The sequence below is a fragment of the Lygodium microphyllum genome, chromosome 16 (assembly GCF_053477565.2).
Source record: "Lygodium microphyllum isolate KBCC chromosome 16, Lygodium_microphyllum_v1.1.10, whole genome shotgun sequence".
In the NCBI taxonomy this organism is placed as follows: Eukaryota; Viridiplantae; Streptophyta; class Polypodiopsida; order Schizaeales; family Lygodiaceae; genus Lygodium; species Lygodium microphyllum.
Window position 1 is genome coordinate 105,858,562 of NC_141150.1, and position 72,089 is coordinate 105,930,650.

At 41.1% G+C, this 72,089-nt stretch overlaps 1 protein-coding gene and 1 pseudogene across 3 annotated transcripts; both read left to right on the plus strand.

Moving 5' to 3' along the window:
• The first annotated feature begins 8,555 nt into the window (after positions 1-8,555).
• Positions 8,556-43,063, plus strand: LOC148023199 (Ribosomal protein L7Ae/L30e/S12e/Gadd45 family protein). 3 transcript variants are annotated; one of them, XM_087696186.1, is made up of 6 exons: positions 8,556-8,773; positions 8,888-8,960; positions 13,714-13,783; positions 39,623-39,826; positions 42,117-42,294; positions 42,453-43,063. In XM_087696186.1, exons 1-6 carry the CDS (start codon positions 8,692-8,694, stop codon positions 42,458-42,460), a joined length of 615 nt encoding a protein of 204 aa, XP_087552312.1. In that variant the 5' UTR covers positions 8,556-8,691; the 3' UTR covers positions 42,461-43,063. The 3 variants fall into 3 exon arrangements, with proteins under 3 accessions (XP_087552312.1, XP_087552311.1, XP_087552313.1); XM_087696185.1 differs by having other exon boundaries at positions 8,560-8,773; positions 42,117-42,287; positions 42,453-43,054; XM_087696187.1 differs by having other exon boundaries at positions 8,637-8,773; positions 8,880-8,960; positions 42,117-42,287; positions 42,453-43,054.
• On the plus strand, positions 24,879-30,087 carry LOC148023200 (uncharacterized; annotated as a pseudogene).
• Positions 43,064-72,089: the final 29,026 nt, after the last annotated feature.

The following is a 72,089-nucleotide window of genomic DNA, read 5'->3' on the forward strand; positions in this document are numbered from 1 at the left end:
CTCTCTCTCTCTCTCTCTCTCTCTCTCTCTCTCTCTCTCTCTCTCTCTCTCTCTCTCTCTCTCTCTCTCTCTCTCTCTCTCTCTCTCTCTCTCTCTCTCTCTCTCTCTCGCTCGCTCCTTCCACCATAGCTCTTGCTTCTGCTCTGTGGTTCCACTTCAAGGCTCACTCCCTTCAATATATGTAGCAATAGTTATCTTTCTTGGCTCCACCTATGACTCGCAAATTCTTTAACTTCTCATTAATTTTCTAATCCAGCTTACTTTCAAATGTCTTATCTAAGATGATTCCTTATCTGTATTGTTTGCTTTCTTTTACACCTTTTCTTCAAAATGTCTTTATCATCTAAATCCTCTTATACTTCCTCCAATTCTAATTCAAAGCTTGAGTCTTCCTCTTCTTCCTCACTGTTTGAATCTAAATCATCCTCTGAATTTGAACTATTATCCCTAGATATCCTATTAGAATGACTTACTCCTAGCATTTTCATCACCCTTATTGGTACCTATACTAATTCATCAAAATCATTATTTCAATTAAGTTCTATATTAGCAATAGAACTTCTAATCTAGCGATTCAATCCTTTAATAAAATGGTTATAATCATCCCTTGAGAAGGCTTGTCTACATAATCTAGCCTCCTCACTAGGTTCAAGAACTTTTGAGCATAATCCTAAACCATCGCGTCTTTCTACTCTATCTTCTTACTCTTTCTCAGAATATCTTCTATTGTCTTATTCGTCTAGATTAAAATGTACGAATACATAACCACTAAACAAGCCCATTCCCTCAACTTTGAGCATGGCAACAAATGGTTATTTCTTCACCTCATCACCATACATTTTCTCAAATCCACTCGCCACCCATCTTAGCTCAACCCTTGGATATGACAATCAAGGCTCGAGTTCTTCTCACTTGAAAATTTTGTTGCTTGGACTCTGGGTTTGGTAGTCATTGAACCATGATGCTGAGTGGTTTTTGTCTTCTTCTTCTCAATGGTGGTGATGGCTTAACCTTTGATGAGTGGTTGCAAGACTACCAACAACACTATAGTTCCAACGATTAAACTTTGAAGCTTTCTTTGTAAGTTAGGAGGTGTGATACTCATAAACAGTAATAAGTAGATATAATGTCCTCCTCGTAACTAGTGGCATCACAAAATTCCTTGGTATTTTTAAGATCCAAAAAGGATCCCGTGCTTCTTGACGTGTCTCCTATTGCAACTCTTGTAATGCTCTTGCTCTAGCTCTTATCAATGCTCTAGCGATAAATAAATTCATGTCTAACATACGTTCGATCAATTTTTTGCATAAACAACAAGTTGAATGCCATAACCTCTTGCATTTGCATAAGAAAGGTCACCCTATTTCACTCAAAAATCACAAAAGTTGCCCTAATCACATGATCAACCCATGAGAAACATGCTGGATTGCCAAGTGTATTAGCATAATATATCTCACATAAAATATTGTGTGTAGGAGTATACCACACGTAGTCAATAGCTATGAATTTGAGACTATGAATCACAAACCTTAACACCTTTTTTACTTTTTATTAAAAGTAGATAAAAAACATAAAGTGAATGGAAGAAGGTAGAAATTGGAAATAGTAATTAGAGATTCTTCTATGCAGCTAAAAGATTTCAATGATCATTTCTTTTCCCTTGCGCTAAAACTATAATGATGCAACGGAACCAAGCTTTAATGATTGACAATTTAGGACTAACTCGTATAGAAACCTACGTTGAGTTTCAACAAGAACTATATCTATAAACCCTTTGTCCAATGCATTGAATTCATGATTTAATATGAAATGCATCTTTTTCTAAAACAACTTCGATAAAGAAGTTCATGAATGTCGAATGTCATAAGACTATTGTAGACTTAATCTGTCCTACAACACTTAACCCAATCCTAGGATGTAATTTTCACCGCATGCAATTTGCAAGATACATAAATCCCTTTCATGCAATGCAACTACTTGGACAACATATAATGGATGTTAACGATTATCTCATGTGAATCACAACTAGGAAGTTATTGCCTAAATGCATTATGTGCTGTTCTCATTCGCGAGGCAACCATCTCTCCTGAATCACCATAACCAAGAAAGATGCATTTAATGCTCTTTGGATTCAACTTACTCCTCTTGTCCTTGGGCACATGGCAGAATGCCTCATATCCAAAGACACGGAGATGCGCATAAGAGGGTGGCTTACCAGCCCAAACTTCCTTTGCAACCTGGAAATCTAATCCACTAGAAGGCGATCGGTTTATGACATGCATTGACGTACTAACTGCCCCAGCCCAAAAGCTATGTGGTAGGCCTGCATGGCTAAGCATAGAGCGGACACGCTCCTGAATAGTCCTGTTCATGCGCTCAGCCAAACCATTCTGGGTGGGGGTGTAAGGGGCGGTCAACTGATGCTTAACACCCCTGTCATCACAAAACTGCTCAAAAGCACGTGAGACATATTCTCCCCCATTGTCAGTCCTAAGGCATTTCAGCATATACCCAGTCTGGTTCTCAACAAGAGCAAGCCAACGCTGAAAGACTGCCAAGACATGACATGAAAGCCTCTAGCAAGCACAAGTCTGCCTTTGGTAATCTTCCAGGCAAAATCCCCAAAACAGACATGAAACCCTGCATCATCCAACTGTCCTGCAGATATAAGACTGCGCGTAAGCGCAGGTACATGACGTACATCCCTGAGCAAAAAGGAATTGCCAGTGGAAAACTGCAACTGAATATCTCCACAGCCCACAATATCAAGAGACCTGTCATCTCCAAGTCTGACTGATCCAGATACAGTACGGTAAGAGTGAAACCACTCACGGTAAGCCGTCACATGGAAGGACGCACCTGAATCCAATAACCAGCACTGTGCATACATACTAGGTGTCTCAGTCAAGTGTGAAGCATCAGAAGAACTAGCTGCAAGTATGAACTCATCACTACTATCGGAATCCTCGGTCTGCATGACATTAATTTCTTCAATCTTGACGCTGGACTTTGCAGGTACTATGCTGCGATCAGAGGACTTCTCATGCACTTTCTCTTTGCCCTTATCCTTGCGCTTCTCATTGCGCAACTCATGACACTGTGGTCTGATATGGCCCTTTTTCCCACAATGATGACAAGTGACATTAGCGTTGCACCCACGCGACTTACTACGCGACTTTCCACGAGATTTAGACCGACCCTTCTGCGAGTCACGGCCACGGCCATGACCACGATCATTCCTGTCATTCCTGCCTCTAACTGTCAAAGCATGTGAAACACGAGAGGCATCCAAGTTTTTGTGATTAACCTCTTCCTGCAGAAGAGCACTCTCAACATCATTCAGTTTCAGAGTAGCACTAGAGGCACATAGGGCAGTGCGGAATACATCCCATGACTCATTCAGAGTCCCAAGCAAGAAAAGAGGAGTTACTTCCTCTCCAAAGGTGATATCCTGCGAAGTCAGGTTCTTCAGTATAGCATGGAACTGGCTCAAGTGAGCAGACATAGTCGCATTATCCTTCATGCGCAGATCCATAAGCTGCTTCAACCAGTACATCTGACTCGCCGGATTTTTCCTATCATAAAGATTATTGATCTTATTCCATAGATCCCATGCACTCTGTGCTTCCTCAAATACATTATAATGTACCTGTTCAGTGAGAGACAATACAGTCGTGGACTTGCATAGCTCATCAAGTTCAAGCCAGTCGTCATTGTCCATAGTTTCAGGCTGCTCCCGACTCAACCGAAGTGGCTTAATCTGAGAATTCTGCACCAAGACCTGCCAAATTTGACTCTTCCAATAAGAGTAGTTGGTACCATCGAACTTTGTGATGTTAAATATGGCATTATCAGTCGAAGAGGACGCCATAATGCAAGATAGAGAGCTTTATGTGGGAAGTTCATTATTGGACATGTACTACAAATGTGGTTTGCTTAAAGCAGCACATTGTTACTGGCTGTTTTACTGCAGAAAATGCCCAAAATCCATTGAAATGAGCTCCAAATGGCGAGAAAAGTGTGCCAAAAGATGCTGCCCACTTAGTACTAGGTGCGGTACACCAAATCAGGATATTTCAGCATAAAAAATACTGCTCAGTCCACCAATAAATGCTTGCTGTAATAAATTTCAGAATTGCAATAATGAGAGCAAACTGTCCCAAAACTGGATCTAATGTCAACTAAACAATGCTAGGTCCAAAGCCGGCATAAAGAGAACAAAGCAAAGCCAAATGACAGTGAAAATACATGAGCATAACACCAAGAGATGTCAAATAGCATCTGCCAGTAAGAGGCACACCCCAGACAATCTAGGCAAAATGTAGAACCAACTGCCAAAACCTAACACAAATAGGTGTCTGCTCAAAAGAAAGCGAATCCAAAATTGAGACTCAGCTCATAAGCATCCTGTGAACCAAGACATATACTCAATGCAACATCCAATTGTCGGAGTATAATCCCAAAGTCTCAATACATCTATAACTGCTCAATGACATAGACTGCTCCAATAGCATGTAATCCGTGCTCAAGGTCAAGTAAGCATGCAAGATGCTCCCACTGGCACAAAAGGCGTACAATCGAGTTAAGGGCTCAAGCAACCCAAGACAAAGTACCAGTGACAAGTGACCAAGTCAATGTGTCATGCGCTTCCCAAGAGCATGACATACATGAAGCAACAGATGTAGCAACCACTAAGCAAGACATAATCCCAATGGCAAGATCTCTGTCAAGTCAATACATCCAGTAGCAAGCCAAAGTCAATCCTGAATCCTGATAAGGAAGGTGGACCATTAAGACCTGTTGGTAGTAAAGTTGATCCCGAGGAGGATAAAGGATTGCCAAGAAAGAAGGTAAAGGCTAAAAAAGAGGCACCAAAGCTGATTGAAAGACCAAAGGAGAGAATGGTTTGGCACGAGAAGAGAACTTTGGCTAATTACCACGACTTTGATCTAGCAAGTTCCCTTTGTGAAGTCAAACCAGACATGAATCTCCTGCAATTGATTAAACTTTCTCCAAGAGTATGCAAGGAATTCAAGAAAATCCTGCATATAGGATATATAATAGAACCTTTGGGCATAGCTAGAGTGGGGGAAGATTGGTTCAATCATGCCGAAAAGCATTGCCCTAGAGTTCTAGCATATGTGGATGGAATATTAGTGGAGCACGTTATCGTGGACACTGGATCCTCCGTCGATATCATAAGTTCAGACTTGATGGAGAGGTTAGGTCTAAAGATCCAAAAAGACAGCTCCACACTTCTTAGGATGGCTGATGATAGTCTAAGACAACCAGAAGGTTGCATTACTAAGGTCCATTACAGTTGCGAGCGTGGAATGCTATCTGGACTTTAGGGTGATAAGATTTGCATGACGTCCTAGCTATCGAGTCTTGCTAGGTAGGCCATGGATTCTACGGACAGACCGTCAAGTCGATATACCCACTGGTCGAGTGATTCTAGGTTGAGGTGCCCATCGTGTAATAGTGGATGCTTACCCTGAGTCCCCTTAGAGTGAGAGAGCTCCACTATCCTCCACTGAACTAGAAATAGTAGATGATCCATCTAGTAGTGAGACGTCAGCAGCTCTAAACAGTCCAAAACTGTCAATTTCCAGCCCAAAAACAATGCCAAATCATGGGCAAATCGAATGCATACATTCCCAAGACATTAGGCATCATGTAGACCGCATATGGGCATCAAACAAGGTAACCGGAGTAGAGTATAAGCATCAAATGCCAATGCCAAGTGTGGCTGCCCTGTTTCTAGCACTGTATAACAGTAAATAACAGTCCCAAATCAGCCAATATTTTAGGCCAAAATCATGGCATAATCATGTGCATACATTCCCAAGGCACTAGGCATCATGTAGATCGCATACGGGTATCAAATAGCACAACCGGAATGGAGTATAAGCAACAAATGCTAATGCCAATGGTGCTGCCCTGTTTTTAGCCTGTTGTGATAGTTTATGACAATCCCAAATCTGAAGAAATCAGCCCCGAATGATCAAGACCAATGCCCAAAGCTTGAATGACATCAAACATGAAGTCTATAGCCCTCTTGATCAAGGTAGAGAGCAAGAAGCAATGGCCAAGTGTGGAGCTGAAGTAGATGAGTGCTACCAGCCTGGAAAAAAATGGTGCAATCTGCCCTGTTCGTGCTGAACTTGCTGCTGCTCCACATGGGCTGAAAAGGGGGTAATGGGGGGCTCAAGAAGGGCCTATCAAAGGCCTATGACAAGCCTCTTTGAGCCTTGATAGGTGTAAGGCACAATATGAGGGGAATAAGCTTCAAGGGTTTGAAGCCATGGCTGCCCTTGTTGTTTGCAACCTGTAGACTGAAATAAAACCCTGAAAGAATGATCAAATACCTCAGTATCAATTCCTTGAAGGTGCCTCAATAGGCCGGAAAGGTGCTCGGGAAGCCGGGGAGTGACGGGAGCTCGGGGAGATCGGATATGGCTGCCGGGATGGAGATCCAATGCGTGAAGGGAGTCGATGCGAAGGTAGAGAAGCACCGAGTCGAGCTCGAGCAAGAGGAAGCCAAGCTCTGATACCAGTTGAAAGGTGAGAAGGATCGAAGCTTGCACGCGAGCTATGGCGGGAGAGCAAGAGCAAGAAAGAGAGAGACAAGAAATGGGAACTCCAACAGTCACAATGTGTGACTAGGCCTTCCTTTATTTACTAGTCACTAAAAATGAATGTAAAGAATAAAGTGACGGGCGCCCGCCACCTGCAGTGTGCAGTGGCGGGTACTATCAGTGTAGTAATACACGGGGCGGCACAGTGGAGGCGCCTTTACCCCAACAATTTCATGATCATTTTCCAAAGCTAGATCAAAATAGAATACTTTGCCCTATTTTGAAAAGGTACAACTTTAGTTCATACATCATGTAAATATGTATATCTATTATGTAGGTATACTGGAATAGTGCTTTAAGGCTTAACATTCATGATCCACTTTTATTTGGACTCCCAAGATAGAATCAAAGACAAGAATTGGGCACAGTGACTCCTTAACTAGCAACACTTGTCCATGATTTGACAACACACTTATTCTCCTTAAACTATTATTCTGTGAAATTTTAATTGCTAATCTTTATCTCTTGTAAGGACATGGTAAATGGCTTTCTCTACTTCAAAATTCTATTGCATCTCTTTTTTTTGGTTGTAGAACAAAAGTCCTTAATGTTGCATGATAAAATTGTGACTTTTCTTGTGTGACTGTCCATGTGGGTAATTAGTTAAGCATCAATAACAAGCTCACCAAGAAGTGCATGCAAGTTGGTAAAATGCTACTAGAAACCTAGCGAATTTCATGGGAGACTTTACGACGAGTTTTAGCAATTTCCTTTTGTTTACTTGCCTTTTGCTTTGAAGCACTCCGATTAGCATTTTCCTATTGACATCCTTATGGCAAAGCGGTTGTTTGATTTGCTTTTCCTTCTAGATTGCTTGAGGTGCCACCTATTTCTTAACCCCAAATTGCTTTGGTGTCTCCAAAGACCCTTCATCCTTCTTGGAAGCAATATCAACATTAGACTCCTCTTCACTTTCACATCGTTCTCATTTTGCTCCTTCTCTGTCTTTTTAGGGCACAATTGGGCAAAAACACCTAGAAATAGTAAGCATAAGTGTTGCCCTCTAGATTAAATGGCATAGGGAGAATATATAAAACCTTACCCAATGCACTAGTCAATGACATAACATTAGCCTCAAATGTACCATATAGATTAGGAAACAACCCCCAAATGGGACACTTGCATGGGAAAACTTCATTTAGTGAAAAATTAGTTGTCCATGGTAAGTCATGCACAAACTTACATTTGTAGTTGACTAAGTAGGAGAGGATACATTCAAACACTACCTTCCTTTGGCCTTGTACCTCTCGTGGTCTCTTCCCCTACATGCATGTGAGATGAATAAGCAAAAGGACAAAGTAAAGGGCTTTATACCCTTGTTGAATCGAGTAGAGAGATGTGACACAAACTACTTACTACAAATGACTAATCATGGTTTTTCACCAAAGGGCTCTCAGAACCTTCAAAGTCTACTAAGAGCTTGGTGGTTGTAACCTAAGGAAATGAAAATATTTGCACACCCTTACCATTATAATAGAGGAGCCAATAGATAATACCTATAGAAGTGTGTGTCGCTCTTCATCCATGGAAATTAAAACGTGTAAATGTTGTCATGGAATGCAAGTATTGAGGCTCCCCATTAACCAAAACAAATATCCATCTAAAAGAGCGCATGAAGCATAACTATAGACACTGTTAAAAAGTTCACGTTATTAAAAAACAGTCCTTTGATGTGTGACATCGAGGCACTTGATACGAAAAAAGTATTGGGCTGATTGAATAAAGAAAGAAAACAAGTTTTGGACCTCGCTTAGCCTATGGAAGTGTTCTATTCTCTTCCAACTAGCCACTTCACCAAACTCCTCTATCACATCATCTTTGCACCCTAATAATAATAAAGTGTTACATTACTAGGACCAGTCTTTCTTAACATTGGGTCCTCTATGCTAAGTCCTATTATGAAGAGCACAGATGCTTAAGATCATTGTAGGTAGCCTAAACCCACAAGAGCAAGCATAGGCCTCATGTTGATGAAAGGAAAGAACTGACAGATGCCTATAGATGTTATAGTTATAGTAATATTAATAGAAATTAATAACAATATTTGCAAAGGATGACAGCGCGGGCTCAGACGGAGGCTGCTAACTCACCTCAACAGAAGAAGAAAGGCGCCATCTCGAAGCCCTTGCTGACAGGTATTCAATGGCGGTTTCATTGCTGTTTATTAAGTGCTGTCCCCCCCTCCCCCACATCCCCCCCACATCCCCCCCGCCCTTTTTTGTTTTCTAAAACATGTGGCAGAGATGCAGAATCTGAGATGTTGGTGGATGGTGGATTGATTAGCGGTCGCCGATTGGATCGTCTCCTGGAGCTGCTTGGCCGGTCAATATCCCAAACCTGCTCTTAGCCTGTAATAAAAAATACATCCTAATAGACACAATCCTTCTTTTAGCCAGTACACAAAAATATATTCTATTAGGACCATGATGGTGTGCTCACAGAAAACTGCATTTTAGTATATTTGTAATAAACAGTACATCTTAAGAGGCCCATTCCTTCTTGTAGCCAGTAAACAAGAGTATACTTTTATAGGACCATGATGATGTACTCACAGCAAACTGCATTTTAGTGTATTTGTACCAGCTGGAATTCTAAAGTGCCAGTCAGGATTTTTTCATGCCCTTAAAATAAGGGTGTTTTAATCTTTGGGTATTTTAGCTATAAAACTAGCATTTCACGTAGAAGACCAGTTATTTTGGGAACTTGCCCTTGCCCTTATTTTAATTGGTTGAGAAAAAAGTCTTTCATAAGCACAGCCTCGGCTTGACCATCTACAATAATTCTGGAAACAAATGAATATTGGCTAGATAATTGTTTTATTGAGCGAAACTTAAAGGCTGCCTATTGTAAGATTTCCAAGCTTGCCCAAAGATTTTAAAGATAGCGCGGTACTGCCAAATGCAAAAGATGATTTTAGCCAATAATAAAAAAGAAATCTTCATAGTTTACTGGAAAAGTATTACAATAAAATGAGTAAAATGAGAGTCTGGATAGGTGGGTGTTGTATTTTGTTTCTGAAAAGAATTTTACAAGGGGTTGTCAATTGCTTGAGAATAGCGAGCTACTTTTGATGCAAGAATAGTTTGGCTAGATGCTCAAAACTAGTTAATTCTAGGTCTTTAGATTAGCAAATGTATTTTGGAATACATCTCTCCAATTTCTATGTGGTACAGTGAAAGGATAGGATGAAGGATACCTAGAAATTTTGACAGTCACATTAAAATTTTATTTTAAGTAGCTATTTGAGCACTCCCATAAGAGAGAAAATGCTATTTCCATGATCAGCTCTAGTTGGTAGGCAATAGCATAATTTGCTAGGTATTGGCAGTGTGATATTAGGAAGTTTCATAGGCAAAAGAGGCCTATTTGACAGATGCTAAACACTTGCCGCCTTGCTAGTGCAAGCTCTCTCTCTGTCTTCCTCTCTATCAAGTCAAGACCTATGCTTATTGGATGACCCTTGATTGAGACAGCTATTTAACTCTAATTCCCCTACCATGAAGAACCACATTGATAAGATGGAGATTAGGGATGAATTCCCATCCCTTGGGAAGATGGTTAAATTGAAGGACATGGCTGTGACACTTTGTCACATCTCTTCTCATCCAAGAATGATATTTTCAAGATGAGCATCCTCACCTTGTGTGAGGGGCACCATCACGTGGGAGGAGTTAATACTGATGATTATGGAGAAGGATGTTGTCACAAGGGGACAAGTTTAGCTGGAGCAGGTACCATTAGCCATATATTTGGCATTGGCACATCAAGGAATGGACAAAAGGAAAAGAAAGAGAGGAAAGGTAAACAAGAACAAATTGACAACGACAAGGATGAAAAGTGCAAAGGTCCTTCCAATTACCCTAATAGTGGGACGACCACTTATCTTGAAGTGGGACGACCACTTATCTTGAAGTGGGACGACCACTTATCTTGAGGAAAAGTGTTGGAAGAAGTACCCTTCCCTTCGATTTGGGGCGAAGGGAGGAGCAAAGGAGTTTCAAGCTACACCATACATAATGGTAGAGTTTGTCTTCATTTATTTATATGAGGTGGATAACACCACATTGGTTTCTTCTTCATTAGAGAAATCATAGTTTGTGAATAGTGGTGTGTCTTGTCATATGACATTTGGATGCGGTTGGCTCCAAGATCTCTATGATAGAAGGGGCTTAGTTATTGTTGATGACAACCCATCAATGTGTGTGTTCATGGTGTGGGCATCATAGCTCTTGAATCTTCTCCATGAGTGATAGGATCTCTATTTAGCAATCATATTTTTTTGTGCTCTAGATTTGGGTCGAAACTATTTATGTATGGCCTCGCTCATCTTGGCACTCTAGTAGTCATCTTCACATAGGAGGAAGTTTAGGTGGACTACATCGGGAGATATCCTTAGGAGGAAAGGCTTTACAAGCTCACAACCCTTGCTACTCATTCTTCTTCAGAGTTGGGGATATTATGAGATGCCTACTATGATCACCTAAACTTTGACTCCCTTCGATAGGCTACATGTGAGGGTTTGTTAGGGTGTTACTAGACTTTTCTACACAACTTTTATTGCTTTGCACTAGTTGTCTTTCAAGCAAAAAACATCAGTAACCCTTTTCCATGAAGACTCTTTGTCAAGCTACTACTCCTTTAGAGCTTATCCATGCAGTTTGTGCTACCCCATGTACACTCATCTCATGGACAAGGCTTTTTATCTCATGTTGGTATAGATTATTTCTTGAGGTATGTTTGGGCTTACTTTCTAAAGCTCAAATAAGAGGCATTTTATAGATTTGTGGGTGGAAGACTTTGGTGGAGAATCTATCCACCTACATGGCTTAAGGTGCTTGTGTAGATCTTGGTGGCAAGTTTTGCTTTTGTGGTTTGACAAGTTTTGTAGGCGGCATGGGCCACGGCATTGTGACAAAGTTTGCCAATACAAGTTACCCATTAGAGAGTGTTGTGGTGGAGTGACAGAATAGGCTAATGCGAAGATGGCCAAGTCCATGCTTGAGCACAAAGGGCTTCCTTATTTCCTCGTGGCTCAAGCTCTTTCCATAGCCCTTTAATATCCATAGCCAGTCCCCTAAATTTGCTGTTCCATATAAATAATGATAAAGATCACCAACCACAACAAACTTGGCAAGAAAGTAGCAGTCAAAGCATGGGGTGCTTGCTTTAGATTGTAGAGGGCCTTTTGCAAGTGGTAAACCTGATCCTTTGATTCTAAAATGAGAAACCTTACTGGCTGGCTGCTCCACATAAATTCCCACATGAAGATACCATTTAGAAGGGCCGACTTTACATTCATCAGGTAAACAGGCCAATTGTGATGGGTAGTGAATGCTAAGATCAGCTAGATGGTAGTAGTCATTTGAGCTGTCAAGGTTACATCCATCAGGTAAATGGGCCACTTGTGATGCGTAGCAAATGCCAAGATCATCTAGATGGTAGTAGTCATCCGAGCTCTCAAGGCAAAAGTCTCCACATAGTCCAAGCTAAGCTGTTGGGCAAAACTTGTGGTAACAAGCCTATCCTTGTGGTGATTCACGGTGCTAGTAGCCCCATTTGACACTAATCACCTTTCTCCATGGATGATGTGGACCCAAAGACTGGGTCAAAATTTGGTCAATGAAATCCAGCTCATCCTACATGATGCAACGCCAAGTACTGTAAAGAAATGGTAGGGTTTACAGGGAGGATTAGAAAGTGAGTCACGATGATTAGGAATTCATATTATTTTATGTCTCTAATTAAGGGTTGTGGAGAGTTTCAACACTTCAAGTTCAAAGATGTCAGGAAATTAAAATTGAGTCTAGCGAATGGCAAAAGTTTGGGGAGGGCCATGCATTTTCAATTTACGAGATTATTATTGGTTGGATATTAAGTCTAGAGGCAGAGTTTTGCACTGGTAGGTTTGATACTCAGTAAACAGCCATGCTTGGGGACTATCCAAGGCTGTGTGAGGCCATTCTAGGCTGTTTTGGGGCTGGAGAGAGCAGTTTTCGGAGAATTTTGAGCTGCTGAAGCATCTTGGCAGGAAGATGACTTGTTTTGGAGTGGAATTGGGGGCTGAAAACAGCAGAGAAACCATTATTTGCTGCAGGTGACCTGGTCTAGAGACCAACCAGCTGTAGGAGACAGCTTCTGCATGACATGCAGCTGCTGATGACTGTATTAAATGCACAAGCAGCTGCAGGTGACCTCATTTTGGTATGTTTCCAGGCTGGAAATGCTGCTGGTCACTGTTTTGGGGCAGCAAACTAGTAAATTTCTCTCTCCTCTATGGCTGATGCATGTGCAATTTGGTGAAGGAAATTGAAGATTTGAGCCTCAATTTGGATCTACCTGTTGCGGATTGGGGCTTTTTGGGTCCCTGCAAACCCCTTGAGGAAGGTTCCTGATGGAAATTGGATTGGTGGACAGTAGAATTGCTGAGAACTGGTGGTCTAGATTAGGGCTGATTTGCATGCAACTGAAGAAGATCAAGGGGCAAATTGAATTTTAGGGTTGCTAGTTACAGAGAAGTACCAACTATTCCATTTATAACAAAGTTTTGATGCTGTAATAAAGAGCTAATTAGTTTACAATGCATTTTTAGCTTACCACCTTATAGGGCTGCTTTACATTTTGCATTTTTCCTTGAGATACTTTTTTTTGGGAAGTTTAATAGAATTTCTCTCTTCTCTAGGGGGAAAAAAAAATATTACCTTTATTTTTAAGTTTGCTTCGAGTTTTATATATATAACTTTACATTCAAAACATTGATCTGAAATCTTCCTATTAGATGGCTACTTTGCTTTCATATTGTTTGCTTGTTACTGCAGGGATGTATTGAATTGAAAAAGACTTGGCAAATTGAACCCTCTTGCTTGTCCTAGATTCTTTTAAGTGTTTGATTTCCTTATTGAGAGAAAACAAGAGTAACTTATTGAAGTTTTGTTCCCTTGCACATGTTGATTGATTGGATTGAAGTGTCAATTTATGTTGTAGAACATACCTTCAAAATAAAGAGTGCAATGCTTTGCTACTTTTAGAAATGCTTAGATTTTATGCATTGCTGTTTTTATGCATGTCCAAATAACAGTGCAGTTGCAGAAGAGATTGGCCAAATAAGAGATTCATCATCAAAAAAAGCATTCTTCCAAAGATGCAAGGTATCTCTATCTCTACAAATTTGGATACACAATTTTTTAAAGCATGGATTCAGAGTTTTGCATATGGATAGGTGCTTAAAATCTGAACAGTATAATGTACAAGGGCTTAGAGAGCTTGGACATGTCACATCCCTGTGCAATTTAAGCAACTCATCTAATTTTGATTGAGAGTTGATCTAGTGATTATTAAAGAGGTTGGAAGCAAGTGACCATAACAAAAGGACAATTCGCAGTGATTGGGGACCGACTTTAAAAATTCCAGTCAAGCTTACATGGTCTGCACACAACTAACAATCACCTCGCAAAATGTTAAGAGCTTTGTAGTGACGTTTTGCTGCCCTCTTATGCTTTTCTTGTGAATTTTGAAGAGCCTGTTTTACTTTCTTGTATGCTTCATACATTGTCTTGACACACTTACCTACCTCAAAATTTTTTTCCCTTTGTATGTTGGACTCTCTCAAACGGTGTCAGAGTGCAGCGATGCGGAAGCATAGGACAAAGTTTGAGAGAGAGAGTGAACACAGAGAGAAGAGAGAGAGAAATGGAGACAGTGTAACGCAGAAAATCTGCAGTGTAGTATGCTGTATAGGAGTGTAGAAATATACATGGGTGTAGAGAAAATATCTGCGTGTGTCTCCGCCTTGAGAACCTCAATCTCCGTCAGCCCGCGCACTGTCAGTCTCAGCGGACCAACTCTGTTAGATGTTAGATCAGAATATCTGAAAGTGTGCCACAAACTGGCTATAAATAGCCAGGAAAAAATAGTGCCCAGCACCAAGTCGGCTGCAGTAAATGCAGCTGACTGCATAAAATAATGATAAAAAAACTGGCCGACTGCAGGCTGCCACGTGGCACCTACGCAGACTGCTGACGTGGCTGCACTGTCCGTACTGCTGACGTGGCACTCTGGTGTCCAGGAAATGACTCTCTAACAAATGGAGCATAATCCTTTGTCGAGAGCATCCTATGAACTTTGACTAAGGTAAACTAGAGAGCTTCCTCATTACCTTTGTAGTCTTGATAGGCCATTGGGTAGTGGACATGCACCCTTTGTCCAATGCCTTGGCTACTTTGGGGTGAGATCTCTTGGATGAGCTGTGCTTCGCTGTTCCTCTTGGCTCAAGTCTTTGGGCTGAGAGGGTGTATTAAGCCACAAAAGGTTAATTACCTTAATCTCCTTTTTCAAGTCAGTAAAACATCCCCAAAACTCAAATATTAAATGCCCCAAAGTGTCCAAACACTTGTTCAATGTCCCCAAAGTGCCCAAGTGCCACCATAGATGGTTGGTTGACTTATGTTTCTATCAATAGGATCTGTCCAGCCACTTTGCACAGCCCCTATCTCCAATTGATGCCCCTCACCCTTGCTGTCCACTTGTTGGTGACTACTCCACCTGCTGCCAGCCAGCTGCCACCATTTAGACAACTGTGTTTTGCTGTCCAGCAGGCCACATTACTGCTGCCCAGCCGCCACAACTTGTAGTGGCTGTAGGCGATCTGTTTCCAGCTACTGCCTGGTGTTTCCAGCATTGGAACAGCTGGGTTTTGCTGCTATACTGACTGCCCTGGCTGACATCATTTTTTGGACAGTCTGTGGCCTGCATTTTCACTTGTTTGAGCTGCTGTCCCCTTCCCAGACCATGCGGACAGCTGCATGTACTCCTCCAAAGGTTGCATTTCCTCCTGGCCATTTCTCCAGGATTGCTACAGCTGTGTTATCTACTGCTTTGACTGTAGTAGCATCCTACATCCAAGCTTTGGTGGTGTGCTGCTTTAGGATCATCTTGAGGCTATCTACATTGGCTCCTATGCTCAGCCTGCTTCTAGGGAGAGAGTTTTTCTCTGCACCTTAGGCATATATTATTTTATTCAACTCATTGAGTTATTCCTTTACACTTATGTGTTTTGAGTTGTCTTGATCCTTAGAGTTTGGTCACTTAAGATATGGACATTGAGGTTGGGATCCAAGTCTGATCTTGGATATCCCAACCTTTCGTGGAGAAAGACATTGATCTTCTCATTGCTCACTCATGAAGTCTACTTCAGTCTTCAATCTATAGAGAGCTTTCTGTAACTTGTATAACATGCCCTTGGCATATGATTTTTTGAACCCTAGAGGCTTTGCAACATAGATCTCCTTCTCCAAATCTCCATGGAGCAATGCAAACTTCACATCTAGTTGATAGTGTCACGAGGACATGAAAATTTGATGCTTTGCTTATGTTTAATTGACATTTGATTAAAGGATTAATCAAATGTGCAATTAAAAGATGCACATGTGTTGCACATGTGAGGTGCAAGTTACATTTTTACAGTTGAAGGCCCACGGACCCTGTGAAAAAGATGGGTATCAAAGGCAAATGTTGTAACAAGTTACACTTGTTAGATTCTAGGTGAATTTTGGTGTCAGTTTGCCCCTAGGACCATTAATTGGCCATTAAGTGTCAGTGGTGACACTAGGGACTAGGCATTAATTAATGGATTAATGCTTGTCCAAGGGTCAATTAATGCATGGGATCACTTTGGGTTGCAAATGGCCTAGCCAATTAATTTTTGGATGGGCTAGGTCAGTTTTTTGGGCTTGGATTAAGGGCTGAATTAATTTTCAGAATTAATTAATTCTGAAAATTAATTAAATGGCTGGAAATTGCTGAAAATGGATTAAGAAAGCTGCCACTTGGCAAAACTTTCCCATGCAAGTGGGAGAAAGGCTAAATAGGGCTGAAGGGAGAGGGAAATCTCGTTTTTTCATTTTGGAGCTGTTGGGAAGAGGTGTCGGATTGTTGCTGCCAGCTTTTGGGGCCATTTTCCAGCCATTGGAGACCATTTTGGTGATGGAGATTGCATATTCTTGACCTTGGGAAGCTGGCAATTGCTGTTGATGCACTTTCTCCTGAAGATCACCGTCTCTGATGCTCCTATTGTTGTTGGTGCATCCGTTTGGGGCTGGTACAGCAGGGCAACAGCTGATTTTGATCAGTTCTTCGCGACAAATCTCAGAAATTTCTCTCTCTACAGCATTCTCTCATCTCCTTCAGCCTTTGCTCAGCCATTCTCAGCAATTCTTAGCCATTCAGAGGAGATCTCAGCCATTTTTGGTGGGCTTGTCTGTAATTTCTGCAGTAAACCCTAATTTACAGCAGAAATTAGGGTATGGCAGTCACCTTGGGATCCGTGCCAGAGATTGAAGGCTCAGGGACAGAAATCAGTAGCTGATAATTAAAGATTATCAAGGGATTTCAAGAGCCAATCCATCCCAAATTGATTTGGGGCAGCATTTGGCCAGCCAAGGGTCAAATTGGAGAAGAAGTCCTGGGTGAATCAAGGGGCAAATGACCCAAAAGGCTTGCTGGTCATTTATGACAGCAAGAGCAATTGGTTAGCAGGAGGAGATTGAAGAATCTGGAGTTATACTCTTTCCAATTGAATGAAAGCTAAAGAAATACCGCAAGGGGCGCCAATTTTGGGGCCAATAGGGTGTCTACTATCCAAGAATGTTATGGTAAAGTGTGTATTTCATTTCATGTGCATTTATTTATTGCTATAATTAACTCTTAAATCAGGTTATCACCACCCATTCCAAGAATGAAGGCTGGTTTCAGATAGAATGGCCATCCCCTATTTCTAGCCAAATCAAGAACGACCCCAAAGGATAATTAGTGCCATCCAATTTGTCTGAGTCTCCAAACATGTTGAGCAAAGTTGCCATTGCTTGTTAGAATTTCTGGTTTTTTTACAACCTGTTGTTGTCCAAAGTACAAATGCAGTTGCAGCACAAAAATAAAGCAAAGAAAAGACAAAAAACTCACACTTTTTTGAAAAATTGATGGCATCAGTGAAGACTTTGTAGCAAAAAGGGCTAAAATGTATGCAAGTGTCAATGTAGGAGATGTAATTGGTCTCAATGTCAATGAATTTGGGGAAAATTCACAAAAGGCCCAAATTTAATTGGTGAAATTTGGTGAAATTTGAGCTCAAATGTGAAAATTCCCAAGTTTTGGCACAAAATTGAGTGAATTCTAAGCATGGAATGCAAAATCCCTAAAATTTTGGTAAGTGTTGGAGTTTTCAGGCAAAAGTACTAAAATTCTTAAAGTAATTTGAGGTAAATTTGTGTTTGCTGTTAAATTTACAAATTTTGCACTTAATAGGGGCATTGCATGCGAACAGGAGGTATTTATGTTGTTAAATATTGATTAAGGTTGAAGGCTTTAATTTTTTAAATATTTAAATCTTGTAGGTTGTAGGGTAGAAGCAAAACGCATGTGTGCAACGAATCAGCATTTGACTGTCGGGACCAGGTGTAGGGCTATCGGGTAGATTGTTAGATGAATGCTAAGACCATGTCGAGTTGCGTGATAGGGCGCAGGGCTGAAATGTGGCGTGGTGTTAGGTGTGTTGTTGGCATGCAACTATCATGCAGTCTAGACGCGATGCAGTTGGCATGCAGTTGTCGATAGATTTCACAACAGGCATTAGGCAGCAAATTGGACAACGTGCAGGGCAATCTTGGACAGTCGTAGGCAACGAAGCTTGAAATGCAAGTGACATGCAAACTGAGAAGAAGGAGAGCAGCTGAAACTTGAGGCTCATCAAAACGTAGGAGAAACATGATAAGTGTAACAAAGAGGAGGTGAAACTAAGCAAGGGAGACTACCATATGTAATGCCACAAATATGGTGGATTGAAAGCGGATCACTCCAATAGACCAAAAAGGGATAAATATGCACATGTGCATGTTTACAATAATAGAATGCCGATTCATTAGAGTTATGCAAGAGACAATGCATGTGTGATCATGTTGATGCAAAATGTGATGCAAGGGTGCCACTTGGATAGTGCCCTCGTAGGAGAATTGTTCACGTTTCCAAGTGTCCTTTTACAATCATATCATCCTGATGATGCGGATGAAGATAAAAGTACAATATACATAATGTTACCACCAAGAGAAGAAAGTGTCTCTCTCTCAAACTAGATCGGAAAGTTTGAGGGAATCACCCTCTCCCTGTGAATTTGAAGAAGTAGGGGAGAGTGTATCCAAGCTGATCGTGGGTCACAAATATCGAAGCATCGGCCAAATGACCACCTTGGTCAATATGTTTGCAAAATTATGTGATAAAGGCACAAACTCTAGGCCAATGGTGCTTGCTCTTTGGTGACTGCTCTCACGTGAAGTGGAAATGGACCCCCACATGCCGTGTTTGTGGTGTAATGATTGGATTGTTTGCAAGGGCAATGACACTCTGGTTGGTGCAATAGACAACGATAGGAGAGTCACATGGAAATTGAAGTATCTTTAGTAAGCTCCTTAAGTAGATAGCCTCCATGGTACCATCAAAGAGAGCCCTATACATAGCCTTGGCCGTGGATTGTAAACTTCAAAGTAGATAGCCTCCATGGTACCATCAAAGAGAGCCCTATACTCAGCCTTGGCTATGGAAGCCGCCACCATCTCCTGCTTACAACTAGGCCAAGGGATGAATGCCATGACCAAGGTAAGGAGGTAGCCGCCATGGGAACATCGGGTGTTAGGATCTCTTGCTTGTGAAGATATGCTAGGGTTTGCATTGAGGAAACAAAGCATGTACGATCAAGATTGAAATGCAAAGACTCAGACAGAGACAAGTAAAGCTCAAACCCTAAACGCAAAACACAAAAGACAAAACTCAAAACTCAAACACAGAGACAAGCACAGAGAGAAGAAACTTTGAAGTAAATGGACTTGTAAATGAATGTAAGAGTACATAGAATGCCCAAGCGTAGAGGAATGTAGTATCAAAGAGTGACGTCCACCAGAGACAGATCCCAAGTGTTATGACCATTAGTCAGAGAGTCGGAGTGTGAGAAATACCAAACATTGATGACCAAAGTGTCAAGGAAATGAGGTGACAGCAGGAAAGGTGTTTGTTGATGTTGACGGCTTGCTAGACAACAAAAACACATGTACTACAGCAATCGCCCCTTTGGGAGAGATGACAGTAGCCTATTGCCTAGCACCCGATGTTGAAAATGCAAGTTGATTAGGTGCTATGATGACACAATAGATAGAGACCTCCAAAGAGCAGTGTGATGGTTGAAAATAGGTGGATAGTGATGGGTTGTTGGTGATGACGGTTGAACTATAGATGGTAGGTGGCTAATGGCTGAAATTTGCATGGTAAAGTGAAACTTGCACAAAAGGATTAAGGTTGAATGACATCTATTTATAGATGTTAAAGGGTGTTCCATAAAATTAGGGTTTTGGGGGACCATTGAAACTCTCTCAAACCTCGCACCAAATTTGTGTTTTTCATTAATTAAGTGTGTTTTGGGGCTGTTTAAAAATGCTAACCAGTTGTAAAAGGTGTTTTAGCTCAACATCCCCTTTTAGGCCCAAAATTGAGCCTAAAATAAAAGACTGGCAATGTGTAATCCGTGGTGGAAAGTTAATTTTAGGGGTGGTGGCTGATTAAGAATGTCGAAGAGCGAGAAACACCAAACGCTGATCACCAATGTGTCAAGGAATTGAGGCGACGACAAGAAAGGTGTTTATTGTAGACGGCTTATTGGAGAGCAAAAATGTAGGTACTACAACAATCACCTGGTGGAAGAGATGGCAACAGCTTGTCGCTTAGCACCTGATGTTGAAAACGTAGGCTGATCAGGTGCTATGATGACGCAATAGATAAAGACCTCCAAACAACAAGGTGATGGCTGAAAACAGGCCGCCTAGGGCTAGATACTTATGGGCTGCAGTTGGTGATGATTGGACAACAGATGGTAGGTGGCTGATGGCTGAAATCTGCATGATAGAGTGAGAAACTTGCACAAAAGGATTAAGGTTGAATGGTGGGTAGCCCATCTATTTATAGATGTTGAAGGGTGCCCCAAAAAATTAGGGTTTTGGGGGACCATTGAAACTCCCTTGAACTGCGCACTAAATTTGTGTTTTTCATTAATTAAGTCTGTTTTAGGATTGTTTAAAAATGCTAATTAGCTGTAAAATGTGTTTTAGCTCAACACTGCCAAGTCAAAGGAGCCTTGCAGACATAAACCAAAACCGTAAGTTAGACCATAAGAATAGGTACACGGCAAATATCTCAAAACATGAAGACATGCAATTCAATGTGACATCCTAGGTGTAGTGAAATACTAGCAAAGCAAACTAATTGAGTAAGCTAAATCTCGCCTAGTGCGAATCAATCAAAGGAGTTTCCCTACCATAGATCTATAGGTGTGCTCATCGAAGGGTGACAAAGAGAAAGTAGGAAAGTATAGACCGAGAGCCAAAAAATGTATCATATGGAGTTCTTTGAGGGACAGATGCAATTAAACACCAGTGGAGGATGTACACCAAAATGCTAATAGCCTAGACTCAAAAGCGCTTAGGGAGCTCTATTGTGAACAACGTAGAGTGTGCTATGTTCATGATGGTCCGGTTCCTACGCTCTACGACTCCATTTTGTGAAGGGGAGTTGGTAGAGGTAAGCTAGCATGAAATACCATGCTCTTGTAGAAACTTGAAAAACTTGTGGGAGGTGAACTCGCCTCACTGTCACTCCTTATGCACCTTACACAACAACCAGTCTGGTTTTGCACTAGCCGTATTCAAGTAGAAAAATTTATAAAGACATTGGTCTCTTCAAAAAGTACACCCACATGTAGCTAGATAGATCAACCACAAGAAAAAAGAAGTATTGTGCGCTCTCCAAGGCAGTGTTAGATGTCGGCCCACAAAGATCAACACGAATCAATCTAAGAGGCACCATAGCTCTATGTGTAGACTGCTAAGGGAATGGGATATGGTGTTGCTTTTCAAATTGGTAAGCTTTATAGATATCTTGTGATAGCTTTAGGCGTGAAAGGCCATCAACCATTGGTCAATGCGACAACTCATAAAGAGGGTCAGCCATATTCGAGATGTTCTAAGTGAAAATGCCAAAGATGCTAGGTGCTTATAGGCTCGTGTGTAGTGGCTAAAGCTTGGAAGCGTTATAACCTAGAGGCCTTGGCTATTGTATTAGAAAGAAACTATGTCATGGGGTATACGCCACTAGGCTGTCTCTCATCAGTCATATGATGAGTAGCTCCATTGTCTAGAATTCACAATCCAAGGAGCAGCTTAAGTACTCGACTGCGACGAGTAAGTATCTGTAGTTACCTCGTGAGGAGACAACTCGCAAATGTGGGCGAGACTCACATTCTCAAATATCTCTACAGAGATGATGTGAACCTTTGCAAACCAGCTAGACAAGTCCTCTGGCATTGAGAATGTTTTCGATTATGATGGCTGACTGATGGCAGCATGGGTTTGATTGGCCTTGCTACTACCCTTGTTAAGGATTGCTACTACCGTGTCTCTACTGTCGGGGTTCGCTCGACTGAGGGGCATGGGTCTAAGTTTAGCTTTTGGTGTAGTACCTCTTGCCTTTGATCGACACTTGTTGTCAAAGTGGCTAGCCTTTTGACAATGTTGACAATATACCGATTTTTCTTTGATACACTTTACCTCCTAGGTTTGAGATATGCGTGAGAGTTTCCTTGGGTCTCACTAGATTGATTTTGATTCTAATTTTAAGTTTGATTGGAAATTTGATTTTGTTTATCCTTCCCTTGCTGCCCCTTCTAAGAAGAAGTAACAAGAGTCCCTTTGTAGAGATCAAACTATGAAACTGATCAAACAATCGAGTGTAACACAGTAACTGACACTCAAATTCATAGAATGTGGGCATAGTGGGCTGTGAGATCACTTGTTACACAAAACGGAAGCATTTTCTTGGTAGCTTGTTTAGAAACAATGTGACTTGATTGTTTGAGGTTTTTAGAGCCCTTGTGGTTGAGAGCTTGACGAGAAGGTATTGATACTCAGTTAACTTGACTTTAAGTCATCTTGGTTAGTGATCCTAAAGTTTTGGAGCTCATGATCAAAATTGATGCAATGGGTTCTATCTTGAGCTGCAATCAAGTGTGCTCAGCGCTTGGATGTTAAGTCAAAATGTTGAAGTTGTGAATGAAGTTTAGGTAATAGAGCTTGTATCACCTTGACAATAGCGGAGACATTCCTAACCTTCCATGAGTGGACAACCCTGTATGGAAGAAGTGCAGGACCAGATTGGGGTTCCAACCTTGCACAAGATCCCATAGGTTTTGTGAGTCAAGGATGCCTCATCAAGTTTGACCAAGTAGTAAAGTTTGACTGTCACCAGGTGGTGATACTTTTTACAGTTGCTTTCCTTATTTACTTATATAAATATTTTATTTTTCTTTTCTTTAATTGCTGTTGCTTTTTACCCCCAGAGTTCTCTTGGATTAAGCCGAGGTCTTTGCATGGCCAGAAGAGGCAGCCATTGGGAGACTAATGGTTTGTCTGAGTTTTAGGACCGGTTTCATATTGAATGGGCAGTGAAGAATATAGTGCTAGTGGTTTGGGATAGTGTGCTTAGTCACTGGAGATGGTGTAGGACAATGAGCCTGGCCAAGACAGAAGATGTACATGTGAGAATGCTCACGGAATAAAAGTCACCGTAACTGAGCCACATTACACTTTTTGATGTGGTTGCAATGATAAAAGTTGCTCAGAACAACTTGAGGAATGTAGGGGTCACCATCCTTAAAATTTAGAGAGTTACTATTTTTTGACCCCAGAATGTGTTCGTGTCATTATCTTCGTTTTTGCACGAGGATTAATTCTCTGGTCCGTGTTGGGGTCAAATTTTGCACTGATCATGGAGAATTTTGGACTGGAAGGTTTAAACGGGAAAATTGTTACATGTATGCCATGTGGCACAAATTCCCAGAAGAGAGAGAGAGAGCATGAGGGGCAGATCTGGGAGTGAAGTTTTGAGGAGCTGAGGGTATATTGCTGCAAGTACATTAGCTATGGAGAGTACTTCTTGGTCTTTGACTCATGTATGGAGGTAGAGTTTGCTCCCTCTGGTCAACTCTCTCTCTATTCTTAGAGGAAATGCTTTGTATGATGGGCTGATTCCATCGAAGATACAGTTCTGTGTTTTCTTTCCACTTTTGCTGAGGCAAGAGCCTCATTGTCCAGCTTCAGGAGCAGCTGATGACTTCTCCAATGCAGGAACTAAAAAAAGTGATGACCATGCCACATAGGAACAGGGTTTTTCAGCTCTGATTTAATGCTGTTTGTGGGACTGTTTTATTGCCGGAATGATGCTAGGGTAAAAGGGATGTTGTTCTGGATATGCTGGACAGTAAGAACAATAAATACAGAGTTCTGCAGACTGCAATTCTGCACATGAATCATTGAGTTATGGTTATAGAAAATGCCTTCCTAAAAGGGATGTTGTTCTGGATATGCTAGACAGTAAGAACAACAAATACAGAATTCTGCAGAACAGTAAATACAGAAATCTGCAGATTGCAATTCTGCACATGAATCATTGAGTTATGCTTACAGAAAATGCCTTCGTAAAGGGATGTTGTTCTGGATATGTTGGACAGTAAGAACAGTGAATACAGAGTTCTGCAGACTACAATTCTGCACAAGAATTATTGAGTTATGGTCATAGAAAATGCTTTCCTAAAAGGGATGTTGTTTTGGTCATGATGTACTGTCCTTATGCAGCTGGAATTTACTCAGAAAAGATGAAAAGCAATTGTTCACAGGTTATGTATTTTGAAATATTTCATTTTTGTAACTTTCCATCTTTTAATTGATAAAGAAATATCGAGAGGGGCGCCAGTCTTCAGGGCCAATCTGGTGTTGAGCGAGGGAGTGAGGTCTTTGTTTGTGTGTGTGTGTGTGAAAAGACCAGGTGTTAATCGAAGGAACTACCGCTTTATGTGAGTCATAGACTGGTTCCATGGTTCCATCCCCGGGATTGGAATTCTTTTTTGTAAGAATTTAAGCTCGGACAGTTTTAGGTGAAAAGGCCATACATAGGTTTTACAGAGATTATAGTACTAGAGAGATGACAGACATGGACAAAGGCAAAGGAAAACTCCCCCATGAAGAAGAGAGTTCTTCTTCTGCTCATAGACACCAAAGAGAGAGTATTGGTGCATAGGTGTTAGCACCTTCTAGAACTGACATTGAACCACAAGATGAGGAGCAAGAACAGGAGGACTTGTTTATGGCACAACTTCTCAGTATGGTTGGCTCTTTCCAACAGCTTGTAAAGAATCCTCGGATGCAAAAATTTTTGAAGTCACATAATGAGGATTCTCAAGCTGAGTCATCACATTATACCATGGAGTGCTCAAAAAGGAAAACCTCTAATGTGCGTGAGCATGTGGAAAAGACACCAAATATGGAGACAGGTCCAGTGCAACAAGAAGCACAAGCACAGGATCAGGGAGTGAATGGTCAAGGTAGTTATGCACAAGTGGCACAACAGACTGTTCCTCTTGAGTTTGCTACTTATTCTAGTTACTTTGGTGGTGGGTCAATTTTTCAAGCAATGGCTGGATTACCCACGGGTTGTCAGGGATACTTGCCTAGAGGGCCACCAGGAATGATGCCTATTGAGGTAGTAAACCCACTTTATGCTAATATAGGTCTACAACATGGTTATCAGACTTTGCAGAGTCCTTATTTGATGCCTGGAGTACAAAATGCAGCGGCTGGTTTTTTTCAGCCTAGTGGGCATATGGCAGCTAAGATAGCTGAAATGAATGCTGATAATGCACCTAAGGGACTCCCCTTTTTACAGCCACTTGTCTATGATAACCTGACACCAAAAAGTGCAAAGCCTAAAGACTATAAAGAGGGTGGTCAGGTATTAAAGTTTGAAACCTTCAGTGGTATGCAAGATAAGCTGAAAGCTTTGACATTTATATAGCAGTTTGATGCAGCCTATACTGGAGGGAATTTTATTGAGACTTCTAAGGTGCGGAAGGTTGCAACTTTTTTGAAAGGTAATGCTTTGCAGTGGTGGAACGTATTGTTGATGCAAGGATATGCACCTGCCACTTGGGTCCATTTCAAACAGTTGTTTGCAGCCTCATGGTTAACTAACACGTTTGAAGTAGATGTCATGACTGCATGGCATACATTGGACGTGGCAAATTGTGCGGATTTAGAAGAGTACAATAAGAAATTTTGGGAAGCACTTTTGTCCGTGAGTTCTTATAGGACAGTGTCCTTGTTAGAACAAATTGAAAAGTACTGTTGCGGTTTGGCCCAAAGCCATCAGGGATTATTGTACCAAGACCAGGGTTACAAATATGGTACAGTTAATTGAAAATGCTGGTGTGGCAAATGCTTTGTTGAAAGGAAAAGCTGATAGCTTTAAAGGCACTGAAAAGAAGGAATCTCAATTTAAGCAGGATCCTGGCAAGAAGAAGAAGAAGCAATTTCCAGAAAAGACCAGTTTTATAAAGAAGTCTTTTTGGAAGAAAAGATTTCAGCAGCAACCTCAAACTTATTTTGATCCTGGCAAGAAGAAGAAGCAATTTCCAGAAAAGACCAGTTTTATTAAGAAGTCTTTTTGGAAGAAAAGATTTCAGCAACAACCTCAGACTTATTTTTAAAGAGGGCAAAGGACAGAAGAGGCCACTTTTTGGCAAATCATTTGAAGAAAGAAAGGCTCTAATGATGGCTGAGAAATGCTTTATATGTGAACAAAAAGGCCATATTGCTTCTAAGTGCCCACAGCAATCTTCTAAAGATGCGGAGTATAAAGATGCGCCAAGTAAAAAGAAGCCCAGCATTGGCTTAGTGCTTGATATGGTGGGAGATCAATTAGCTGATGATGCTATAGAATTGTGCAGAGCTTGGGGAAAGATCAGATATTCCACAGTGCTTATTTTCTTTGATCCTGGAGTTTGTGCAAACTTTATCTCACCGGCATTGGCAGCTAAGCTGGGTATATGTCTCGAGGAAATGGGACCAGTTGGACAGGCTGGTTTGGCATGCCCAGGACATCCTGAGCCTGTCACCCCCATTCTTGGCAAACTCCATATGCACATTCAGAGCTATGTGGACACAGAGGAGTTCCATATTATGCCTTTAGAGGGCTGTGATGTTCTGTTGGGTATTCCATGGTGCCACAGGAAGCATGCTATCTTGGATACTTACAATAGAACGTTTACTCTTGTAAATAGGGGCAAGACTCATATGTTAGATGTGAAGCTTAAAGGAGAGTCTGTCCCAGTTGTTTCTACTTTTGCAATTACTTCTGTAATGAAAAATCATATTTTTGCGTATGTGGTTTTTGCAAAGCAAGTTAATGAAGTTGATAGTAATGTGTCTGTACTAGATGAAAGTAGAAGGGCTTTCTTGGATAAATTCAGTGTCTGTTTCTCAGATTCGTTACCAGGAGAGTTGCCCTCTGAGAGGCGTGAAGATCATACCATAGATCTTATTCCAGGGACTAGTCCTCCCAATAGGCCACTGTACAGGGTTAGTGCAGTGCAGCAGAAAGAGATTATAATACTAGTTAGTGAGCTTTTAGAGAAGGGACTAATTCAGCCCAGCAATTCTTTGTTTTTTTATGTGTGTTGCTAGTTCAGAAAAGGATGGCTCGTGGCGAATGTGTATTGATTACAAAGCCTTGAATAAGAACACGATCAAGAATAGGTTTCCGATTCTGAGGATAGATGACATTCTTGATCGATTACAAGGAGCATGAATGTTTAGCAGGAAAGATTTGAAAAGTGGGTACCATCAGATCAAAATCAGGCCAAAGGATATCCATAAAACTGCTTTTAGAACTACATTTGGTCTCTATGAATTTTTAGTCATGCCGTTTGGATTGACCAATGCTCTTGTGATGTTTAAGAGGATAATGGATAGAATTTTCCGCCCTTATTGAAGTTTCGTTGGTACATTCTTTGATGATATGATTATCTTTTCAAAGAATGAAGAGGAGTATAGAAAACACTTAGTTACAGTCTTTAATGAGCTTAAGCATAACAAATTACTCATTTATGGCAAGAAGAGTGAATTCTTTTTGGAAGAGATTCACTTCCTTGGGCACATAGTTTTTCTAAAGATGGTGTGAAGATGGATCCTACAAAGATAGAAGCAATTGTCTCTTGGCCAGACTTGAAAACCGTTCATGATGTCTGCAGTTTCCTTGGCCTATGCTCTTACTACAGAAGATTTGTAAGACACTTTGCAGAGATTGCTTCTCCTTTACATGCGCTTGAAAATAAGAATGCCAAATGGCAATGGACTGACAAAGAGAAATCAACATTTAGATGTTTGAAGGGGAAAATGACTACAGATCCAATACTTATCTTGCCAGATGTGTCTAAGCTATTTGTAGTGCAGTGTGATGCATGTGGAAATAGCATTGGTGTTATATTAATGCAAAATGGCTGAGTTGTGGCATACGAGAGTAGACTACTCTCTGTCGTTGAAAGGACTTACCAAATTTATGAGAAATAGTTATTTATTGTGATCCATGCACTTTCTAGTTGGAAGCACTATGTGCTTGGTGCTGATTTTGTAGTGCAAATGGATCATCAAACACTTAGATACTTTCTCACACAAGCTAAATTGTCAAAGAAACACATGCGCTAGGCAAATTTCCTATCTACGTTTCATTTTCAGATAGTACATGTGGAAGGCAAGAAGAATGTAGTTGCAGATGCTTTATCTCGCAAACCACAGGTGTTAGCTTTTCAATTTCTTATCACCATGAATTGACAGATTTACTTCAATTATTACACCTTTCATCAATGGATGCCAAATGGAAATTCAAGAAGAACTATTCACCAATGGATGCCAAATGGATGGAAGAGGCTGAATTGACAGATTTACTTCAATTATTGCACCTTTACCGAGAAGCTTTCTTTTTGGAATCTACAGTGACTTAGAATGCTTTTTGAAGCAATGTGCATTCTCTATTGTACAGTTGAATACTGCATCTCATTGAATAATACACAATGTATGGTTTACACTTAGCATTAACATGTGTATCATTGAATGAAATCTCAGTGCTTTGAAGTTGTATTTGTTACACTTCAGTTGAATGATTATACATGTTGTTACACTAATAGTCGGGGATACGTGCTATCGCCTTGTGTTGCATCTAGAAACATGTATATTAGAAAGGCTCTTAGTAATCATAGTTGGATATAGGATGTGATCCTCCACCTATGTGAGACTTGAACTTGCAATGACACAAATGGTAGTGGGAAAACTCCTATTTTCGCCCTGTGTCATCTGTTAGCAAGTGGTACATGCGATGACACTAATAACATGGAGAATCTTGTTATCGTCCTGTGTCATCCGTTAGCATGTGTGGCATGCAATCGAGGTCGCTTGCTTTTTTCAAGAGGGGGGTATGTCACCAGGTGGTGATACTTTTTGTAGTTGCTTTCCTTATTTACTTATATAAATATTTTATTTTATTTTTCTTTAGTTGCTCTGGATTAAACCAAGGTCTTTGCATAGCCAAAAGAGGCAGCCATTGGGACAAATTGGACTAATGGTTTGTCTGAGCCTTAGGACCAGTTCCATATTGAATAGGCACTGAAGAATAGAATGCCAGTGGTTTGGGATTGTGTGCTTAGCCACTGGAGATGGTGCAAGACAATGAGCCTGGCTAAGACAGAAGATGCATACGTGAGAATGCTCACGGAATAAAACTCACCGTAATTGAGCCACATTACACTTTTTGATGTGGTTGCAATGATAAAAGTTGCTCAGATTAACTTGAGGAACGCAGGGTCACCATCCTTAAAATTTAGGGAGTTACTATTTTTGGACCCCAGAATCTGTTTGCATCATTATCTTTGTTTTTGCACGAGGATTAATTCTTTGGTCTATGCCAAGTTTGAATTTTGCACTAATCATGGAGAATTTTAGACCGGAAAATTGTTACATGTATGCCATGTGGCACAAATTCCCAAAAGAGAGAGAGAGAATTAAAAAAAAAACGTAATAGGCATGAGGGGCAGGTCTGGGAGTGAAGTTTTGAGGAGCTGAGGGTAGATTGCTTGCAAGTACATCAGCTATGGAGAGTACTTCTTTGTCTTTGACTCATGTACGGAGGTAGAGTTTGCTCCCTCTGGTCAACTCTCTCTCTATTCTCAGAGGAAACGATTTGCATGATGGATTGATTCCATCGAAGGTACAGTTCTATGTTTTCTTTGCACTTCTGCTGAGGCAAGAGCCTCACTATCTAGGTTCAGGAGCAGCTATTGGCTTCTCCAATGCAAGAACTAAAGAAAGTGATGACCGTGCCACACAGGAACAGGGTTTTTCAACTCTGATTTAATGCTGTTTGTGGGACTGTTTTATTGCTGGAATGATGCTAGGGTAAAAGGGATGTTGTTCTGGATATGTTGGATAGTAATAGCAGTAAATACAGAGTTCTGCAGATTGCAATTTTGCACATGAATCATTGAATTATGGTTACAGAAAATGCCTTCCTAAAAGGGATGTTGTTCTGGATATGCTGGACAGTAAGAACAGTAAATACAAAATTCTGCAAAACAGTAAATAGAGAATTCTGCAGACTGCAATTCTGCACATGAATCATTGAGTTATGGTTACAGAAAATGCCTTCCTAAAAGGGATGTTGTTCTGGATATGCTGGACAATAAGAACAATGAATATAGAGTTTTGCAAATTGCAATTTTGCACATGAATTATTGAGTTATGGTCACAGAAAATGCTTTTCTAAAAGGGATGTTGTTTTGGTCATCCTGTACTGTGTGTGTGAAAAGACCAGGTGTTAATTGAAGGAACTACCGCTTTATGTGAGTCATAGACCAGTTCCATTGACTCGTTAAAATGAGTATTGTCATTAAAGGCATGTTTGGATGATGAGGAGAAAGAACCATGTATCGGGTAAGTGGAATAAGATGGATAAGGAGAAGATAGTGGTGGCGGGTAGTCGGAAATAGACTGAAAATATCAAACGGGTGCTGATTGATGTGGATTCACTGGAACATGAATATTTCCTTTAAGTGTTAGTAGAGGTGAAGGCACTGGGACACGTAAGCATAGTCCAATGATCAAATGGGATACAACAAAATGACCGGAAGGTCGACTAGGTAATGCCATGGAGGAAAATTGTGGTACCAATTGATTCACACTCGATGATGGCTAGGTGGCATTCCCAAGCTGTGAAAAAACTGAAAGTGTGTGGATGAGAGAATGAATGTCCATCATGGAGACACCGCCCAGGTTAGGAAAAGACGAGGTCCTAAGAGGTGTGTCTAAGAGTGAAGGAACATGATGGGTGAAGACATGAAAGGTGCACAATGGAGGCTAAAAGGAAGGTGTAGCGGAACTAGTGGGTGGGATGGGTGGGGGAATAAATGGATTTGTCATTTGTGTAGTAGTAGGAAATGATTTAGGTATCTTTTGTCCATTAAATGCAAACAAAGAAAAAAACGATTCACTAAAATTAATTTGACCATGAGATGTTGAAGTTGAAAGAAAAGATGAAAAAGGAGCACTTACGAAAGAATCTTGCAACTTTTGCTTGTCTTTTCAAATGGAAAAATCTTATCTCTTCAGGGCTTATGAACCAATACTTGGTATGAAGAGTTTCTTCATCCTGAGCATCACCAATATCTTGCGGAAAAGAGGAAGTAAATTCAAAAGATTGAGAAGTATTGATATACATACATGACATATTAGTGAATGAAGGTGGGGAACTATATGGAAAAGATGGAAGAGGTAGAGATGGAGATGATTGTGGTAGAGAGGAAAATGGTTTGTACTCCATGCCATTTTCCACATCAAAGTGATTAGTCCTTGGTGGAGCTTCCATCCTTCATGCAAAATCATTAGATTGTTGCACCGAATCTAAAGGGGAAAACTCAAATGTATCTTCAATTTGTTGTTGAGCTCAATACATGAGGCTAAGATCGTATTCGGCTTGTGAGATCTTGTATGGTCGATGGACTCCATGGTAGTCCAAAGACTCTTTGGCCATGTTAGGAGGAGGAGCAAGCTATGAAGCCCACTCTGTGTCGTGTCACAATGTGCTAGGCTTGGAACCATCATGATGATGTGGTGAAGATGTGTATTCGAAGCCATCTTGCCCTTCTATTGTTCTTGCTTCTTGCAAAGGGCTTTTAAACCAAAAGTCAAGGTTTCGTTAAAGAGAACCTTGCTTTGATACCATGTGAAAAAATGTTGTAACACAAAAACATAAATGAAAGTGTACAACAAAGCATAAACTCAACATAACACAATTAGGGTTAGGGTAACTCTAAGACAAAGAACATAGTGAAAATTTGAACAAATGATTAACATAGTGAAAATTAGGGTAACTCTAAGACAGAACATAGTGAAAATTTGAACGAATGATTGAATACTGAATATACAATGCTCATGCAACTAAGGAACCGTGCAGGGAATGGAAACTGTACCCCGAACTTGTGTCTTGAGGACCAAGGCAGAGGTAATGAGTGGAAGTGTGTTGTACTCCTGATGGATCGTGAAATGCAGCAAGGCAGTCTCCAAGATGTTTGACAGCAGCAAACTCAGCAAGGATGATGCAGAGACAAGCAAAGGAGAGAGAAATTGCAAATGCAGAGAGAGAGAGAGAGAGAGAGAGAGAGGGGGGGGGGGAGAGAGAAGAGAGCGATGGCGGGAGCGGGACTGAAACCTTGCTGTCGGCCCGTCCTCTCCGCGCCCGTCTGGTCTGTCGCCGCCGTCGCCTGACACGCCCGTACCAGTTGCCACCGTCGCCTGTCTGCGCCGCGTTAGTCGCCGTCACCTGTGCTCGTCCGCGACCGCCGGTGCTCGTCCTCGCCTGTCTGCACCTGCGCGTATCCGTGAGAGAGAGAGAGAGAGAGAGAGAGAGAGAGAGAGAGAGAGAGGCGTCGCCTGCGCCCTGTCGCCATTGCCTGTAGCCCCGTCGCCTGCTCCCTATCGCCGTCGTCTGCAGCCTCGTCGCCTTCTCCTGCAGGCCCGTCTCCTGCATCTAGAGGCCCGTCGGCTGCGTGCTTTGCCCTGCTGTCGCCCGTCTGATCTGCGGGCTCTGCTCTTGCTTGTCGCACGTCCGCCCTGTGTGTCAGGGCTCCTGCCGTCGCTGTTGGACCTGGGCCCTGTGGATGTTGCTTGCCCCGTCGCCTGCCCCGCCGCCTGCCCCGCCGCCTGCACTGTCGCCGGTCTCTGAAGCTCTGCGCCTGCGTTTAGCCTGCGCTTCGTCCTTTCGCCCTGCGCGTTAGAGTTTCGGCTGCCGCCTGGCCCCTGCCCTATGACTCCGACTGTCCCCCTCTGTCATCGCCTGCCCCTGCACTGTTAGGGTTGTGCCCTGCCACGCGCCCTCTTGGGACAGGTCACGACTGCGGAGGACAAGGTTGCGTTTCCCGCTATCCACCGTGCGTCAGTCCTCCTTCGAGATCAGATCGTGATACACGATGGTTGGTTTGGATCTGGATTTCATAGACCAAACAGTGGCAGCACTTGGCCGGGATTTTGATGCTGAGGAACCTGAGGATATGGTTCCGTGCACCGAAGAGATGCCCCCTGGTCCTAACATCCAGCCTGCGGGTAAACGTACCAAGCATACTTCGGAAGAGAGAGGTGTTCATCAGGATCGTTCCTATGCTCAGGTTGCTTCGGATTCTGTGGACTCTCAGGATGTTGACTGGGAGCATTTGCTGGAATTTGCCAACACTCTGCTTGGCGATTATGTTCAACATAATTAGGAAGTCTTTTCTGACTCTGCACCTGACGATGTTCTGGAAGCCACCGTGGACCCAAAAACTGTCCTACGCTCCTTTTCGGTGTTTTATGATCGCGTTGTGATACTCTTCTTCACTGGCCGAATCCCACTGCTTTCCCATATTCACCAGTGGCTGCACAGTCTGCTACAAGGGGAATGTGTTGAAGAGATTTTTGTTGGGTCCCAAGGTTTTTTTGAGGTCCTGTTGAAATCTGAGATGCACCGTGCTGCTCTCCTATCTAAACTGCCTTTGTTTTTTGATCGCCGGTTGGTTCATGTGGTTCCATGGCGCCCAATGGCAGATTTTCAGCGTCTGTTGCAACGTGAATGCCCTGTGTGGGTAGAAGTGGAAAATTGTCCGGCTGTTTATTGGCCACTATTGAAGGATGCTATGGCCGCTGTGGGCACTGTTTTGGTCCCTCCCAGTCTCAGGGCTGTGAATCGCAACCGCTTGTGTATGTTATGGGATACTGCAAGGAAAAGGCCTGCTTGGTTACGCCTCAATTGCTCTGGCATGCATCCGTTACACTTTCGTTTGAAATGGGGCAATTTTGCAGGACATTGCTTTTCCTGTGGACAGTTGGGGCATTTTATGGCCGAATGCCCGGAGCAGCAACACACTTCAGATGTTGGCCATGTTGCGCCGCCCATGGAAGATATGGTGTGTGATGCTCGGTCGCTGGATACTCTCCACCCGCCTCAAGTTCTGGCCAAAGGTAAACAACAGGTTTCGGGTCTGGATTCCCGTGCCACTGATTGGGTTGAAGTACGTGCAAAAAAAGGCAACAGGGTTGTTCCTGGCATGGAGAATACTGTGCCTACTACCTCACAAGATTCCATGCGTACATATATGCGCAGGAAGGAAATGTTGTCTTCCGAGCGCTCTGCTCCTGCTATGGTTGCCTCTGCCCCTCGTCCTCAGCCCGCCAGGAAAATGTATTCGGATCATCCAAAGGGTCCACCTGCTAAGCTGGCTTTTGATACCAGAGGCAACGTCATTACCCCATGGGACCGTCGTTATCCCCGTTCCAACCCCAAGCCAGCAGATATGCCGTCTACTTCCAAATCTGGTCCTCAGAACTCTTTTGCGGTGTTGGCGGATTTCTTGGACGAGGGAGTCCTGGATATTCTCGCCGACAAAGTAAAATCGAGGCAAGCTGTGCCTCGTACCTGATTTTGTTTTGAATACACATGAAAATAGCCACGTGGAATGTGCGAGGAATTTGTTCTCGACACAAGCAACATGCCATGTGGACTGTATTGTATGAGAATCAGTGGGATGTCCTGTGCGCTGTTGAGCACAAGAGTCACGGTGAAGCCGGAAAAGTTGTGGATTGCCATGGCTTTCGTTTGTTCTATGCAGGGACACAGGCCATGCATTATTCGGGTGTGCTCATGATTGTACATGACAAATATCAGCCTGTTCTTATTAAAAATGATGTTCATGGCCGCTTTTTGGTGATTGAAATTTTATTCGAAGGGGAAATCTTATGGTTACTTGGCCTCTATGCTCCGAATGATTCGTTATCTTGTCGGGAGCTTTGGCAGACTTTGCAGACCTCCTTGTCACTTGGCAGACGGGGCTTCTTCATGGGGGATTTCAATATGTGTGTTGATTCTTCCCAGTCCACATCGGAGCATTTGGTAATGGATGCGCCGGAAAGTCGTATGTGGCATGAGTTGGCTCTTGCTGTTCTTAAGCAAGATCTCTGGTCCTGGCTACACCCGTCTTCTACAGGGTTTACTTTCCATTCTGCCCAGTATGCAACAACATGGTCGCGGTTGGACCGTATATATATCATGCAAAATGATGATTTTCTTCCCGTGATGCTCGAAATAAAAGTGTTGCAGCAATATGCCTTGTCAGACCATTTCCCTCTGCAGCTCAAGCTGCTTGCACAACCCATTGCACCTTTCAAGCAATTTCTGGAGAGACTCCCTTTGCGTTTCAACTCGTCTTACTTGAAGCATGCCATCTTTCAGGGCTATATGCAGCAATTGATTGACAGATTCCTCTTGGACTTCTCCTCTCAGGGCACTGCGTCATTTGAACGATTGCTCTCTAATGTGCAGCGGGTTGCTCGGCAGTATGGGATCTATCGTGCCTCTCTTTGTCGGCGGCGTCGACAGGCAGCGGAGGACCTGCTGGTTTTGGTTCGTTCGCTGCTGGTGGACACTCCGGATGATGCATTTCTGCTCGCACTAGCCATGCGGGTGGCTGATCTTATTAAAGAGTTCTAGTTGAAATCATATCAACAGGCCAAACTGCAACATCTGACGGAGACTTTGCAAGATAGTGCGTGTCAGACCCATAAGTTCTTTCGAGCTCTCCACGCCTCTCATGCTCGAGAGAATATGACCAGACTCGAGGATGCAGAAGGCCACCTTATCCTGGATCCGCAGACTATTGTGCATACGTGCAGGAATTATTTCCGCGACCTTCTCGGTTCCACTTCTCCACCTTCAGCCCAAATTACTCAGGCCCGTTCGGTTTTTTATGACCTGGTCCGCAATCAGCTTCCGCAGGACATGCAAGCTACTATGGAGTCAGATATTTGTGAGGCAGAGGTTATGGACGTCTTGTTACACTTGCCCAAGGATAAAAGTCCGGGTTGGGATGGTCTCACCAATGAGTTCTTTGAGGCTTTTGCTACCCAACTGGCGAAACCATTGCAGGCTTTGTTTCAGCAGGTGTGGGAAACGGGGATCATGCCTTCCTCATGGAAAGAAGGACTTATTAAACTGCTTCCAAAAGTTCCTTCGCCATCTAAGTTGACACAGTGGCGCCCAATTTCTTTGATGGGTTCAATGTACAAAATCTTTTCCAAAGTAATGGTGAATCGGCTCCATAAGCATCTCCCTGCCATTGTGCACCCTCTCCAGTATGGTTTCATTAAGGGCCGAAATATTCTGCACAATGTATTGAATGCTCAACTGGCCATTGATTATGCAAGGCATTCTCATCAGGAGGTAGTACTGATTCAACTGGACCTGGAAAAGGCTTTTGACTATCTGGACTGGTCTTTTGTTGCTGAACTTATGTCTGCTATGGGCTTTGGTGCTCGGATGTCTCGTCTAATCTACACCATTAGCGCTGCGGCGTCTTCGTGAGTCATGCTGAACGGAGGTGTTACTGAGCCATTTGTCCTTGCCCGCTCTGTCAGACAGGGGTGCCCTTTGAGCCCTCTATTCTTTGCCCTTGCGACACATCCAGTTCTTTCGATGTTATCTCATATGGCAGCCTCTTCTCAGTTGGCCGGACTGTCGCTTTCTATAGGACAACACTTCATTAGCCAATCCCTGGCGGATGATAGCTTTATGATTTTGCATGCGGATAAGGATAACCTTCGAAAAGCATTGGATGTTTGGGGTCTCTTTGGTCAGGCGTCCGGCCTTAGTATCAATGCGCTCAAATCAGCCATTCTCAGCTGTATGGAGTCGGATTTGCAGTCCTTGGACTGGCAGGGTCTGGTTGTTCCTCGTAGCTCCATTGTCAGGCATCTTGGGTACCCTTTGGGTGTTGAGGTTCCCCCGAAGCAGCTTCTGCAGTGGATTTCTCAGAAAATGGTGGCTAAGTTTATGTATTGGAAGTCTCAGGCCTGGCCCTTCCATGTTCACCTCAAAGTAGCCCTTACAATTATGTTGCCAATGCTCACATATTTCTTGCCATTGTTGCCCTGGACTACTACGACTCTGAATGCTCTTACTCAGTCTATTCGTTTCATGCTATGGAAGAAGGATTCATTGCATGCAGGTATTTCCTGGATCTCTTGGTCGCATGCGTGCACCCCCAAACGCATGGGTGGCGGAGCTATTTTAGATGCCCAAACTCACATGCAGGCACTCCGTTGGTCTCTTTTCCGCGCCATGTGCTCGGATCATCATCCATGGGTCGATATAGCCCGTTATTTCCTTGAGGCCCATGGGCTTCTGCATGGTAATACCCAAATCCGGAGTTCTTGGTGGCATGTTCTTAATGCTGATTCGTGGTTCTTCAGTTCTTCTTCATCGCTGCTTACTCATTTGGTATGTTCCTGGAAACTGGTCCTCCAGAAGGCTCAGTGGCATCCAGCGGAGGATCGCTTAGCTACTAACTCTTTTCAATTGGAATTGCTGGCAGTCTCGCGTTTACTTTCATGGGAAGGTAAACATGAGCTTAGACCACAATTCAACCGGATGGCACGTTTGGGCTTGTCTTCAGTTGCAGATGCCACCCTTGCCAGTCGCAATGTGCTTATATCATTTCGTACAGCTAGGAGGCTTTTCAGGATCCCTCGTGGATATAGGCCTTTATGGGAACAGCTTTTGAGGGTGCTCCAGAGCAGACAACCCTTTCCTGCCCTTGCTTCGGATCATCCCTGGCAGGATTGGGACCTACAAGGCTGGCTGAATTTAAGCAAAGCTTCTGCTAACCAAGTGTACCATCTTCTGATTAAAGATCATCAATGGCTAGTTACTAAAGCGAATGCTTTATGGGGATTGCATAAATCCCGGTCATGGTGGAGGGCAACTGTGATGGAGGGCTGGTTGAACAAGACACCCTTCAAATATAAAGTCTTTCTTTGGAGAGTGATGATTGGTGGTCTTCCGCTTGCTTCAGCTCTTTCCAAGCGACGAATCTCCAATGGCAACTGTTTCTTTTGCACCACAACTGTGGAATCCGCCCGCCACCGATTTATTTCTTGCCCCATCGCTAAGAAAGTCTGGTTATTTTTGTCGGCTGTTTGGCAAGGAGTGGTTGATTTCACCCTGCGTCCCTTTGATTGGGTTTTTGGGCAGCCCAAATACCCCACTCCGGCACAGCCACATATGAAGCTCATGTATCACTTTCTTCGATATTGGGGCTGTTGACATAATTGGACCATTCGGAATGCTTTTCTTTTTGACTCCGCCTATAATGTTCAGCAGCATATTGCGAGGCTTAAGGGCCTCTTGTATTGGCAGCTAGATCTTCTCCAGCATTCTGATTTGCTCTGTAGGGAGGATTACGTCCCTGGCATATGGCAATTTCCTCCGCGCCTTTGCCTTGACCTTGTAACTTGTAGTACTTAGAACCTCTTCACATGATGGCTTAGATTGTCGTCATGTATCTTGTAATCAAGTAATCTTGTATTTTTTTCGTAATTAATATAATTACCTTTTACGAAAAAAGAAATTGCAAATGCAACAGGCTGATGATGACATGGCAGGCTGATGGCAAGAAAAACGCAAGTATGATGATGTGGCAGACTGATGGCAGTAAGAATGCAGGTATGATGATGTGGCAGTCCGGACAGCAGCTAGAGATCACAAATGCATCAGCTCAGCAGGTTGCAAAGTGTAGACTATGTGGTTGATCAAAAAATGCAGTAGAAATTGATGTAGATTGCGTGATGGAGGTTGGAAATAGGTGCTTGATGGATGGAGACAATGTCACGCAGCCTTGGTTGAGATGTCCTCCACAAATGGGGTGTGGACAGTGAAGCTAGAGTGCTTGAAATCCACAAAAACGAGATTGGACTGAATGGAGGGTAGCCTACCTATTTATAGAAAGTTTCGGGACCTTATATTGTTCACCGTTTTAAACTCTCTCGAACTGTGCACTTTAAGGGTTTCATTACTTAAGCATTTTTGGGGCTGTTTAAGAGGCTAATTCAGCATGTAATGCTGATTTTAGCTCAACAGTGCAAAGTGCCAAGAAAATGCCCCCAATCTTACACACAAAAGAATAATATCTTTGAGGCTGATCATTATGTGGAGAACATGGATGCAGGCTATGCAAAAGTTATGTATGTATTGTTGAGGTCTCAAGAGAGGCAAAAGAGGCCTGCTGATTGCCACCATAGGGTAGAGGGTGATTATGTATTGTTGCATTTCGAAAAGGCAAGGCTGAAAAAAGAAAGGTAGAGACAGACTACATTTGAAGCTCAGTAGGAGATATTATGGGCCCTTCCAAGTGTTGGAGAGAATTGGTGATGTTGTTTATGTGAATATATTTGCTTGCTGTAATTAGAGTTAAGTCAGGCCATTACCACCCTTTCCCTAAAGGAAGGCTGGTTTTGGAACATGCATTGTAGTTATTCACTGATAGGGGTAATAAGAATATTATTGACATCCCTGATGGAGGATCTTTTTGATTTTCAGTAGTAGTTATTTACGTAAAAAGGGATCAATGCAGTATATGGTGATTGTCAATATTGTACACATTTCATGGAAGTAACTTATAGAGGTCCAGTTAACAGTTTGATAACCTAGCATCTGTGCTTGAACAGGCTCTTTTTTATATAGGTATTAATGATGTGACTCGAGCTTTAGAAAGAATGCCACCTGTGCAAGCAGATACAAAGTTGGAAGCACCGCCAGGTCCTCCAGCCACACAAAATATGGTACTAACGGATTCAAGCAGTGATAAAACAAGATTGAACCCTGAACATACACAAAAGTACAGGATGATTCCAAAGAGCAGCCACCTTCAGGTTTGTGATATTTTGTAGCTGTCACTTGCAATTACTATGTGGAACAAGTGGATGACACGACTGTACATGTTTGAGTCAGTCTGTTTATTGGAACAGGCATTGATTATACACTAATCACCAGAGGCCTTCATCTATGGCATTCATGATGAGAGAAATCACTACCCTGTCTCACACCAAAAGGAAAATGACTTGTGCATGTACGCAGTGTTAAATGGAGAATGTCAAGTGCTAGCATTGCTTGACCTGCTAAATGTGTGGCCTGTTTTAGAGATTTAACTCTTTGATCCAGCTGGCAGTCCACCTTTTCTTCCTCTCGAGAAAAGAGATTCCTATTGACACCTAAGGGAATTTCCTAAGGTAATTATGAAATATAAAGAAGGCCCAATGTAGAGCAACTGAGTACACCATAAATACAATGGTTATGTGAACTGCCAATTTGGTGGACCATAGTGTCAGACCATATGAGGGGCTAGCTGAAGAATGTGCCTGAATCCCAGGACTGCAAGAAAGCATCTCTCCTTCTCCTCCTCATCTTAGAACCACCTTGCAGCCTCTTTTATCTTCCATGGAGAGTATGAATGATTTCTGTCCGAATCCTTGAGTCTCTGCAGTGGAAACATCCTGGGAATCCATGGCATGGCTACATCTTGCTGTCCAATGTACCAAGCAATAAGTTTTACCTCCAAGTGTAGTCGACATGCATATATCGTGAAATAAAAAGGTTGTTCTGTTAAGGCTTATAGGTGGTCTACACTCTCCACAACATAAAGGTGGCCTGTATATTGTGAAATAAAAAGGTTGTTTTGTTATGGCTTATAGATGGTCTACACAATGCACAACATAAAGGTGGCCTGTATATCCACCATTGCAATCTTAGTTTTGGGATGCCTGTATATCGTGAAATAAAAAGGTTGTTTTGTTAAGGCTTATAGATGGTCTACACAAATGCACAACATAAAGGTGGCCTTTATATCCACCATTGCAATCTTAGTTTTGGGATCCCTTCACTGCAAGATCCAATGACTGCAAGAAAGCCTTTCTCTTTCTCATCGTTTCAAAACCACCTTGCAGCCTCCCCCATCTTCTATGGAGAGTATGAATGATCTTTGTCCAAATCCTAGAGAGAGTCTCTGTAGTCGAAATATCTTGGGAATCTATAGCATGGCTACATCTTGTGGTTCAGATGTATCCAGAATAAGTTTTGTGTCAATGAGACCATAGCTTTGCTACATCTTGCAGTCCAAATGTATCAAGCAATAAGTTTTGCCTCAAAGTGTAGTTGATGTGCACATACTGTGAGATAAAAATGTTGGTTTGTTATGGCTACTAGTTGGTCTATGCTCTTCAGAACATAAATATAGCTTGTATATCCACCATTGCAATCATAAGACCCCTTATCATGAAGTGGACAATAGTGGGCTTGTAGTGAAGTGGACAATAAGCAGGCTTGTAGATCCACCTGGTGACAAAGGAAAGATAGGAATAGTTTGACAAGTTATTTCATATTGCTTGAAGATTAATTCCCACTTATTTGTCAAATGATCACCGTCTACCTGTTCTTCAGAAGAGAACACATATGTATGATGACAATAAAAGCACATTTTTAAACCATGGTAGGTTGGTTGTTTGGTGAAAGTCAAACTGCTAGAGATGCAAAGAGCTGCCATGAGCACCCCTTGGGGGGGGGGGGGGGATATAGGGAACGTTTTCCAAGTACTGTCTAGTGTTTGGGGATGCTGTTAAAGTCATTCATATAATTGAGTGTTTGGGGATGCTATTAAAGTCATTCATATGGTTAAGATGCTGATTGTTTTACTGTATAGTTGTTAAAGAACTTACATGACTGAAGCTGCTGAATGCAAAGGCAATGCACAAACATGCATGTTGTGCCTGCAAACGCGTGTGTACTAAAAATGATCATAATATCATGCTGAAACTTATAAATTACTCCATGCTTGACCTCCCTCATTCTGAACAGAGTGATGGACAGGCCAAATTTTAATCAAAGGTTTGGCCACTTTAATGGTGAAGTCTTTGACAGCAAAAAGCACCATGGTTGAAACTTGGTGTCAAACCCAGGCTTAGACACTAACATTTCAACCTTCTAAGTCTAGGAAATTGTTAAAAGCACATGCATTCAAGAGAAAAATTTATTCAAAATGGCAGGACTACATTTCTTTAATTTAAAAGCAACAGAGGGAGTACAACAATGGCTTGGAGAGTATTCCTTCATGCAATATTACTAGGTTTCGTAACAATGATGCGTGGTTATGTTTTGAGGTTCACACAGGTGGTGGTAGCAGCAGGTGATGTCCATCCTAGGCTTCTTGTTAGCCACTTGCCAGATCTAGCTGCGAGTAGGAATGTCCCATTGCTGACAATCAGTGGTGGAAATGGAACTGGCTCTATGAGACTAGGGGAGATTTTCCATTTACGTACAACCATAGCAATTGGGCTTAAGGTAACAAGTATGTGACCAGGGTCTGTGAATTATTGATCTGAAAGATGCAAGTGCATGCTTAAGATGCATGTATAAACTGCCCATGGAGATTAATGAAATTGCTTTTAGCAAACTACATGTCTATGTCAGCTATGATTGATTATACGTTTCATTACAATATTGCAGGTAGGTGATTCAGCAATCAACAATGCCATGAAAACTTTTCTCAAGGAGAACTGATAAGATTACCTCAATGATCTAGGTTATTGGTGATACTCTCCATATGGGGTGTTTATGATGGTTTTCACCATAATCTTGTGAAGAACAGTATGGTAATGAAGTCTTGTTCTCAATTCTTTGGACATTTGCTCTGCACATTCCCACACTATCACTTGTGGATTTCAGTCAATTCCTGGCCCATACATTTTGGGCCTGAGCTTTCATATCTTTTGTCATTGGGCATGACATCAACTGTAACCAGTTCAGAAGGATTTTTCTGTCATTGTCTAAGACAAGCTAACTGTTTAAAATATTGTTTGTCATGACAAGTATATTACTGAAAGCTGCAATGCTTCAGCTGAAAATGCTTGTATTTGGAAACTGCAAATAGACTTATTCTGCTGCTATGCATTGTTGCATGAATGGGGAAGAGTTTGTCAATGCTGGCATTCCCATGTAGGCATTTGATGGAATCACCAGTAGTATCTCCATGTCCACTGCCATTACTATCTCCCTCACCCTGTTTGGCATCAATACCTTGGTTGGTGTAATAGGCTCTAAAAGTGGCTTTAGGGGAGATTTTGATCTAGCTCATTGTCTCTTGCTTTCTTCCTCATCAATTGGTATTTTGTTTGCGTTTGCTATTGGAAAGGCTTAGGATATTGATAAGATTGTAGGCATTCTTGAGAATACGTCAACATGGGAAGGCTAGCTTATAGGCATCTTCCTTGCTTTCTTCTCTAGCCGTAAAATGGTATTTTCTTTGTTTTTGCTGTTAGACAATCTTAGGGTGTTAATATTGTAGGCATTCTTAAGATCATATCAACTCATTCTCATCTTCCTTGCTTTCTTCCTCATAAAATAGTAACGTGGGAAGCCTTGTTAGAGATCTATTTGCAACAAAGTGCACTTGTAACCATGTCAAGCTCCCAATTTGCACTTGCAACTATGTCATAGTCAACTACTATTAATTGGAGCATTCTCCTAAAACCTCATTATTGGATTTTATAATATTACATCTTTTACACATCTGGTATTAAATAAGAGTGATGCAATTAAATTCCATATGAGATGGTGAAAGTGTTAGTTTTTTTAATGGTTTTAGGTAGTAATAACCCCTCGAAATAGAGAAAACTAATCCTAGAAAATTAGGTTAAGAAAAGGTAGGGATCAATGTGCTTTTAGCACAAAAGACACATAGCATTGTCACAATCTTCAACAATAATCTTGTAAACAAAGTCACAGTCAGTTAGATTTTCATTTACTTTGATCTTACCAATATAAATCTATAAAAATAAGTTGCAATACATTTTGCGAAAGTGGTGGTTGAAATATGAAAATGGATTTTTCACTTTTCATTTCAACTTTGGAAAAAAGCATGAGCATATAGAGAAATGACAAACTTGATGGAATCAATAATCAAGTCTCACAAAACTTTAGATTGTAGGCAAATTATATCCACTCTTTGCTTCTAGTGGTAGAGACGATTGAGAAGATAGTGTAAGATATGCAAAATACACAAGGTGCCATAGAAAACCCTTAGTAGATCGTCATCTACAAACTTGCAAAAAAGTTAAAGCAAATAAGAGAGAGAGAGAGAGAGAGAGAGAGAGAGAGAGAGAGAGAGAGAGAGAGAGAGAGAGATTGATGTTCTTCAGATGCCTCAAAGGTGCAATGGACCAAGAGGCACATTGTGTTCTAGCTACAATCTACTTTTGTGGTGTCTTTAAATAAAAAGGAACCTATGATGTGGCATAAAACAAAACCAATTGAAAAAGCTATAAAAGTTATTAAATATATTATGACCCAAAAATAAGTACTTAGGCTTTCTAAACTTTTTTATGGTGACTCTTGCACCCAAATAAGCTACCCATTTGCCCTCCTTTCTAGCTACCTTCATCTTGGGAATTTCACATTATCATACTTTTGAGTTGTGCTAGTGTAAGTTCATTTGTAATCCATACATTAGTTCCCTTGAGACATTTCGATTGCTTTAATACTTTGGCTTAATCTTGCATGCTTCCATAACTCCAAAGTTGCTTGTTTCTTTTCTTGTTTGATGATTTTCCATGGTATCATCAACTAGACGCCCTTTTCTTCTAGAATTGCCGTTAGTTTAGTCTCTAGCATATGTCTTTGAACATCCTTGGTGGTCTTCACCATTTAGCTCTTCACATTTCTTTATGCCATCTATTAACGGGGCCTCATAAATGTGTAAGGAAGGCAATCTTCTTTTCCAATGTGGCTTCCTTAATTTCTACAAAGACAATTATTGTCATCCTTGCTATGACATGTCTTTATTTTGATTTCCTTTTGCACTTTCTCTTGCACTTTGGTCATTATTTTGTTCATTTAATTTTTAATAATATTATTAATTGTAGCCACATGTGTTGCCAACTTTCCTCTAGCTTAGGCAATTATAAGCACTTTGGCAAGTGAATCTTTCAAAACCACTTTCTTTGCTTCCAAGTTGCAAACTCAGTAGCGCAAGTATCTCTCCCATGGACTCAACTCTTGATTTGTTTTGGGTGGCAATGTCAATACCATTGGGAGAGTCTTGAGTACGTCTCACTATTAGGGCAAGAGCTTAGGTCTAGTCTTCATCTGTGGGTGCTACCCTCACACTGCAGGAAGAGGTGGTTAGGGAGATTAGAAATTGCGTGAGCCTTTACATGTGAAGAGATCTTGAAGTAAAAATGAGGGAAGCAAAAGAAGATGGAATAAAGGAAACAAAGAAAGGACACTAAGACTACAAGGACTATGGACTATACTAAGACACATAGAAAGAGAGGTGTGGCTATTATCTAAATCTCGAATGTGTTGTGTGGTGGACTAGAATTGCTCTATATCTAGATTGTAGTGAGGAGGTGGAGTATTAATAAGGCTCAAAAATAATTGTTCGATTGTGTTAGCTAGGATTGAGCTATGATGATGAGGCTCTGATGACTGTGAGGAACAAGACAACTAAGAGATAGCTTATTATTAACCCTTTTCATTAGCAAATGTAAGAACTATAAGAAGGTAGGCCAAAATGACTCTTCATTTTTTGAGCTTTGTCTACTTTGTTGAGAAAAACATTAGTCTCCATCCCTAAGGCCGTGTGGGTTGGCCAAAAACGAAATACATTCTTAAATGAATAAAAATATGACTTGGAAGAGAAGGCTTTCAACATCTTTTATCAAGCTACAATTACAAATATTTGGTTTATTCTTTAAAAATTTGATATTAGCTAAAATTATTATGCATTTTGATGGTAGTCATTTACATTTTTCTCAATGCTTGCTTTGATCATATTTTAGAAATTATGTATCTGCTCTCTTATTTGTTTAGGCTTTCCACTTGCATAATGAGTTCTCAACTTTGATATGAAGTCAATAGAAAAATGGAATCACTCATAGCACAAGAAATTCATACTTAATATTCTCTTTCTTAATTCATCACTCCTTAATATTAAAAAATAGTAGTCTTATGCAAATTTGACATTGAATCACCCATAAAGTAAATTAAGTATCAGTTTAATCAGAAAAGAAAAACTTATGAATAGACGATTTGTGGAAACCTAAAAAAATTAAGCCTCAATGCCATGCTTGTGACTATGAGAAAAGGATAAAAGAATAAAGAAAAAAAGTATTGATCATTCCAAACCAACATGCATTGAACATCTTGTGGGATGTGGAAATTAGACCATCTTGAGGGATGAGTCACTCCACCTTGTGTAATGTAAGGAATAAGAGACCGCTTGAGTACCCTTAGGGCAAATAATGAAGTTAGTAGTAGCATAGGACGACTCTCTATGTGTAGGGAAGCATGAATAGTAAATATCCCTATATCCTAGGATGAGATTGTGATCACGTATGGCCTAACCTTGCAAGCTTAGAAGGCCCCAACCCTAGGTAGGGACAAGTATATTACTCTTGTGGAAGTGAGGTGTTGTAATTACTTCTAATGAATATGATTGTTTTTAAGTGATTGTTGTGTGCTAAGAGATTGCAAGGAGCCTTGTGCTATAGGATTTTTCTTTAAGGAAGATGCTATGTATTACATGGCATGGTAGCATAACTTCTCAAACAACTAAATAATATTTCTTAATTCATATATTATTTTCTTCTTCAATGATAAAGTTTTAGTATTCTTCTTGCATGCATTCTTTAATATTGCAAGTTTGTACTTGTATGCAACTTTGATATTGAGTCACTTATTAAGTAAAAGAATTATCTCTTTAATTACAAAAAGATGAAAGTTGACAAAGGATAATTAATGGCATTGCAAAAATCTATAAAATTAACCCTCAATACCATGCTTATGTCAACTAAAAAGGTCAAAAAGAAGAATGAAAGTGATATATCCCAAATTGATATATCTTGACACCTTGTAGGGTATAGGAATAAGTCAATCTTTTATAGGATGAGTCACTCCACCTTGCATAATGTCATGGAAGAAGAGATTGTATGAGTACCTTTAGGGCAAGAACTTAGTTAATAGTGCCCCCATGGTGTAGGATAGCTCTTTAGGTGGTTGCTGGCAACCTCAACATGTCATTCAATAGTGAATATCCTTGCATCCTAGGTCAAGAGTGTGATCACAATGGCCTAAACTTGCAAAGTTAGAAGGTCCCAATCCTAGGTAGGGAAGGGTTTGTCACTCTTGCGATAGTGAGATGTTATGATTTCTTCCAATAAATATGATTATTTTTCACTAATTGCTATGTGCCTTAAGGGAAGCAAGGAACCTTGTGCAACATGCTTTTTTCTTTTTTAACACTAGTCTTGTAATAGAAAAAAAGACCACTTTTTGTGGGAATTTGGACCCTCTACAAAAAATTCCATTTCTAGTCAATGAGAAAGATTAAGAAGAAACAATTCTAGGGAAATGTGATCAACACAAAATAGTAGTTGGAAAAAATAGAAATGGTCAAAACAAGTGTATTTTTCTATGTCCATATTTTTTGAAGAAAATAAAAAACTTTTAATGTTTCTAATCAAAATCATCTCAAAAGAAATTTTATCATGCTAACACTTTCGTGAAAAATACTTTGATATGTATAATATGCATTGCCATTAAGAGATTTGTAGTTAAACACCATAAACTTTTTAAAGAGCTCCAACTAGCATTTTTGAGTGCTATTTTGACCAATTTTCATGCACTTTTGCAAATACAATTTTTATAGAAAATGAATATCTACTTGAAACTTGTTTCAAATATTTGATTCTATATCTTACAATATTGGTAAAGTCTCATCCAATTTGGGTATCATGTACACATGTTATTTCAAATTTATTGAAATAGGACCACAACCACTAAAGTGGCTTGTAGCCACTTTTGTGGAAAATTACAAGAGTAGTGTTAAAGGAGTATGCTACGTGGCATGTAGCATAAATTTCTTAGACAACTAAAGTGGGTGACTCCTATCTTAATGGTTGAATGATGGGTGGACCCCATAAGGCACATAACTTTCCAAGAAGTTATTAATGTGACTACTTTTGTTAGAAGAGAAGCCAAACCAATATTAATTTAAGAGAATGAAGTACAACTATGCTACAACAGAGGTTGATAATTAACTCCTTGTTTCACACTCTTCTTGAATCAAGTGCAATGTTGGGTACTCTCATTCTTGATTGGCTATTATATGACCAATTTAGAGCATCTTTATTGACATTTCCTTATAACAAGGTAGAGCTAGAATCCCACAACTAAGTCTACCGTTCCCAAAAAGGGGACTAGATAGAGTTGCTAATGGAAGCACAAGTTTTGATTGACTACTTGAGGACCTCTCTAAGGATAGTGAGCAAGTCCTTGCATATGTGGTATCAAAGTGAATAAGAAATCAAACATGGTTTCTTGGTTTAACTAGTTAAAAGAACTAAAATGAACCATGGATGTTTTTCCCTCTAGTTTACCACGTGGCTTGTAGATCACCAAACTATAAATTTGGAGAACAAGAATTTATGAATTCCTCCACTTGTCTAACATCCATTGAGAGGATGAATGCTATACAAGTTGTGGCCTGGAAATGATATACTGTATCAATTATGAGCTTTGGAAATCTTATGGATTTAGGAACTTAAATTTGTTATTCTCTTAATGTTTTACACAATGTAAAATTGCTTTATGTACAAAATGAACCAGTGCCCAAAACCTTATGGGTCTAAAAGAAGGTGATTCAAATTCTTCCTCTTAAAAGAGTTTCCATCATAGGATCCCATCTATAGGATTCGATGTACGAAGATACCTAGAAGTGCCAAGTGAGTATACTATTTGTTATCCCTTACATGAGTCCCCAACTTACAAAAATAAATTTTTAGATGATTATATGATGAATAATGATTGATAAGTTGGGTTTTGTTTATACTATTATATATCTAAACTTTGAAATCATTCTTATGAACTATTAGTTCTTTTAACATGAATTGCTATTTTCTAGGATTAAAGGGTTATACTCTAAAATATGAAAAATAGAGTTGAGGAGAGTAAGTTTAAAAAAGAGTGAGTTTTGATTAAGTGAATGTTCAAGAAAGAAGAACTCACTACTATAGCTTAGTATAAAATGAGATGATAGTTGGAGTGTAACCTAGGGAATGGCAAACCTCTACTTTTCCTATATGATAACTGTTGAGATATTGGCAATCACACTCAACTTAGCAACTTTTTATGGAGTAGTGTGGGCTCAAGTTGCAGAATCCCATATGCACAGTGGTGGAAAGTGCAGCCTAATCTATTCCTATAAAGCATTGTACTTGCTCTCTTTTTGAATGCAATGTCATAGTACTTTTGTACTTCCATAGAAAAGTGTATATGTCATTGTTAGTCCAGTATACAAGATTGTGTTTATGAGTGTAAGCTTCCATCTTGGAACCTAATTCACTTGTGTGACATTTGGTCTTGATGTTTGTTACCTCACGAGCTCACTCTTCCTCTTTCAACCTCAATAGCCATGCTCTAGATATGACATTTTCTACATGTTATCAGAGCCTAGTCAGGCATCTTTGGTTAGCTCAGCTTGACATAAACCCTTCATCTTCCATGTCCATCTTCACTCTATCTCTCTTGGTTGCCATAGACAGCATCTACCTACCTCTGTTGGAGCAACCATATCTCTTCGAGCTTTCTTCTCAAGACTTGTTCCTTAGGTCAAGGAGCATCTTTCCAGCCCAAAATTGCCTAACATTGTGCAACATACAGCCCGACATTGTTGAAAAACACAGATTTGTTGGCACAAATTTTGCTGCTGTAAATTGGACCTGTTCTCTCTCCCTACTCTGAGCATTATTCCACAAGCTATCATATGGAATTTCTTGTGATATAGGTGACTTACTTCAACTAAGAGGTCTTGAGAAAATTCCACTCCAGTAGAGAGATATTAGAAGATTACTCAGAGGTGGTACTGCAGGAAGCCATAGCCAGCAGCTTGCTGCTGTTCAACTAATGGCACCATCATCATGCCTCACAATGCCAAGGGCTACCATAGGGCTTTTGAATTTTATCATACGCGCTACCTCCTGAAAAAATTTCAACTCAAATGGTCCACTGGGTGAGCTGCTACAGCCAAAATATAAAGCTGTTGTCCTTAAACCGTAACTGGCAATCATAGCCACTTACCTTCAAGCTCATTTTTTCCTTCATTTTTTCTCTCTTGCCACTTTAAGCAAACCTCTGCCACTCTAATCCACTGATAATTAAAGTTTCCAACAAGATTTCAATATCCAACAAGCAAGCCTTGGAAAGCTTTTGAAGATTTGAAGCTTTCACTGAAGTACAAGCATCAAGCATAGTGAAAATTTATGCTACCATTGCTTGTGTTTTTCAACACATTGTAAGTCAACTTGGTTATGATCAACGTCAATCAAGTGAAGCCATTTTGAAGCTGTTTCCAGCAGCATTTCCCATCAAATCAACAAGGAGGGGAGAAATCCAAGCATCAAAGCATCAAACTCAAGTACCTGAAAGCATAGTATCTATTGACACTTATCAAGTGTTATTTGACACTATATTCCTTGTGTCTCTTGATATAATTAAATCTTCTGCTCAAATTTGAGTGTTTTGGTGTTGATTTGTTGCTCTAGCATGGGAAAAGACTCTCCAATTGTTCGGTTCAAAGGGGTCGGGTCTCACACCTGGCAAACCCGCATCAAGCTCATTTTGATGAAGAAGGGGCTTTGGGCCATTACCAATGGCAAGGAGAAGAAGCCTCGAGATGCATACCTTGTAGTTACTTAGCAAAAGAATGATGAAAAAGCACATGCCATCATTAATCTAGAATTGCATGACAGCTACATCCACCATGTGGATACCTGTGAAACATCTAATGATATATGGAAGAGATTAGATACTTTGTTTGGTGCACAATCAAAGTCATCTAAGTATGGATTACTAATTGAATTTTTCAGGCTAGATATGAAATCAAACACATCTCTTGCAACTCACTTAAACTACATGGAAAGTCTCTTAACTCAGCTTGCAGGAATTGATCTCAAGATGGATGAAGATATTTGTATTGGTGTATTGTTAAAAAGCTTGCCTCCTGACTATAATAATGTGTCAACTACATTGATCAACATGCCTAGTCTTAAATTGGTTGACATTAAGGCCTCCTTGCTAGAAGAAGAAAAGAAGGCAAAATCCAAAGAAGAACCAAGCACCTCTAAAGATGAACAAATGTTATATGTAGGTACCATGTACAAGGGCAAGAAAGATCAACTAGTATGTGACTTCTTGAGCAAAAGGATCAGGCACATAGAGAAATTCTGTCATGCCAAGAAGAGGTCCCAAAAGGCTTGCTTGATAGCCTCATTTCACTCATGGATAATGTAGGATTTGGTGCCTTCTTGACCTCTTGGGCTTCTTGCACCTACTTTCTAACTTTGTCAATTATCTCTAGCTCTCACTTTACATTGGGTTATTCATTTAATTTATAGGGTTTTACCTTCCCAGTATAAAGAGTAGTGGTAGTGCTCTCAGCATTAGACATGACTTTATTTGTCAATTCTTTTGTGATCCCTTCACTTTGCAATAGGGGCTTTTCAACTACTCTCTTCTTTCTCTCTTTGGAGTTCTTTTTTCTAATCACAAATCCATCCATGATAGATGATCCTAAGAAACTAACACTATCTTCCTTGCTTTGCACTCTTGTAATGGCATTAATAGGTATATGTATTGTGTCTTCAATCATCTCTATCCCAAAGAGCATAAGAGGTATAGATAGGACGATGATCTTACTGGTGCTAGCCTTCCTCTTAGGATCCTCAGGGTACATATGGGTTATCCCACATTCATGACATTGTTGATCCGTTTGACTATCCTTTGAAGGCTCAGTTTTTTAAGGGCATCTCAAGCACACATGTCCAGCTACCCACAATTCTAGCATTCAATGGGATCCTTAATTGAGTTATCCCTATATCTAGCTTCAACAAACCACATGATGAATAGGTATTTTAGGTTAGATGTTTTTTGTTCACATCAAGTCCTATGAACTAGGTTCTACCCTTGTTGCTCAAGCAGAGACCAACATCCTAGGCGTTCTTGTCATCAAGGTGAGGCTGTTCACCTCACACACCTATTCAAATTTCTCTACAAAGATATATGGGTCATCGCTAGCTCCATGCTTATCTATTTGCTTCGCAACCAATGAGATTTTGCAAGGTCCCTCAATTCTTGCACAACTCTGAATCCTACCAACAACGAGTTGGCCATGTTTTCCAATGTGAAGGGCACATGCATTATCTAACAACCTCTATTGTACTAAGTTAGTTCATCAAATCAATAGAGGATCGATCAACATTTGCATTATTCAAAAGCCATCTTATGTCATCTATCTCTCATTACATGCTCTCCTTCTCGCATTAGGCAACTAGGGTCAAATCCAATATCTTTTCAAGTGTGTCCTTGCCTTGTCTAGCCACCACAGGGCTATATTAATCTTGTGGCTCTTGCTAGTATCCTTGTTTGTAGTTCTTCAAAAGTTCTCTAGTGACACCCTCAGTTCTTCGAGCACATCTCTAAGCAACACCTCCTTTTCCATGAAAGGGATGCAGGAGACACGGGAGAGAAGAGCACACACAATGTAGGTGCTATCAACAATGTTATGACAGCCTTATTGCACTTTTTCATATATATGAATAAAGAATATGGGCAGTCACTGTACACGGGTAGGCCCAAGGGCCTTTTACCCCAACAACCTCCCACTAAAAGGCCAATGGGCCAAGGAGTGAAAAAACAAAAGAAAAGAAAAGAGACAGGGTGAGGAATCATGACATCTCACCCAACGCCCAATCGGAAAGCAAGCTGTGCAATAAGTGTCGGGAATCTCTGAGTCCAAGACATCCAAGAGGCAAGTGATCCCGCATCTCCATACAACAGAGCAATCCAACACAACTCATGAGTGCAAGGTTGTACATCATCATCATGAGAGTAGCGCATAGCATCAATGCGGCGCATACAAGACAGTGGAGAGGATCCAAACTCTCTAGAGTCAATCACTGAAAGAGGGCCAGCATCCCAAGACGGGGTCTCAAGACAGTATGCGGTCTCAGTGAAGCAGAAGACTGACATACGGTTGTAGAATCAACCATAAAGCACACTGAACGTGCATCAAGAGGCCTGAGAGGTGCCTGTGTCTCATAAAAGACAGCATGACGGCTGTGTAGAACCTGCTGGGCATCCAAATCCCAAAACCTGTAAGCCGTAAAGTCACCATCTCCATAACCAAGGAGAAGACATCTGCGTGACATAGGCTCATGTGGCATACTGACAGTGGCCTGGCAGCCAAATATCCTCAAGTGATCATAGGAGGGTCTCATACCACTCCATGCCTCATGCGGTGTAATACCGTCCAAAGTCAAGCACGGTGTCCTGTTAACCAAGTAGATTGTTGTCATAAGGGCCTCAGCCCAAAAGCCATAAGACAATCCAGCTGTGGTAAGCATAGCAGCAACCTTTGCCTGTAAGGTTAGGCACATACCATGAGCAATGCCATAATACCGAGGGCATAAGAAATCAATGCCATACTGCTGACAAGAGATCTGTAGCTTGGAGAGATAGCATAGCTCTCATAATCCATCTGCAAGCACCTAGGCCTACAACAGTAGAATCCATAAACATGTCAAGCATAGATGCGGCATCCTCAATCCGTACCACAAGGTAAGCCCAAACGTGGTGGGTAGCATGATCTATGAAGGTCACAAAATACGATGGCTCCACCAAGTGACTGGGAAGGCATAGGTCCATATATTGCAGCATGGACTAGATCTAGAGGAGCATGCCTCACACGATTGCCATAAGCCAAAGAGGCTCTGCACGGACCATGAGTACAATGAGGGCAAGTAGCATGGGGAAGAGGAGGCAATAAGCCCATATCACATAAAGCATCCATCTCAGTGTGTCGTACATGGCCTAGGTGACAATGCCATAACAATGCATGTGGTATTTGCATAACTGCAACCATAGAATCTTCCACATGAGAGACATGCACTACATAATCATTGCATATCTAGCACCTCTGGCCAACATCAAGCAACCATGACGGATTTTCCATGAAGTATCCCCAAGAGAGACATAATATCTTGTACCATGCAACTGACTGACAGAGATCAGGCTCTTACTGAGTGTAGGTACATGCAAGACATCATGGAGCATAAGAGAAGACCCATTTGGCAAAGCCAAGTGTATATCCCCTATACCAATAATATGACAATCCTGCTCAAGGCCCAGAGAAATACATCCATCAACCTCCCTATAAGAAGAAAACCAAGCTTTATGCGGAGTAACACGACAAGATGCCATACTGTCTAAAAGCCAATCAAAGGTATAGGTCGTATCATTGAGCAAGTAATCTACAGGGTAACACGATGCTAGGAGTCTAGGCTCAGCTGCATCATCATGGGTAACTACATGCACCATACCACTATAAAAAATGGTCTCACCTACTGTATCACTGACTCTGCTCTCATGTCTAGTGTGGTGCAATCTTTTTTACTCTCTAATCTACTTGAAGCATTTACGCTTCACATGCCCTGTCTTTCCACAATGAAAGCAAACAAAACCTGTAAAATCTGTAGAAGAGGACAACTACTCTATAATAGCATGAGTAGGGCTATCCAATACATCCAAGGAGCTCAAAGAATCAGGGCAACTCTCATTAGAGAGAACAGGCTCATCAAGAGGATTGTCTGCATGACTAGAAGAGCTGGAAGTTGTCATAGCATACTGCAAAGGGACTCATCCAAACTAGAAGGGAAGAACACAAAGGCATCAACCACGAATGCAAAAGCTCCCACACGGACAAGCCTAGCAGACAAAAGCATGACATATCCAACCATTGTAGCTCACAGCCATAAAAGCATAAGCATGCCTCGGAGCCATAAGTGCATAAGCATCCCCGAAACATAGGAGTATATATAACTTTGCAGTGTCTCATACCATGTATGGACATACATGTCCAGCCAAGAATGGCAGGTGGCAAATAAACCTGCAAGAATCAAGCTCCAATAAAAGCCCAAATATCTGTGTAAAAGCATCCAGGTAGAGGCTCTATAAAATACATAGCAACAGGTCATGTGCATACACGGGTGGCCATAAAGATCAACTGCTCCCTGACATACACGGGCAATAGCAACCCAAATAGCATAGATGCCATACAATAGAGAAGTAGGATGGCCATAACTATAAATCCCAAGCACTATCCAAGTCCACTGATCAGTAAGTATCCCGCATATCAAATGCAAACGAGCAATCATAGCTCAATAGGCAACTGCCAAAACAAGGGAGCAATTGACTGCTCAATACCTATAAGTGCTTCCAACAAGTAATAGCAAGATCCATAATTAGAGTATCAAATCCCATATAGCATCCAAGGTCGTAACGGAAAAAGCCAAATCAATGTCCAACTACTCAAGGGAATATTGAAACGAGTGTCGAGATGAGGCTCAAAAAACTGCCATCCACAGCCAAGCAAAAGCATTCACCAAGACATCATAACCCGCATTGGGTAGCCTAGGCATAAACCATGTCATGACAGTGAAATGCCTGCTGCAAGGAAGTGACAGTGAACCATAAAATCGAGCTCTAATCTCAGCTCAAAACAATTTTGAAGCATAGAAGAACCATGTGGCATCATCCAAATGTGTGAATACATCAACCCAAGTAGCCAGGAGCACCCCATACGCAATAGGCACAACCTAGCAAAGCATTTAATAGCTTCAACCCTAAAGTTTCCAGCAGCATATAACCTCTGTAAACTGAGCAAAACAGTGCTCAAATAAAGCTCAAATCAATGGCCAAAGCATAGGCATACATTCCCTAACGTATAGGCACCATCCGAGCATGATCGGGCATCAAATGCCAAGACATGTAAGCATAAAATTGAAGTAACAGGTGGCTGTCATGTTTTGGACAGATCTAGGACTGTTCAAAATAGTTAATGGCTGAGCTAAATCATCTCAAAATTCATCTCACATAAGAGGCATAACATCCACAAGTGATTTGGTATCAATAGACATCAGTAGAAGCATCACATAGACCATAGGTATACAAATACATGCTATCTCAGACCTGAAATCTGTTGCATAATATTCTGTCATTAGCATTCGGTAAATCTTACATCACCATCGCATCTGAAGCATGCCAAAACCCCAACTTAGACTCTTACCTTGCTTGAATCGGGTTCCGAATGCCCAAAATATGACAAAAAGAGTGATTTTAAAGCCATTTTTGCAAACATGCGCAAATAAAACATGAGCATGCTGATGTACTTGAGGGGCCAAATCAGGGTGGGTAGGGGATAAGCAAGAGCCCAATGAAGGCCTACAATAGGCATACACAAGCCTAGGACAAGTCCAAGTAAGAGGTGAAGAGAACAAGCTTCAATGATGGAAGTTATGGCTGCCTCTTCATGAAACCCTGTTGTTCATGTCAAAGAATGGCTGAGAACTGAGTGAGAAGCAAGCTCTCATACCTTGTGTAGATTCCGGGAAGAGCTCATGAAGGAGTGGCTCTAATACTAGTTGAAAGGGATGTAAGAGACGCGGGAGAGAAGAGCACACACAATGTAGGTGCTGTCAACAATGTTATGACAGCCTTATTGCACTTTCATATATATATATATATATGAATAAAGAATATGGGCAGTCACTGTACACAGGCAAGCCCAAGGGCCTTTTACCCCAACATTCCATTGTGCTAAATCTTACGAAGCTACTAATAATACTTTTGGCAAGGCATCCCCAAGTCTAGGTCAATTTGGTTGGTCATTGTTTTATAGAAGTTTATGAGTGTTGCCCTCACAACTTGTTATTTAGTCCCTATAGAGATCGTGTTTTAATTTCACTTAACAACTTGAATCCTAGCAGTGCCTTGTGCTCACTCACACCTTCATTTTTTTTTTCCAAGCAATGTGACTTGTGTAATGCAAGTTACTCAGTGAGTGGGTGTGCTCAATCAAGCTATTCTCTCTCTTTTCTAAACAAATCTAATCTCATGGACATGCAATCTCAATGCCCCAATTCATTTTCCAACCCAATTATCGCAAAAAAGATGCTTTTATAACTTTCAAAATGATACAGTCTCCTACCCCAACAATCACTTATCCATGCACATAGGACAATTGGTCAATTCAAAATTCAATCAATGGTCAAGATAGTTGCCCTAAGAACAAACTTGTTAATGGAAGAGTCCTAGTTATGGCTCAATTGATGAGTCAATCGGCCAATGGGTTTGTTGACAAGTTATCACGCTACAAGATTGGTTAGTGACACATGTCTAAGTGGGTAGACAATGGATGTCATGTGTCATAATCTTTGAGGTTAGGTTGGTAAGGTGTGGATTGGCATTGACGAGTTCTTGCTACAAGGTTTTGACAAGATTCTATCCTTTGCTAGATGATTTTCATGCATTTCTTGGTTAAAGCATTTGTATCTGATGGCTCAATGATCAACAACTATCAAGCTATCAATGGTTAAAACCCCACATCTCAAGTGTCAAGTTGACAATTGAGGTTCTCCCTTCTCAATGGGTTGATTGATAAATTGACCAATCGATAGGTTGATAGATAAATCAATACAAGAATTTGTTGTTTTTTGTGTTACTAGGTTGCTAGGGTCCTCCTAATAAGTAGCCCCCCTTAAAAAATCCCTAGCCTCATTTGCAAGTTTTACTCAAGTTGGTAGTTTGGCTAACTTTGTGTTGATGAATTGATCCATTCGAGCACCACACCAAGCTACCCCGTTTTCCAATAGGGTGAAGGGTTTTCTCACAAGATTGACAACTTTTCCTCTCCTTCATGTCTTAACAAGTTTGGTTTGAGAAGTTTGTTTTGGTAGGTTTGGCTTGACATGTTGGGGAAAATAAATTTGAATTGACATCTTTTGGTCTAATTATTTGGTTCAATGAGTTTCAAGTTACTAGACCCACATTAACAAGTTCACATTGACATGTTCATATTAATGAGTTTTATTGACAAGTTGAGATTGACAAATTCAAATTGATGGATTTTGCTATAATGGGTTTAAAGTTAACGAATTTGGATTGGTAGTTTGAGCTTGACGAGTCCTACTGATAACATGTTTTTAGAGGTTGACACAATCCACATCAACAAGTTTAGGTTGATAGACTCATGTCAATAGGTTTTCATCGAGAGGTTTCCATTGACATGTTCTCATCAATAGGTTCACATTGACATGTTCTCTTCAATAGGTTCACATTGATAAGTTCTCATCGATAATTCTTGTTGATAACTTCTCATCGACATGTACAAACTAATAGTTTGGCAAGTTTAGTTTGACAAGTTGGATTGACATGTTGTTATTGATGATTTTAGATTGTTAGGTTGGGGATCTTTAAGCTAAGATTGACAATTTGGATTGATAAATTTGAATTAATAATCTTGAGGTTGACTGGTTAGGTTAATGAGCTTGAATTGAAGAGTTTTGGATTTAGAAGATTGTTTTGAGATGGTAGGGTTGATAACTTGAGACTGACAAGTTGGGGGTGATGATTTTTTATTAAAGAATTCTTGTTGGCAAGTTGGTATTGACATGTTTGGGATGACATTGATAGGTTTGGTCTAGCCTAAGTAGTTTTAGTTGATGATTTTAGTTGCCTTTTCCCATCGCAACAAGTTCTTTTTGTTAGATTTTTGTAGAATATTTTGGGCTGACAGATTCATGTTGATGAGTTTGTATGGATAAGTTTCCATCAATAACTCCCTACTAACAAGTTCATATTAATAAAGTCCTATTGACAACTTCCTACTAACGAGTTCCTATTCACAAGTTCTGTAGATAAAAGCACATTAACAAGTTCACTTTAACATGACCCTATCAAGATCACATTGATGGTTTTAGATGTCAAGAATCGCGTGGTGGGGGACTTGCTCAAGATGTTGTGCCGATCACACACAGAATGCACAAGGAGAAGCTCACTCAAGAGACAAGAAGAGAGATGGAGGCCAAAACGTTTTCTTGCTGGTTTCTTCTTCTTCTTCCACACACTTTACAATGTACACAAAGTATAGATAAGATACAACATAAAGGAAAGTGGCCTACTAAGTCAAACAATGCATAACCGACTACACTAGTCAATTGGCGCTATAACTATGCCAGCTGTAAATAGGTGTAACAACCTGAATATAATAAGTAATGAGTCAGTGGCCATGTGAGAGTCATAATGACCATCGACGTGCTAAGTGTAGACATGTAGACCCATCTAACCAAGCGGTCCATCATCAATGTCCGCATGTATTGAGCTTGTCATCTCAACATTAGATTGATGCGTTCACATTGACAACTTTTGTCAACAAGATTCTATTTAACAAGTGACAAGTATTTGGTGTTGATAAGTTTCTCACTATTGATGAGTCTCTTTCTATTGACAGTCTATTAGTAAGTCTACATTGATGATTTTAGATTGAGAAGGTTTTGTTGACCATTTTACTTTGACAATTTCCCATTAAGAAGTCTCATCTCAACAAGTTTACATTGACAGTTTCTGATCAACAAGTTTTGATTAGCATGTTTGCATTGATATGTTCTCGTTGACAAGTTTCCATCATCAAGTTTATGTTGAAATCTTATTGTTGACAAATTCATATTGATGGTTTTAAATTGACAAGTTTACATTGATCATTTTACTTTGACAACTTCCCATCAATAAGTTTCACGTTGATGACAGATTTACATCAATGAGTTCACATAGGCAATTTCTTGTCTCAACAAGTCCCTGTTGACAAGTTTTGCTTTGGTAAGTTGAGGCCAATGAGTTGCAAGTTTTAGTTATTATAGAAATACTTCCAATATTTTAATGGCAAGTTTGTTACAGAAGGGGCAACTAACAAGGAGCCATTCTAGACAATAACCATTTTTGATTGTAACCCCCTTTTCTTTGCTCCACTCTCTTTCCCACTCTCTTCCTTTAATGTGGCACCCCCAAATAAATTACTAATGATGACATGCCATCAAAATTTAATGATGAGTGCTAGGTGATAATGAATTTGTACCTTATGTAATGGTTATAACCTCTCTATGGCTAATACTTGTTGGTGGTTTCTCCTCTCCCTTTTGTTAAGCAGTTCCTCCCTCCTTGATGACGGCTTCTTCCTTCTGTGCAATGGTCCTTCCCTCCTTGTGGTAGCTCTTAGCATCTATTATAGCTCCTCTAGTGATGGTGATAGTAGACCAATGGTGGTAGTGCAGTGATGCTAATATGGAGGTCGAGGTGGTTTGGACAGATAGTGGTTACGTAGAGAAGAGAGGAAGACAAGATGTTATGAAGGATAGTGATGGTGAGAAGGGAGAGTGTGAGGTATGGGTAGAGAGATACAGACATACACACATATATATGTATGTATGTATATAGACTTTCACGGGAGGAATACGAGCAGAAATAGGGGGTCTTAATGTTGGAAGTAGGGTGAAAATGAGAGAAACTTTAGATGGTGGAAGTAGGGGCAAAAATAGGGGTGGGAGAGAAGGCATCCCCAGTTTGGTGCAACATGACAATGGTGAATTGATGGAAAGGCTAGAAATGGAGGTAGAGGTGGTGTGGAAATTGACAATTCGATAAGGAGAGCATTGAGGTGACTCAATGGTGATTGCACGTCCAACGTTAACTACTGGCACGTCATGGTGGTTGCACTAGGATTGTAGAAAAGAGGTTGGATGGCTTCTGGGCCCGTGGCAAGGCCTTATGACAGTTGTAGTAGGGCTATAGGAAAGTGCTGATGGTTGTGGTAGTTGGCAATGTTGTCAAGAGGGAGGAGGTGGCACATGTTGGCCGATAGTTTGGCTAATTGTGACTCATTGGGCAATGTCTTAAAGTCAAGGTTTTAGCTAATTACACTGATTCAAGACGATAGCATAGTGAGGAGAAGGTGGGTGCTATAGCAACCATGGAGGCAAGAAGGGAAATGTTGTAGGGCTATGACGTCGTAAGATGGAGATGGGGAGAAGGTGGTTGATGAGCCTGATGGTATATGATAATAAGGGAGAGAATGGGGCTAGAAATCCTAAGTACCCCCCTTAGCTAATCACAACCACATTCTTACTTTTTTAAATAAAAAATAAGTAAATTTATAACGTGCGTGTGTGTGTGTGTGTGTGTCTCTCTCTCTCTCTCTAAACTATATCACACCTTTGTTTTGCATAGTGTTGTTAATCTTGTTTCCCCTTTCTATTCTTCAATGTGAGGCACCTTAAACTTGATGTATCGCAATCAATTCAAGGAATACATCATTTCTTATCTCCATTTTCCAACTCATTCTCCTTCATGGTTACAATTTTATCTTTCTTTTTCTAGTTTCAATCAAGTGTAGTTTATTTTGTCCTAACAAAATATGATCAAAAGTTGCAATTCATCTAACAAAAATAAATCAAGATCCAAACTCAACATTGAACAATCATTGACATCTAGCTAATTGTGAATGGTTTTGGTTAGGCCCATGTGCACCCTCCCTATTTCACCATGCAACGAATGTAAGCAACCTCATGGTCAAAGTGTCCCAATCTTGACAACAAAACCAAAAAATGTAGTGCTCACACACCACATCAATTCCAAGGACACGCTCCTATTCCTTCAAGAGTGTAAGCGATCCCAAAATGATAAAAAGAAAAGTAGTTTTATGGAATATCTTACGGCAAGTCTCGTTTTATTTGAAAATGGCAAAGAATGAATGGTATATGTGCATATAAAGCATTCTTGTTGAGTAAGAATAAAAAAAATGGTTGCTAAATGCTTAACTAGTATGCTTGTTATAATAATAATTGGATTTTAGAAGGTGTTCATATGTGTAAAATTACAATACACCACCTTGATTTGATTTGTCCTTGTGGTAGGTTAGTTCATGTATTTTTGTGCATGTGTGAGTGGGCTAGGTGAGCGTGCACTTACCAACCACTTGTGCCACGTTGTAATCATTATAGATTAACGAAGCGTCGCTCCATGATCTACATTCATTGCTATTTGCCCATGATCTTGCTTTCATTGTTTCCATGCATGGGATGAATAGTGGTACGTGAGCTTGGAAAGGAAAAGAGAAAGAGAGTTTCATACAACATGTCCCTCTCAACCTCACACACTTTTGTACACATACACATACTTATCAAGATGAATCAAAGAGAAGAATATGAGAAAAGAGAAAAGAGCTTCCCTCCTTGTCCCTCACACTCTTGCACACTTCCTCTCCTTCACTCACTCACATAGACCATTGTAAGAGGATAAGGAGCAAAAGTTGCCACACAAATGAATAGCTTTTCATTCTCTCTCATAGATTTTATACAAATTCTTAAGGTTTCTCGCCCCCTTTTTGCATTTAGCCCACATTTGTAGTCTCTTGACAACCCAGGATTGCATGTATTTTAGTGTTCCCATGGAAGTCACTCAAGTTTTTTTACAAATAGTAATTACAAGTTGCACAAGAGTGAGCACACAACCTTCATTTCCATTTTAAAAAAACATTATCACAATGACCATTTCATGGCACATAACCACTAAATGCTTCCACTCTTTTAAACACTTGCTTCTATCACCCTTTTGAACACATAACCACAAAATGCTTCCACCCATTTAAACACTTGCCTCCACCCTTCCACACTTGCAAGGGTTAACAGTAGAAATTGAAAACAAAGGATACAATAAGGCATGACTATGTCACATTACATTTAGTATTGTCATTAGGGCCTATAATGTTACTCGCTCTCCATGTTTCTTCAATGTGACATTTGGGGAGTGTCCCTACAGCTTGCCTCTCTTGGAAAGTGTTCCGAATGTGATGGGTTGGAGGGCAAGTCTTCTAATGTGTAAAGAAAGGTGAAGAGGAATGGGAAATCCATGAAACTTGATTTTCTTGGTGCTACAAAGAACCCTACTCTGGATATAGTTAAATTAGAGCAAGTGCTCCATTATAATCTCGAGCATTTTAATGACTAAAGGAAAGCTCAAGCCATTGATTGGAAAAGTAGGGTTTGATGTGCACTTGTTGCCTTCTCACCTCACATATGAAATAATAGTATGTTGATTTTTTTGTTGTAGGATTCTACTTTTTCTTCATGGGTTGTATTACTCATCAAGGATGATTTTGCCATATGGTCTCTCCATACTTATCAAGTTAAGGCCATGCTTCAATAATTTAAGTTTATTGGCAATGCCCTCACTTTGGCCCCAATTTCACCATAATAGGAGTAAGATTGGTGTTGGGTGTTAAAGTCTAGCCTCTTACATTTATTTGTATACAAATCCATACACCTCTATACTATAGGTGGTAGGTGCCCATCACTATGACTTTATTTTGTATTCTTTTTGTGATAAATGGAATAAGAAAAGGCATGTCACACATGGTAACTATTGGAGTTTCTACACATCGATCTCTCTCTTCTTACTTGAATATCCATAGCATGTGGTCGGTCATGTAGTGTTGCTTCCCTTTGCATACAACCACAAAGAAGTCAAACTCGAGAAGCAGAAGTAGCCATCGAGCAATGTGGCCTATAGCACATGGTTCGTTAACAAGATAAAGCAAGGCTTGATGGTCAACAAAGAAGACAAAAGGTGTGGCCAAAAGGTAATGCCAAATTTTCCTTACAACAAACATCATGGCTAACCCTTCCCTCTCCATGGTGGAGTAGTTCATTTCAATATCCATGAGTTGTCTGCTAGCAAAGCTCATTGGATAGTCTAAATTATATTCACCCGGATGGCACAACACAGCTCCTATGGCAAACTTTGAGGTGTCAATGTGAACATGGAAGGTTATGGTCTAGTCTGGGGCTCTTAGGATTGGTGATGTGGTTAGAGCCTTCATCAACTCTTCGTATGTGCATTGACATTCCTCGGTCATTCAAATATCACCGGCAATTTGTATAGAGGCCTAGCAATTAATGCATAGTTCAACACAAATCGTCGATAGTATCTTGTATGGCTGAGGAAGCACTGAATTCCCTTATAATAGATTGGTGGTGGAAGATGGATGATAACCTAACTTTTGAGAAGTAAGTGGCAATGCCATACTTTGACACCACATGCCCTAGGATGCATCATGCTTTACCTAGAACTGGCACTTCAAGGGATTCAATACAGTCTACATCTTCCAACGACTACTCAAAGCTTGTTTAGGTGTTCCTTCCACTTAGAGTGGACACATAAATTGTCAACGAATAGCTCTAACTCTTGCTTAAGCGTGTCTTTGAAAATGGCACACATGAGCCATTGAAATGTGGCTAGTGCATTCATCAACCCGAAGGGCATGACTATATAGGCAAAGATGCCCTACTCAGTAGCCAATGTGATCTTGTGCCTATCATTCGGATGCACTTGCACCTCATTCGGAGAACTCATCTAGGAAACAATATGCCTCTTTACCAGCCACCCTCTCGAGCATATGTTCAATGTATGGCAATGGATAATTGTCTCTCTTTGTGGCAGCATTGACTTTCTTGTAATTAGCGCACACTCTGATATTTCCATTCTTCTTCATTACAATCACTATGGGTGACACCGAGTCCATGTGCTCAATTTCATAAATGAATCTTGCTCTTAGTAGCTTATCAATTTTCTCTTTGATAGCATGAGCATGTTTGGGATTCATCGGATATGGTCGTTGCTTGACCGATGTTGCATTGGCTGTCATCAGGATGTTGAGTAACTACACTTGAATCTACCTCTTTTAGCTCATCAAGAAACCAAGTGAATATATGTACTCTCACAAGAGAGCAATAAGAGTTTCCTCCTCTTCCTCGATTAAGTCATCAGCCATAAAACAGGTCGAGGTGTCTCCTCTTCCTTGGCTAGATTAACCTCCTTGACTTTGGCAGGTCCCTCTGTATAGGCTCACTCACTTGCCCTTGTCTTTTGGCTCCTAGCAAGACCACTACCTCTATTGCCTTTCTTAAATCTCATGAATCATTTTGGTAGGTCTTGTGGCCTCCTTTGCTCCTTATCTCATGGATCCCTAGATTGTTTCCTTCTTTCCTCCTTCAACCTTCAACGCCTTAGGTGGACTGGTGGTGCATTTGGTCTTAGGTGGTTAGAGTATCTCAGGATCACTCTCCGAGTTCACTTTTGACTCATAATCGAACTCTCCATCTTCGCTAGAAGAGGGAGTCTCTCTTAGAGGTCGTAGCTCCAATGGTGATTCCAATCTGAGTACTCGTATGGCACTTGGTTGGGTAAGACCCGCTCCTTCATAATCAATCACTCCTATGTGCTCCAACCAAGTGCAATCACAATCCATTTGCATGACTTCTTTCTCAATTCTGAAGATGCTCTTCTTCTGCGGTTTGGAGTCTGCCCATATTTGTTCAATCACATGTCCCTCAATCTCGTACTCTATCATGTTGATCTCTTCTTTGCTCTCATCACTGGAGGAACAACAGTCTTTGTATTCATCATTTGAACTGTCCTCATCTGACTATTCATCATCTCCTAAGTGAGTTCCCTTGTTATCAGTAACTAAGGCCCAATCGTACATCAAGTTTAGGTTGTGCACCTTGGTCCATCGCCACTTGGGTTCATCCAAGAGATCCTTGAGTGGTTCAAGATTTGCTGCTTGGTTACTAGCTAATTTGTCCATTAGGTGCTCTAAGATCTCGTGGAGGTCTTGTTTGTTGTTCAAGGCGTGGAATGTGACAGAGGCGAGTCACCCATGCGAGCTCCTAGCCATCATGCAGACTAGTATTGAGGGCGTATCTGGCTTATTGAGTGCCTTAGCAACTTGCTCGTATTCCTCATTATCGGAGAATGGCAGATCTATTGTGGCTAGCACATGCATCCAATGGTACAATTGCCCAACTAGAGGATGGCTTTTGCCTAAGGCAATCGGAAAAAAGATGGGTGATTTCACATTCAACGCATCTGAGATCAGCCTTATCTCAATTGGCTTGCTTCCTCTTGGGGTAGCGTGAAGAGATGTGTCATGTGGGTGACCACAAGTCCAATAAGAAATCAGCTCTTGGGTCTACCCTCCTAAGCCTCTACATTTCCCTCTTCCTAACGCCATCATCAGCACTTGTCGATAGTCCATGAGAACCTAGTTTCCCTCTTCATCGTACAAGATGTAAGGGTTCACATAAGGCTCCTCATTGTTTGGTTCCTCCACATAGTGGACTGGAAAGTCGATTGGTGGATGGTTTATGTAAAGTCCAGGTAGCCTAGGTGTGCCTGTGGGATTGATCTCCATCCTAGGGATGTCTGGCTTTGCATCATTAGGTGCCGGAAGGACCAATGAGGCTCCTCTCGCAAAGAAATTTGAGGCCTATTCCCTAGGTAAGGCTGGCTATAAGGCTATGAGTATGGGAGTCTCCCCAACAGTCTACAGTGCATGGCATTGTGGTCGCAGTTGGCACAAGGTTGGGACCTAGGGTCATGACACTCAGTTGAAAGGTGGTTTTTGAGACAGTACATGCATTGGATATGTGGGCACGTGGGTCTTCTCATCATCTCTTGCAATCTGGCTAGTGGCATTTTCATCTTTGCCAGCTCCTGGCTTGGGTCAATGCCCTTCCCTTTGTCTTAGGTGTTTGGGTCTAATCATTTGCTAGATGTTGTTGCCCTTTCTAGGGTTCTAGAGTCTGTTTTACCTCGATTCAAGCTCCTGGAGCTTCTCTCCTTAAGTTGGTTGTCCACTCGTATGGCCTCTTCAAAGACCCTAGCTAGTGTATCTCTCTACAAGCTTGAGTTGCCTACTAAGGCCTTGTAGAGTTCCTCACTGCACATTCCGTTGATGAACTCAACAAACACTGCTCTCTCAGTGGGTTGTTCATTAGTGGGGATTCTCTTATAGAGACTCTGCACATGAGTAACATAGTCCTTGATGTCCTCTTTGTCCCTCTGCTTGACATTCATCAACTACACTATAAGATTATCTCACTATCTGGCCTTCGAGAATCTCTTAATGAAGAGACTCTTGAGGTCATTGAAATTGTTGCACTCCGCAGCGTCTAAGCTTGTGTACTACATCCTATCTTTATTGACCAAGCATGGGCTGAAAGCTTGTGAGCACTGAGCAAGATCAGTGAGGCCATTAGCCTCGCAAACATGCTCGAATTGCTCTACAAAACTATATGGGTTGTTGTTTGGCTAGTACTTGTCGAGTTGTTTTACAACTGCGGGGATTCTCAATTGGCTCTTGGAGCCATGGATAACTCCTAATCCTACAAGCAATGACGTTGCTAGTGCTAATGCGCTTTGTTTTGCCGATGTGTTGTCTATTAGTCACTTTGTGAGAAGCTTGCTCATCATTAAATCTGCCTCTAGCACTCTTTCCCTCTCTGCTACGCATTGGACTTCTCGCATTTCAATGTCTTACCACAATCTCCTAGTCTAATGCTTCTAATTGTATGCCGCTATGCTTTGCAAAGCTTCCAGCGCCCGCTTTCTTTCCTCCTCAAGGTCTACTATGATGTCTTCTGATGATCTACCATGGTGGTCCAATTTGGTTTGTGTGTCGTATTCATTCACCATCTCTTGGATTTTGACTGGAAAATCCCATAAATCAAGCTCTTTGTTTCCACGGTTTGTATTGGGTTCTACCTTATCTGCGGCCTCTTGCTCCACTAAGTTGTCAATGAGGTTGATCAAGTTGGGCAGTGTCGCACTCCCAATGGTGTCGATCCTTCTAGCACTCTTCTTGCTTCCACTCTCTATTTACCTTTCAATGGGTATCAAAGTGGGCATTCGAGGAGCTTCTGTTACATAGACATGTTACGAACACAGACCATGCAACCAAAAAGAAGCAGAGGAAGACCAAGGAAGCCCAAGTTAAAAAGTGAATAGAGAAGCTCATTCTACCTAGGTAAGAAAAGTGGAGGAGAAGGCAAGCTAAAAAAAAACGTGGGAGAGCACCAAAGATTCCAGCAAGGTGCTCAACAGGAACATGGGAGAGCACATAAGATTCTAGCAAGGTACTCTCAGAAGGAACGAAGGAGAGCACCAAATATTCTAGCAAGGTGCTCTGGAAGAATGAAGGAGAGCACTGAATATTTTAGCACGGTGCTCAGATAATGTAGGAAAGTACCAAATATTCTAGCAAGGTGCTCCAAAAGCTCTAGCAAGAAAAGCATAGGGCACAATGTAATTCATTTTACAAGAGCTCCAAGCTCCCTCCTTTGCAAGTTGTAAAGTCTAAACAGACATCGGTGAAGGGATAAGGCAACTAGAAGGGAATAGGGAAAGAGAACCTTGGCAAGTTACCCAGTCATGTAAAAAATGGGATGGGTGCCCAAGGGATTTAGGACTTGTATATAAAACCAAAAAGTGAATGAGGAGCTCATTATTTTGGTGTCTTGCAAAAATGGTTTCTTCTTCTCTCCTTGCTTGCTTGTGTGTGTTTGAGAGAGGAGTGTGAGAGTGTGAGGGAGCGAGTGTGTGAGGGCAAGGAATCTTGGAGAAGAAGTTCTAAATCATCTCCTCTCTTCTTCTTCTTCTTCTTCTTCTTCTTCTTCTTCTTCTTCTTCTTCTTCTTCTTCTTCTTCTTCTCTTCTCTTGTCTCATGCATGGCTATGGAGGATGGAGCTTGGAGGTGGAGGCTTGAGGTTGCTTGAGCTCACATCAGGAATCGTGGAGCTACCGGTTTGCTTGTGGTAAGAGGCTACTCATTCGGGCATCAAGGTAAGCTTACTACACCCCCATAGGATTGAAGGAACATCAACTAGGTGAGAGATAGCTATTTGTGCTTGCTTGAAAAATTTGAAGCAATAAGTGGTTAGTGGGTCTTGGCAGTTGAGCTGAGCCCCCACTACATTTTGATTCCATTGTCGGGACCAATGGATTCAAGATTGAGCATTTGCATGCCTCAAATCAAGTGTCAAAGTAGAGTTTCATCCTCGGACCAGTGCTTGATATAAGTAGGAGATTTTGGTTTTTAATATTCAAAACAAGTAAGTGAAATCAAGTGTCGAAGTAGAGTTTCATCCTCGGACCAGTGCTTGATATAGGTAGGAGATTTTGGTTTTTAATATTCAAGATTGAGCATTTGCATGCCTCAAATCAAGTGTCGAAGTAGAGTTTCATCCTCGGACCAGTGCTTGATACAGGTAGGAGATCTTGGTTTTTAATATTCAAAACAAGTAAGTGTTTTGGGTTTTTGATAAGTAGGCAAGTAGAATAAATAATTTCAGTAATTGGGTTTTGTTTTTTGTTGCATTTAGAGTAGGATATGATCAAGAAATCAAAGTGAATCTTTAGGGATATTGCTGTAAAATAGGTCCAAACAGGGCACAAACAAAGGTGAAAGGAAAAAAAAGAGCACTTAAATGTGTTAATCCCACAAGGGGAGTGATTAGAGAGGTCAAGACTGAGCAAAACAAGGGTTTAACGCCCTAGAGAGCAAGGGGGAAGCTCATTTTCACCTTCAGTAGTGAGAGAGAGAGACCTTGAGCTTTGGATGAATTGATCGGCTTCCACAAGAGTTTTTTGCGCATATTAGGTATATAGAAACCTTCCAATGTGTCAATTCTTGTATTTTGGAGCTTGTTGCATGTTGGTGTGGCCAAAATCATTACTTCTAGTCAATTTTTCATCATCGTTATTTGTGTGCTGTGTTGAAATCAGACATGGCTCGCAAGGTCCAATTCCTAGAATCAGACAATCGTACATCCAACTCTTTCCAATCAGAAGTTTAGACTTTCTTGACCTATCCAATCGGGCGTTACTCATCCAATCCCAAAAAATCAAACTATCCCTTGCCTGTCCAATCAAACATTCATCCTGTCTGATTCGCGCATTACAATCAAACATCTCTAAAATAAGACTCAAACACTTGGCCACCATCGATCACTCAGACAAATGATCCGACATCCGACTCTGTCCAATCAAAAGTTTAGACTTTCTTGACCTATCCAATCGGGTGCTACTCATCGGATCCCAAAAAATCGGACCACCCCTTGCCTATCCAATCAAACATTGATCCTGTCCGATTTGGACGATCGGACGCATCACAATCAAACATCTCCAAAATTAGACTCAGACACTTGGTCATCAATCAGTTGGACCACACTAAAGTGGACACAACACAATTAGACAAGTCTGAATTAGACGCACAGAAATTGACAGTTGAAACTAGACATGTGATTTTGGGGATCGAACACTGCAAAATCGGACCAAAAATCTAACAAGAGAAACTGACAAATTTAGCACATCCCAAACAAAGAAAAACACCTCTCACAACCGGGGGAAGGCTCTGAAAGGATTACAGGTGCAATTGACCTTAGAAATCGCAATCGGGTAGCTAGACATGATCACTGACAGTCACGTCAGCTTTTGGCCCACCATCTTAGAGCTATAAAATGACTTGGAGACTCCTATTGACCTTAACTGAGCTAAATAATGTAGCACAGACCCTAGAGATTAATGAGAGCGACCAGTGATGACTGAGCCTAAAGCCCTATTCGACTGAGAATTTAGACCGAAGTGCGGAAGCTACATTCATTATCTCGTGTTTACACCCACTTTGTTTTCAACACTTGAAGTCCACTTGGAAAAACTAAAAGTCAAATTTCTCACAGTGCACGAAAAATGGCACCACACACACGCAAAGTGAACGTAAATTGAAGATTGTCTGTAATTAAGAAGGAACACACTCAGACTTAATGAACAGAACGAACCCACCAATAGGAGATGACCCTCAAACCTAGATGGGTGATCAAGAGCCCCAATTGGTAGGACCCAGTGAGATACAGAAGAAGCCGCTGGAAGGGCATCACAAATGACTTGCCTGACGCACATCTATTTAACCTGCCTAGCGAAAGGGACTTGTTTAGAGCTAAATTGATGCCATACTGGGCAGATGACATAGTCCAAGTGCTTGAGCATGGACTACATGAAAGACCTATCGAGAAGGTTTGACTTAGGTGACTCATCCTTAAAATACAACCATATTAGTTGATAGCAGGACAACTCTATAGGTTGGGGCAAGACATCTTGCTGCGTAGATTCATGTGCGAACATAAGATGCATGATGCACTTTGCAGAAGCACATGGCAGAATTGCAAGAGGGCACTTCAGCAGAGACACGATGGCCCGCAAGGTGCTCCAGTCTCAACTATGGTGGCCTACTCTTTTCCAAGATGTAGTATGTTTTGTAAAGCACTTTGACAAGTGTCAACGAACCAAGGTACCCATTTGCAAGGACAAAATGGAGCTAAGTCCAATCATTGCAAGACAAACATTCGAGAAATGGGGAATTGACTTCATTGGGCCAATTAGTCATGTGGCACAATATTCACTGGCCAAGTACATCATCGTTGCTACAAACTATCTCACAAAATGGGCAAAAGCACAAGCCACGAGGAAAAACAATACTAGAACCACTGCTAAGTTCCTTTGGGAGTAGGTGATCTCACGATTCGGCTATCCCATTGAACTAGTTAGTGATCAAGGCACACACTTCATTAATGAAGTGATCACTCACCTCCTATCAACCTTTCTGATCATCCATTGAAAATCCTCACCCTACTACCCTCAAGGGAATGGCCATGTTGAGTCTACTAATAAGATCTTAGTGAATGTCCGAACCAAAGTAGTCTTTGCCTCGCCACACAATGACTAGGACAACAAATTGATAGCAGTCTTATGGGCCTATTGAACAGCCTATAAAATAGTGGTAGGACAGACTCCCTTCAAGTTAACCTATGGAACTGAAGCCATTCTGCCTGTAGAATTCTTTGTCCCCAGCCTGAAAGTAGCCATCCAAGAGAGATGGGATGGAAAGGAGGCATGGACAGAGTGCCTAATTGAGTTAGAATGCTTATCAAAGACTCAACTTCTAGCTACTCATGTGCTGATTTGTGAAAAGGTGCATTGCAAGAGTTGGTTTGACAAGCACGTTAAGCAATGAGAATTCGAACAGGGTGACTTAGTGTTGTTGTACTCAATAAAAGGCCATAAACAGAAGATGAAGTTTGGGGGATTAGGGCCTTTTTGAGTCCACACTATCATCTGAACTAGCAATATAGAGCTCAAGACCCTAGATGGAGAGGGCATAGGCTTCTTCAATGGTAGCCACATAAAGAAGTACTACCCTCCCACACATCCATTGTACGAATCTCTCATGCTAGAGTCCCCTGTAAAGGTCCGAGTTGCCACAATAACGAAAATTGAGGAGAAAGATGAAGAGGTAGTAGCACCTGCTTA

Excerpts from the sequence above, each read along its gene's own strand:
- LOC148023199 (XM_087696185.1), top strand. The coding sequence starts at position 8,692 with ATGACAGCGCGGGCTCAGACGGAGGCTGCTAACTCACCTCAACAGAAG. Across the intron at positions 39,827-42,116 it reads CAAAGAGCAGCCACCTTCAG|GTGGTGGTAGCAGCAGGTGA; the intron begins GTTTGTGATATT and ends AGGTTCACACAG. Across the intron at positions 42,288-42,452 it reads CCATAGCAATTGGGCTTAAG|GTAGGTGATTCAGCAATCAA; the intron begins GTAACAAGTATG and ends ACAATATTGCAG.